At 35.6% G+C, this 72,089-nt stretch overlaps 1 pseudogene; it reads right to left on the reverse strand.

Annotated features, from left to right (window-relative positions):
* Positions 1-13,320: 13,320 nt before the first annotated feature.
* LOC112299811 (ribosome biogenesis protein BRX1 homolog pseudogene) lies at positions 13,321-57,672 on the reverse strand (annotated as a pseudogene).
* Between the last annotated feature and the right edge of the window lie 14,417 nt (positions 57,673-72,089).

Here is a 72,089-nt window from a genome sequence, read left to right on the forward strand (position 1 = left end):
TTCAATTTTTTTCCTCTGGGGAAATACAAACATTAACTTGATCTTTATTTAGCAATAATCTTTAAAATGTAGCACATGTATACAATTACAATGACTTTGTAGCAGCCTTCTAATTTTTCTCAGCACCCACAGAGAGTAACATAAATGCTGACATTGAACTAGTCAGGTTACTATCATATCCATTTTTTTGTTCATTCAGTAGCTTATTCAGTCAGTCTTTAGAATTTTCATTCAGTTAGAATTTTCATTTCATTTAGATTTTCATTTCATTTAGAATTTTCATGCAGACAAGCAGATATCCATGAAAAGAAGGTAGATAATATATGGTAAGTACCTTCTAGGCATTTAGTTCAGGGAAAAGGTAAACATGTGAGCAATCAAAATAATGACTCAAAATTAGATTGTTTAGGGTGTGGAAAAAAAGGAGCCTGAAACACAGATTTCTAAAACCCTAAATCCTATTTTTGTAGGCTATATATTTATACTCACACAGTACATATATATGACAAAGTTAAGAAAACCAGCCCTGGCTGGGGGGCTCAGGTGGTTGGAGTGCCACCTTGTGGACAAAACGATTGAGGGTTCGATTCCTGGGCAGTGCATATACCTAGGTTGTGGGTTTGATCCCCAGCTGGGGCATATATGGAAAGTAACTGATCAATCTCTCTCTCTTCCCACCCCTTTCCTCTCTCTCTCACAAATCAACAAAGCACATCCCGAGGTGAGGATTAAGAAAAAATAAAACAAATAGTGTCTACTTGAGCACTATTGACTAACATCATTTTGTCTAAAATCTCAAAAACAGACTCATGGTGACTGACATTGGAACACAGAATATTTTCCTGTGTGAATAGTGATCATAATAGGTTCAAGAGCAAAGCAAGCCAAATAGTTTCCTTTTGCGAACTTTTAAAAAAGCATACAATTGAACTTCAGCTCTTTACATTTCAAAACAATGATCATAAGAAAGTGTAGGCCCAGAAAGAGCCTTCTATGCAGAAAGCAAACACAGGAGAGCCAGGAAGATTTGCTTTCTTTGTACAGTGGTGAATTTCAATCCCTACCCTGGACCATTAGGACAGAAGAATGGCACACGGGTCCCATCTTTTGTGCTTATTATGTCTCAGGAAAGGAAGTGTGTACAAGACAATGAGAAAGGAGAGCAAGGGATTGAGAAAGAAAGAGAGAGAGAGAAGGGTGGGGTATCCTGACTTCTTAGTTGGGGCAACCTGAAACCTTCCCATTTCTACAGCTTCCTGTTTAAAAAAAAAAAAAAAGTCATACAAGAGGTCATTTGAAAGGCAAAGTTGCCTATGGTACGTTCAGAATTTAAAGACTTACTCTTAACCTACTTTGAAGTAGAATGGAGTAAGAATGGGGTTTGGGAGAGAGATGTGACCCCTAAAAGTTTGTTACAACTTTCAGAAGTTGTAACAAAAACATCTGCAAAGTGTTGTGGTGGTTTGGGGCAGAAGGGGATTATAGATTAACTTTGTGTATGGGGAGCAAGAAAACCTTCTACAAGGAAGTGATATTTCATGAAAGGCATCCCTAATAGTTCCAAAGATATCCCAGAACAGCCCTGATCATCTTGGCAATCAGATCCTAGAAACATCTCTGTGAATCTACGTAGTAGCTTACTTGTGCTGTGGTATATAGTAACTTCCACTATTTTAAGATACACCAATATGAAAAGAGTTTACTAAATAAAAAGAAAGTCATAACAGTGTGATCTGGAAGGCAGTGAATGGTGTTACACAGCTGGAATGTGCAATCTTTTCTTGCATAATTTTTTATTTATATACATTTTAATTAAAATTTCCCTGCTATTGCTTGGTAATAGTTGTGTGTACTGCTACACTAAGCACTAAAAGCTACTCAGAACTGCTTTGGCAGTGTCTGTGTCACGATGAAACCACTAGATGTATTTGCCTTTGCTCTGCTTCTGATCCTGCTACCAGGACACTCTGTATATGAAGATGAAATGTGGCACAGACTGAGGGCAGAGCGGGTATAAGGAAATCTCAACTTCAGTCCAACTTGCCCTTCTAAGACTGAAAACTGGGTCAGCCATGTAATTTCCCTGTGCTTGCTTCTCTCTCACAAAGTTGTGATCCCCAAATGAAATAAAATTTGATATATTTTATATCCTCATAAACAAGTAATAATAGTAGAAAAGAATTTGAAATATTGACATTTTCTTTCCAAATTTTTGAACTATAAGAAATTACAGAATGTTAAGAAGATATGAAAAAGAGGGTATATTATATAAATATTTGGAAATAGATGAGATTATAAATACTACTAGCTTAAAGTCTATCTTAATATATTCATTCAATGTCTATTTCCATTATTAGCATTTTATTTATGAAATAAGTCTAATTTTGTATTCTGGTTTGAAGTATTGAAAATGGAGAAGAAAAACAGACAAGTATACCCATTATGACCTCATTTTTTAACAAATTCCAGTGAAAACACCCAGTTCCATAGACTCTGGCTTTATTTTTATTCTATTTTGATTTACAATTTTGATTGTATTTTGCTCACATATTTTAATTTTTTAAAGATTTTATTTTTATTTTTTAAATATATTTATTGATTATGCTATTAGTTGTCCCATTTCCCCCCCACTCCACTCCATCCTGCCCACCCCCTCCCTCCCACATTCCCCCCCTATAGTTCATGTCCATGGGTCATACTTATAAGTTCTTTGGCTTCTACATTTCCTACACTATTTTTACCCTCCCCCTGTCTATTTTCCACCTATCATCTATGCTACTTATTCTCTGTACCTATCCCCCCCTCTCCCCCTCCCACTCCCCTATTGACAACCCTCCATGTGATCTCCATCTCTATGGTTCTGTTCCTGTTCTAGTTATTTGCCTAGTTTGCTCTTGTTTTTGTTTTAGGTGTGGTTGTTAATAACTGTGAGTTTGCTGTCATTTTTACTGTTCCTATTTTTGATCTTCTTTTTATTAGGTAAGTCCCTTTAACATTTCATATAGTAAGGGCTTGGTGATGATGAATTTCTTTAACTTGACCTTATCTGAGAAGTACTTTATCTTCCCTTCCATTCTAAACCATAGTTTTGCTGGATACAGTAATCTTGGTTGTAGGTCCTTGCGTTTAATCTTGGGTAATGTAATTATGATGTGCCTTGGTGTGTTCCTCCTTGGGTCCAGCTTCTTTGGGACTCTCTGAGCTTCCTGGACTTCCCAGATGTCTATTTCCTTTGCCAGATGAGGGAAGTTCTCCTTCATTATTTGTTCAAATAAGTTTTCAAATTTTTGTTCTTCCTCTTCTCCTTCTGGCACCCCTATAATTCGGTTGTTGGAACGTTTCAAGATGTCCTGGAGGTTCCTAAGCCTCTCCTCATTTTTCCGAGTTCTTGTTTCTTCATTCTTTTCTGGTTGGATGTTTCTTTCTTCCTTCTGGTCCACACTGTTGATTTGAGTCCCAGTTTCCTTCGCATCACTATTGGTTCCCTGTACATTTTTCTTTGTTTCTCTTAGCATAGGCTTCATTTTTTCATCTGGTTTTCGAACAGATTCAACCAATTCTGTGAGCATCTTGATAACCAGTGTTTTGAACTGTGCATCCGATAGGTTGGCTATCTCTTCCTTGCTTAGTTGTATTTTTTCTGGAGCTTTGAAGTGTTCTGTCATTTGGGCCATTTTTTTTTTTTTTTTTTTTTGTCTTGGTGCATCTGTTACTTTAAGGGGCAGAGCCTTATGTGTTACCCGGGGCGGGATAACGCTGGTGGGTTGTGCTGTGATGCTGTATGTGGGGGAGGGGCTCGAGAGGGAGCAATGGCGCCCACTTCACTCTCCTCCGGGTTTCAATCTTTCACTCTGCTACCCACAATCAAACTGGGCCCCTCTGGTGCTGGTTCCCGAGTGGGTGGGCCTGTGCACGCTCTAGGCCCCTGTGGGTCTCTCCAGCAACCTCTCCTGTGAGGCTGGGAGTCTCTCTTGCTGCCGCCCCAACCTCCAGGGGCGTTTTCAGTCAGAGGTTTGAGGCTTTATTTCCCCGTGCTGGAGCCCTGGGTTGCGTGGTCTGCTTAGCTCCCGCCATTTGTCTGGTTTATCTGTGTGCGAATGTGGGGCCACGGGGTGCTACCCGCTGCTCTGCCTGCCCCGTTCTCCACCACTCTGAGTCTGGCCCTCTCCATTTATCTGGGCCGCAGGGTCTGCTAGTCCTCGGTCTGCCTGCTCTGTTCATCCCACACTCCGCCAGCCCGTCTCGGTCCGCCACAGCCTCGGGAGTCCTCTCCACCCTGGTGCCTGTCTCCGCCCCTCCTACCGGTCTGGATGTATGTTTATTTTTTATTTCCTTGATGTCGGACCCCCTTGCCGTTCAATTCTCTGTCAGTTTTGGTTGTACGAGGAGGCGCAGTGTGTCTACCTATGCCGCCATCTTGGTTCTAAAGCCACATATTTTAATTTTAATTGTTATTTTTAAAGAGGATAAAGATGTTTAAATAACTAGAAGCATCTCATAAAAATTGGGCTCAAGTTGATAACTAGAAATAATTATAGAATTATGATGATTCTGATGCTAATAAATGTATGCTGATTTTTAGCAAAAAAATAATATTTGTAATTAATTTTTATGCAGATGAATCATATTCTAGACACAAATTTATAAATCTAAATATTTAACTGATTTTTCTATAGCATCCATAATTATAAAATAAAAAATAAAACAAAAAATAAACAGACCTCTCATTTTATAAGAAGCTTAGAAGTATTCAAAGACCAAATAAATGGGCTTCTGGTTTCCAGTTCCATACATAAGAAGCTTGGAAGTCACCACTCGATCCTAATAACAAGTTAAAAAAAAGGAAGGAAAAATCAACAACTATCCTTGGATTCTTAAGAGAAGAGAGGAGACAAGACAAACCACTGCCCCCAGGACTGGAGAGGTACTGGAGGATAAAAGGGATTACTGCTTAGTGGAAATAAACATAAACTTCGACAGGAACCAGTGTCAGTCCAGGAAAACCTGTATTGTGATTTATGAATTGCTGGAGTGTCAAGGTGGAGAACATTGAGAATTAAAAACTCCGGGGGACCCAGTCACAGAGGAGCTCCCACAATATTGTGAGATTTACTTCCAAAAGCTTAATCAGGTTCTCACAGAAAATATTACCCTCCCCTCCAAAAAAAATCCCCTAACACTGCCAGCGGGAAACAGGGCAGGGAAGCCACTGTGAAATAGGCTAGAGAATTATTCTCCATAACAGGGTTTGCCTTTAGGAGAGACTAATTAATCAGAGCCAACCTGTTGCTGGGGTATTATGAGAGCATAACACACCTGCAGGAAGGGAAATACCAAAATCCAGCCCATTCTAGCCTTCCATGTGGGAGAAGGAAAATACCATCTTCAGCCCATTTAGGCTATCCTGTCCCAGGCAATGGGAAGAGAAAAAAACTGAGCAACACTTTTGAAGTTTACAGTCCAAAGTCATAGGTTTGCTAAAATTCTGAAACCTAATCACAGGACTACACAATGCTTCCCCACACCTTACCACCACATTGCTAAAGGCCTCTTTAAGCAGTGTCTGCTACCAATTACACCATGTACTGCTATTAAGAAAAATTACAAGCATACTAAAAGGCACAAAAAAACCCCCATAATCTGAAGAGAGAGAGCAAGCACAGATGACAATTGTCATTGACACGTACAGAAGATTTCTGCACACCTCACATCAGTGCATGCATGTTGGTTAAGCTCTCACACCCTGGTTATCCTTGAGTTAATGCACCTTTGACTAGGGAACTTAGAGCTCAAGTCAGCTAAGTCTTCATTAGCCTGTTATAATTCATGTAAAACAACACAGTATTAAGACATTGTATTCGTTTTCCCAGGCTGATGTAAAATGTACCACAAACCAGTTAGCTTAAACGACAGAAGTTTATTCTCTCACAGAAGTCTGAAATTAATATGTTGGCAGGGTTGCTCCATTCTGGGGATGGTAAGACAAAATCTGTTCTATTCCTCTCTCCTAGCTTCTAGTGGTTTTCTGGCAATCTTTGTCACCCCTGGCTTGTACATGGCATGCGCAGTGAGTCCTCACATTGTCTTCTCTCTTTCTGTGTCTTTTTTCCTCATATAGTATTTCCGTGTGTGTGAGGACACCTGTCATACTGATTAAGGGACCATCCTACTCCAATGTGAACTCATCTTACCCATTGACATCTGCAATGACCTTACTTCCAAATAAGTTCTTATTCTGAGGTACTGGGGGCTAGGACTTCAATACGTGAATTTTAAGAAAGTATGATTCAACTCTTAACAGGCATCTGCACCATCAACTTCTCACCCAACATCTATTAAAGTTAGCAGAATATGCCTCCATTTACTTGTATGTGCCAAGCTTAAATTAATATTTAAGATTACTTTTGCATTGCTCTCACTGATGAGTGTATGCATATATTATATAGATATACACATATGTATATATGTACATATATATCACATATAAATATAATAGAATACATAAAAGTATTATTTGTTTCGCTTCTTGATTTTAATAAAACTGTTAGTGTGCCCTTTCAGCATTGTTTGTTTTTGCTAGAAGAGAGAGCTATTTTTATGTAAATAAAAAAACAAAATTAAACATTTTTTAATGGAAAAATCTGCTCTGGTACAACCCACTATTTAGTCACTACTAGTAGAAATACATGTATTTCTCAGATTTTAATGACATAATTTTATATTAATATATAAGATTTATTTGCTATGATATTATAATAAAAAAATTTTGCACATAGAAGAGGTCATTAGGACTCACCCTAATGCCTTTCTAGATATATTCATTCTTGAGTTCATAAATACCTTAGTTATGAAAAGTAGAACATATTAAGCTAATAAATTATTCCTGGGCTTAAAAAGTCATTTGATGACTTGCCCTTCAGAACATATTTATTAGCAATGAAGACTGCTCTCAATACCAATTCCTAGTTCTCTATGATACTAATATAAATTATTAATAGATAACATTAAGACAACTGTTTAATCTACCAATGACAAAATTAGATTGTTGTAGTTATTTCATTCACAGGTGCAAAGATATTAATACAAATGCACTAAGATTGTAAATTTCTAAACTTAAAAGTGATTTTCCACATTAAAATAGTCTAAATATCCTATAGAATTCAGTTTCATGTATTTACTCAGTCAATTGCCAAAGGGAGTGTGGAAGAAGAAAATTTATTTGAGAAGAAAATTAAACAATCACTTGGGGGAGTTGATTGAATGTTGACAAGTGTTAACTAGTTGCTTCTTTAATTTATGGCTTTAATCACAGAAAGTTGGCCAGAGCTGGGAAATGTGCACATACTTTAACCAATATGCCAAGTTTCACAGGGCTTAATGTTGAATTTTGCTCAACTGAAATATTCAAACTATATTCCAAGTTCACTCATTTATTCATTTACCCATCAAATAATTATCAAAAGTTTACTATGTACTGTGCTTTGGAGGTGTGATTGCCCCGGCAGTTAATAATACAATGGGAGTGCATAGCGGAAGATTTTATTCTGAAGGACTTCAGGAAAGGATTTCCAGAAAATATTATATCTATGATAAATCTGAAAGAATGATTGGGAATTAACCAGGTAAATTAGCTGGAATAGGGGAGAAAATGTTGAAGAGGATAAGGAAGTAGTCGTTTCAGACGGAGAAAATAATGTATAAAGACCTGGAGCAAGAAAGAATGTAGTACCTTCTGATTTCAGCTGGCATGAAGATGTGAGGTGGAACATGATGCAAATGTCACCTAACAAAGTGGGATTTGGCCGCCTGCTGCCACACACAAACATAAAATAGAGATTGGTGAGGAAGGAAAAAAGTGTTTATTAAAAGATTGCCCATTTGGGGGGAGTTGGAGACTCCCCCGCTCCAGGTCAATCTCTTCTGCAAAACACAAAAAGAACGTAGCCATCCCCAGAACCAGAGTGAGTCTCTAGACACCCTGCTCTATTCTCATCTCTCCACTGGGACCCAGGGCAGTTACCCAAATGGGTCTCCAGCTGTCTAGCTTTAGACTGTCTCCTCCCCCGAATGCACACTTGTGGGGGCTGCATTACCATGGCCTCGCTGCCGCCTTTTTCCTCTCCTGGAACCCAGAGCCTGCTGCCAGATCACTGCAGCTGGTCAACCAGCGACTCTGTCCATGGGGTCCCCGGGCACTCAAGGCTGCTCTTGCCCCCAGGGCCAGCGAGCGTTCTGCCTAAGTGTCCCTGCACCGAGGAGAAGCGCGGTCTGGGACCCGTGCTGTGTGGTGCCCAGCCGCAGTGTCCCTTCCGTCCACCGCCAGGAAGGTAGGTGGCCCAAAGAGGGATTGGTCTCCGCTAGCCGGCTCCTAACTGGGCCAGCACTGTCAAGAAAAAAAGTTCAAGTTTCTGCGTGCCTTCCATTTAAAAGTCTGGGCCCAAAACCCTGTGAATCGAAGCCAGCGTCCATTACACTAGTCAGGCTGCACAGCGCCTCTGCCCCTTCTCCTGCTGCCAGGATCTGGCGCGGGGGGTGGGGGGGAAGGTTTGCATGCACACAGCTTCTGGTATCAGACGCAGCGGGACTGGTTTGTTTACCCTTTAACCTGTGGGTATGGAAATCTGTCACAGGCGCTGGCTCTGGTGCTTCCCCACCACCTCTGGTACTTCCCAACCTGCCTCAGGGGTCCCTTGCCTCTGCCCAGTGATCTGGCCAGATATCCCCTGAAGCACAAGTAGTCATACAGCAGCGCAGTCATGTTAAGACAATTAGAATGTATAGTGATTGAAATGAAAGCCATCAACGAGTTTTTACCTGTGATGAGTGTAAGCAGATTAGCATTTTAGACAGATCCCTCCAGCTATAGAGTGGAGCGTGTGTCAAATGGAAAAATAATTAGAGGCTGAAAGACTACGCAGTTGTTGCTGTAAAATATAACAGAGGTGTTTTGTGCCTGGCCACTAGACTATGAATAACAAAGGCAAAGGAAGCAATGGTTATAAGAATACATATTTGCTGTTAAATTTTTGTTTTGTTGGGGTGAGTGAGAAAAGAGAATTTAAGTTAAGAAATATACCAGCTTTATCATTTTGGAAAGAAGTGATAATTCTATCCAAATCAAGAATGACAATTGCAACCTGTAGAGTCAGGCAGAAAAAGAGTTTTACATATCTGCATTCTTTTGTCTCAGTCTATTGGGTTCTATTACAAAGTATAACAGACTGCTGGCTTGTAAAACGTAGAAATTTATTTCTAACAGTGTGGAAGTTGGGTACTCCAAGATCAAAACACCAGCAGATTCCCTGTCTAGCGAGGTCCTGTTTTCTGGTCCATAGGAGGCACATGCTAGTAGTAACTGCATGTGGCAGGAAAGACAAGGGAGTTCTCTCAGACCTTTTATAAGGGCTCTATGATTACCTCCCAAAGGCCCCATCTTCAAATACCATCACCTGCAGGTTTGGATTTCAACGTATGAATTTTGGAAGGAAAACACACACTTAAACAATAGCAGCCTTGATCTAAAACAATGCCATGATTTTGAAAATTATATATGTATGTATGATGTTGATATTGGGTTCAAAAATATTATCAGTAAGAAGAATGCCACAGTTTTGGCAACTAATCCTCAGTTTTTCCCTTTGGTTAGTTGGCCTCACCATGTACTCCCATATTCTCTCCAACCTTTCTTATGTGGCAATTTACCCTAACTTTTTGTTTTACAAGATGCTTAATAATTTACATATTATTAAATTCACATATTGTGAGTGTACAATCAATATTTTAAGTTTATAGAATTGTGCAATTACCATAATCCAATTTGAGAATGTACTAACTCCTCAAAAAGTCGCCTTGACTAATTTTCAGTTAATCCCCACTCCCACATCTCACTCAATACAATCAATAATCTGTTTCTGGTTGTATAATTTTCCTTTAATGGATATTTGATATGAATTGAACCATATAATATGTAGTCTTACAAATCTGTCTCTTTTCACTTAGCATAATGTGTTTGGCCTCATCCATACTGTGGCAGGAATCAGTAGTTACACCCTTGTTCTATTGCTGAATATTATTGCATTGTGGGGATAAACCGCATTTGTTTTCCATTTATCAGTTAACTGACAGGTTTTGTTTGCTACTACAAAAAATGCTACGAATATTTGCCTGCATATCTTTATGTATTTATATGTTCTGATTTTCTTTGACCCTAGAAATGGAATTGGTATATTGTGTGGTAAGCTTGTTTGATTTTCTGAGAAACTGCCAAACTGTTTTGAATAATGGCCTTACCATTTTTGCATTCTCTTCATAAATGCATAAGAATTCTAATTTCCCCACATGATAGCCAATACTTAATACTGTCTGTGATTTCATTGTAGCCACTGTAAGAAGCCACTCCTGGAAGAGTGAAATAACATTTCAAAGAGGTCTTAACTTTCATTTCCACAATCACTAATTATGTTGAGCACCTTTTTTATGTTATTAGTCACTTGTCTATCTTCTTGACAAAATATCTAATAAATTATTTTACCCATTTTAGTATCTGTGTTATTTTCTTACTATTAACCTATAAATGTTCTGCATGTATATCCTGAATACGTGTCCCTTACCAAATATAGAATTACAAAGCTTCTAGAATGAAATATAGAAGAAAAGCCCCATCTTTCATTCCAGAAGTTTTATAGTTTTGACATTCCTATTTTGTGTTAATTTTTATGTATATTGTGAGGTTAACAGTCTCAGTTTTTCTTTTCTTTCATTTCCAAGTACGATTTTGTAGAAAAGTCTGTCCTTTCCACTTTGAATTGTCTTGGCACATTTATCAAAAATTAGTTTAATGTAAATACAAAAGTTTATTTATTGATTCTCAATTTTGTTTTATTGTTTATTTGCCAAACCTTGCCCCAATATCTGTCTGATAATTCTGCCTTCAGAGTGACTATGAAATAAGAAAGTTAAGTCTTTCAACTTTGTTCTTTTTCAAATTTGTTGTTGCTCTTTTAGGTCCTTTGCATTTCCATTTGTCTTTGAGGATCAATTTATCAATTTCTAATAAAAAGAAGAGCCTGTTGGCATTTTGATAAGAATTACACTGGATTTTAGATCACTTTGGGGAAGAATTTCTATCTTGACAATATTATATCCTTGAACCTATTGCTGGTTATTCAGATCTTTAAAAAAATTTGCCTCATCAATATTTTCTTGTTTTCAGCTTACTAGCCTTGAACTAATTTAGTTAAATTTTATTTCTAAGAAATTGATCTTTTCAATTCCATTACGATGGAATTATTTTCTTACTTTTGTTTCCTAATTAATTGTTGCTGGTATTTCAAAATACATATGACTTTTGTAACTCTATTTTATAGCATATGGTTTTGCTTATTTTGGTTTGTTTGGTTTTTAATTCATTGGGATTATCTACCTATGAGATTCTGTCATTTGCAAATAAAGTTTCACTTCATTTCAATCTGTTTGGTCCTTCTCTCTCTTGTCTTATTTCACTGGCAGAAATCTCCAGTAAGATGTTAGATCAAAGTGATGAAAGAGAATTTCCCTCCTTATTTTTGATCTTATAGATAAAAGTCAGCATTTTCACCATTATGCTTAATGATAGCTGTTGTTTATTTCATAAATACCTTTTATCAGGTGGAAGAAATTCCTTCTACTACTAGTTTATCAAGAAGTGTGTTGTTGACAAATGCTTTATCTGCATCTACTCAGATATGATTTTTGTCCTTTGTTCTATTAATATGGTATATTACATGAAATGATTTCAAATATTAAATCAACCTTTCATTTGACTCGGTCATAGTGCTAATGCCTGTTATATGTTATGGGATGAGTTATATTAACATTTTATTAAGGATATCTGCAGCTATATTCATGAAAGACATTAGACAGTATTTATATGCTTGCAATATATTTGTCTGGTGATGACATCAAGAAAATAAATACTGGCCTCAGAATGAATTAGTTGGAAAAGGTTCAATCCTTTTTTCTTTTTTGAAAGTGCTTGGTGATTGGGTCTTATTTCAATTGTATCAATTAAGCCATCAGTGCTTTTCTTTGGGGAAATTTTTCAATAAATAATTCTATTTCTGAATATGTTATGTAGTTTGTTAGTGTTTTTTGTCTTCTTGAATTGGTTTTGGTCATTTGTTTTCTTTAAGGAATGTTTCTATGCCTTTAAAGTTATTTAATTTATTTTCTTCAATTTTCATAGTATTCCCATTTTAATTACATAGTCAGTAAGGAAATCTTTTTAATTATTTTTTGGTCCAAAGTGACTTTTTATTTATTTTCTTACATTTTTCCATTACCATCTATCTCCCTCATCCTCTCTGCTACCTCCACCCACTCACCTTTTCTTAGCAATCACTACATTGTTTTTGTGTCTATGAGGCCTTTTTCATTTTTTGATCCCTCCACCCCCCCAATCCTCACCTCCAGAGCTATCAGCCTGCACTCTATCTATGGATCTTTAACTTTTAATTCTGGTATTTTGATATTTTACTGTACTGCTACAGTTTATTCTACCTAAAAGCTGGTCAGTTTTGTTTATATTTTCAGAGAACCAAATTTTGATTTTATTAATTTTTCTCTATTTTTCTCTATATTTGATGGACCTATGTTTTAATTTTCATTATTTCTTTTATTTTCTTCTTGCTTTGTGTTTAGTTTGCTTCTATTTTAGTTGCTTATTCTGTAACCTTCAATTGTTGCTTTAAGACTTTTTTTTTCTGATACAGTGATTCCAAAGTTATAAATACTCCAAAAATTCGGTATGTTGCCTTTCTTTTATTCAGCTCAAAATATTTTCTGAATTTCCTTATAATTTATTTTTTGCCATGGATTATTCAGAATTATTTTGTTTAAAGTCAGGATATTTTGGGATATCCTAGATTCCAATATATTTTTAAATTCTAATTTAATTTCTTTGTGATCTGAGAGAATATTTTATATGATTTGAGTAATTATAAATATATTGAGACTTGTTTTTTTATTCTTAGCATATGTTCTATTTTGGAGAATGTTTCATGAGCACTTGAATGAATGTATATTCTATAGTTGTTGAGTGGGGTATATAATTTAATTTTATTTATTTATTTGAGTTCTGGTGATATCTTACCTAGAAAAACACAGATAGCAATGAAATCTCAAGATTTTAATATTTTTCTTTTAAATGCCACACTGATTAGATATAACATAGTCTTGGATAATAAAAATATTACACATTAAATATAAAATAACTGAAAAAATAGTTATTCATTGATTTATTGTGCATTCCCACTGTTTACCTTCATTTCATTTTTTTATTTGTCATTTGTAAACCTTTTTCTTTCTTGCTTTTAAATCAACTTTTGGCTCTGTTTTTACCCACTGTATTTCTGTTGGTGTTTTTTTCACAGCAGGTTTAACAAAAACATGTGTAGTAGGATCATGTGGATGAATAGCCTTTGGTTCGTTCTTCCTTAGTGACTGTCTGTGCCACTTTAAGTTGCTGTTTCTCTTTGTATTTTGCAGCTGTGATGGATCTTATGATACACCAATGCATGTTTGGTGACTAGTAGTGAGGATCTTCACATAAAGTTGTTCCTCAAAATCTTCACTGGAAAATCTTTATGAGATTAAGACGAAACGAGGTTCTATTCTACAAGAGCAGCGTCTTCTATGATCTCAGAGTTCTGAAATCATTTACAATTATCCAAAATTGTGAAAGTAAAAACAGGGTCCGCAAATGATTGGTTTTGGGGATGATACCTGGTATGCTGAAGATCTGAACTAAGGATTCTTTTAATAAAGCATAATGTGGTAATTCTTCAAAAGCAAAGTTAAAAGACAAAAGTGGCCCAAGAGCCTTTGAAACAGTTTTCAGTTATCTTTACTTGGGCAAGGGTATGAAATATTTTGAATAGTAATTTTGCAGATGGTCCATGAGGTGAAATTTAAAGCTTCATATAGAGATGTTATTTCTTTTTGACTTCAAAATAGATACACTTACTGCAGTTCTTCATTTTATAAACCCCATTCATCACAAATAACGTATCTTTATGACCCATTTAAGATCTGCTTTAGAATGAGGCATCAACATTCTTAAGTTTTCCATTAGATGCCTTGCTGTGAAATGTGTTCCCCTGGAGGAAAAGACAAGACTCTGTTCCTTATTTTTCCACTTGCTGTTGCAAACAAGAGCTTGGATATGGTTGGTATCTATCTTCTTCCACATCCTCTGTCAAGTTGCACTGCAAAGCTGGCAGCCTGGCATCTTTTTTGGTTCTTCTTCTGTCTCTTCACTTGAACCACTGAGCCTCCAAGCTGGGTTTGCTCTTGGTGGCTGCCATCTTGCCTCAGTGCTTTCCAGTGGTGTTTATATGTCAATTAGGTCAAGTTGATTGATAATACATATTTCATCTTCTTGCTGATTGTACTTTTAGTTATTTTGCCAATTATTAAGAATAAGGAGTTGAAATATCCAATTCAATTCCATCAGTTTCTATTTTATGTAGTTTAAGATTCTGTTGGATGTGTATACTTTTATAAATATCTTCCCAATGAATTGATTACTTAATAATTATGAAATATGACTCTTTTTCCTGAAGTATCATGTTTTATATAGTATATCTATATTGTCAGTATAATAATATTATGTCTATTTTGATTGATAATAAAACCTCTGTATGTAACCTTTGATGTATATATGTTCCATATTTTACAGCAACTAATAATATTTTATTTCAACATTTGTATATATTTTTATTAAATACTTTTGAATTTTATTGTTCAAGTACAGTTGTCTGGCCTTTCCCCCCAGCCATCCCCACCTCCCTCCTCTCATTCCACCCGCCTTGTTTTTGTCAATGTGTCCTTTATAGTTGTTCCTATAAACCCTTCCCACTTTCTCCCCCATCATCCCCTCTCCTTTCCCCTCTTGTTACTGTCAGTTTGCTCTTAATTTCAATGTCTTTGATTATATTTTGCTTGCTTTTTTCTTTTGTTGACTAGGTTCCAATTAAAAGTGAGTTCATATGGTATTCGGCTTTCACTCCCTGGCTTATTTCACTTAGCATAATGCTCTCCAGTTTCATCCATGCTGTTACAAAGGGTATAAGCTCCTTCTCTCATTCTACTGAATAGAATTCCATTGTGTAAATGTACCATAGTTTTTGACCCATTCATTTACTGATGGGCACTTAAGTTGCTTCTAGCACTTGGCTATTGTACATAGTGCTGCTACAAACATTGGGGTGCATAGGTTCTTTTGGATTTGTGTTTCAGGGTTCTTAGGATATAATCCTAGCAGTGGAATTGCTGGGTCAAAAGGCAGTTCCATTTTTAGTTTTCTGAGGAAATTCCATACTGTTTTCAATAGTGGTTGCACTAGTCTGCAACCCATGTCCATTTGAAAAGAATGTGTATTTTGCTTCTTTGGAATGAAAGGCTCTATATATATCAGTTAAGTCCATTTCATCTAGGACATTGTTCAATGCCACAATATCTTTGTTGATATTTTATTTGGAAGATCTATCCATTAATGACAGTGGGGTGTTAAAATCCCCTACTATAGTTGTGTTGCTATCAATATCTTTGTTTAAGTCCTCCAAGATTTTCTTTTTGTATTTGGATGCTCCTATATTGGGTGTGTATATATTTACAATGTTTATATCTTCTTGGTGGATTCTTCCCTTGAGTATTATGAAATGATCTTCTGGGTCTCCCTTTATGGCCCTTCTTTGGAAGTCTATTTTGTCTGATATGAGTATTGCCACCCTAGCTTTTTTTTTTTTTTTCCTGTCCGTTTGCTTGGAATATTTGTTTCCAGCTCTCCGCTTTCAGTCTGTGTAGGTCTTTTGTTCTGAGGTGGGTCTCTTGTAGGCAGTATTTGTGTGGATCATGATTTCTTATCCATTCAGCTATTCTGTCTTTTGATTGGAGCAATTAATCCATTTATGTTTAAGGCTGTTATTGATAAGTATTTATTCATTGCCATTTTTTGTACTACCTGTGTTCCTCTCTCTATCTCACTGCTTTTCTTCCTTTTCTTAAAGCAGTCCCTTTAGCATCTCTTGCAGAGCTGGTTTGGTGGAGGTGTGTTCTTAGAGGCTTCTTTTGTTCAGGAAGCTCCTTATCTGGCCTTCCATTTTAATTGAGAGCTTTGCTGGATAGAGTAGTCTTGGTTTCAGCCTTTGGTTTTCATTTTTTGATATATTCCTTGATATTCCCTTCTTGCTTGGAGCTTTTCCAGTGAGAAGTCAGCTGTTAGTCTCATTGGGAATCCCTTGTATGTTACTTCCTGTTTCTTCCTTGCTGTCTTTAAAATTCTCTATTTTTCTTGGAATTTTGCCATTTTAATTATGATGGGTCTTGAAGTGGGACTCCTTGGGTTCCCCTTGATTGGGACTGTCTGTGTTTCCTAGATTTGTGTGACTTTTTCTCTCATTAAGTTAGGGAAGTTTTCCATCATTACTTTTTCAAACAGGTTTTCTATCCCTTGATCTTGTTCTCCTCCTTCTGGTATCCCTATTATACGGATATTATTACAGTTCATGTTGTCTTGAAGGTCCCTTACCACTTCTTTATTCTTTCTTAGTCTCTTTTCCTTTTCTTACTCTTTCTGGGTGTTTTTTTTTTTTTTTCTACCTTCTCCTCCAGCTCACTGATTCGATCCTCTGCTTCATCCAGCCTGCTTGTAATTTCTTCTAATGTGTTTTTTATTTCTGAGATTTTATTGTTCATTTCTTCCTGGTTTTTGTTTATAGTTTCTATTTCCTTTTTCATACTGTTATAGTTCTCACTCAGTTCCTTGTCTGAGTTCATTGAGCATCTTTATAACCATTATTTTGAATTCTATATCTGATAGTTTGTTTACCTCCATTTTGCTTAGCTCTTTTAGTGGGGTGTCTTCCATTACAATTGTTTGCATGTTCCTTTTTGTCTCCCCATTTTAGGTGACTCTTTTTGTTTGTTTCAGGGCTTCCTTATGTTTCACTTTGCTAGCTAGTTCACTTTCTAGGGTGAACTTCTATGGTTGGAATTCTATGGGATTCAGTGGTGTGTTCACTTTGATCTCCTTATCTGGACACTCTAGGTTTGCCCTTTCTTCTGTTTGTGTGGGCTCTGTTGTACTTGTGTTTTTACCTTTTGGTGGTTCCTTTGTTGGTGGGTTCTCTCCTCCAGCTGATATACTGATGTTCACAGTTCCCACCTATTCTTGTCTGTGATCAGTGGTAGGGGGTAGGCAAAATGGATGATGACAGCAGGATAGTATTTTATGGGATTTAAAGTACCAGCAAATAGAGAAGAGATAGGAGATTCTTTGGATAAGTATAGCGTTAACTGTGATATTTCACCCAACTAGCCACTTTCTATGAAAGGTGAAAGAGGGATAAGACTCTTGTTAGAGGGGAGGATGATTGTGAGCTGAATCCAGAAAACAGAGTGCTTGTGCCAGGTTAGATGATGAGATATAATGAGAGTAAAGGATAGAAAGTAGGCATAGTATGAGATAGAATAGAGTTAACCATAACAATAATAACATTCAGGAATAAAATGAAGTGGGGTAAGATCAGGGAGGGTTGGTGTGTAGTAGGTAAAATTGTATGGAACAACCATTATTTACAATAGTACTGGAACAACAATAATATGATGTGAAATATATGATTTGGATAACCAGAATAGAAAGGACACATTCAAGAGTAGTGTGTTATTGGAACACGAGTGAAGTGAGAAAAGGAAAATTAAAATACAATAAAGAGAGAATAAGGAAAACCAGTCAAACAATACAAGTAAACAGAAATAAAACAAGGAAAACTAAACATATGGAAAAGAAATTAAAAAATACTAATGAAAATAAAAATGGTAAAAATAATGAAAAAATACACATAAACAATAAAATGCCAGCTTTATGGGATAGCAAAGTGACATTTGTCTCAGTTTCTTAGTTTTGGGGGTTAGCCTTATGATCCCCCTTTGGATCTGTCTCTGGACCCTTAATAACTCCATGTCTTATTGTCTCACTTGGGAAGAGGAGAAAAAAGATAGAGGAAAGAAGAAAAACAAGCTTCCTGCTGACTTCAAACCCATTCAGCAAGTTCTGTTGGTCTTCCTGGATGCCACAGGAAGAGGGGAGCTGGGCTTTGCTTTTCTCCCTTCCTATGGTTTTGAGAGCTTGGAGACCAGGTCTGGGCTACAATATTCATAGTAGCCCAGCCTCCAGCCAAAGTCCTCTATGAGCTACCAAGCTCAAATAAGCCACTAAGTCTCTGGGCACACAACTCGAGACAAGCTCAGGCACACAGTTCCACTCAGTACTCAGTCTCTGGGCATATGCAGCTCAAATCGCCCTCAGGAGGAGCCCGCCACTGTTGGAGAGTTCCTTACAAAACAGCTGCCCACCATTCTTAACAAGTGCATGGGTTTTCACACAGCCCAACTTTCCATCTAGTCAGGAGACTATCCGAGTCAGGGTCCAACACTGCCCCAAACCTCCCTTCTCCAGGTGTTGCCTGGTACCCCAATTTCTCTGGTACCTGCATCCACAGTCCCAGTGGATGTATGCCACCTCTGTGTGTCTCCCACTTCGTCTCTATTCCCCCAACAACTTCCAGCATCCAGATCCCTGCTGGTGCCAGGCTGCCCTCCCTGCTCTGATAGGGGAAGGAGCTAGTGATCTAACTCTCCTCCCCATATCCTGCAGCAGGCACTGGGTAGGGTGCTATAGAGGCCTACATCAATGTGCAAATCCTAGGGACCTTACTGTCCCAGCACAATCTCTTCACCATCTGTTTTTCAATGTCCTCTGCAATTTTTTTGCCTCCAAACTTCATACAAGCTGGGATTCTGTTGGCTGTTCACTCTGTTCCTCAGAAGATTGGCAAGGTGTTCCAGATGGGCCAGGGAGAACTGGGCTCCACTCCTACCTATCTCACCACTGTCTTCTAAAGTCTGAACATGTATTTTTATGTATAAAGCACTGTGCAGGTTAACAAAAAATTAGGGGAATACAGATGGTTAAAAACAAATTAGAAGCATATATAAATAAAGAAATTTATTGTCCAAAGTTGAATATCTGGTGACCTTTGCTCAGAAACCATATTGTGGAATTAATGCCTTTCTATTTCTAATGCATACATGTAAGATATAAGTCCATTTTATGTTAAAAAATTTTTCCTCTTTTGTTATCATAGATAGAGCGTGGACAGCCAGGAGCTGAGTGAGCCAGGGCATGGCTGGCCACTTCCAAGGGGTAAGCAATGCAAGGACTGAGCTGGGATTCAGGGGGTCCCTGGAGGACTCCAACCAGGTCCTTCCATGTGCAATCTGGGAGGCAGGTGGAGGGCTGCAGCACCTCCAGGTTTCATGACAGTGGGTCTTAAGCACTTCCTTTCTACTGACCCTGATACCACAGACAGAGAGTGCAAGAGAGTCTTCCCCAGAGAAGAGATAGGAGATTCTTTGGATAAGTATAGCGTTAACTGTGATATTTCACCCAACTAGCCACTTTCTATGAAAGGTGAAAGAGGGATAAGACTCTTGAAGGTCTGCTTAGGGGCAATTTCTCACACTGAGTGTGCCAAAAGCTAGAAGGATGAATGGATAGGTCCTTAGCCACCAAAAACTGGAAAGAGGAATTGATAGGGCTCCAGTGTGACAAAAGCTAGACAGATAATTGGATAGAAAAAAACTCCTTTCTCCCTATCTCTCTTGAGCAGGAAGGGGAGATGGTCTTTGAAATAGGAGTCCACCATTTTCCCAGGTAGGCACCTGAATAAACCTATTTCCTTTTGCACCAGCACCTGTGTCACGCATCTGGCTTTTGTTGAGGCAGGCAGCTGAACCTGTGTTTTCAGTGACACTTTTCAATCTGTTGAATGTCTTTTATAGGCAGTATGTAGTTCATCTTACTTTTTAAATCCACTCTGATAGTTTCTGCCTTTTGAATGGAGTGTTTAGTTAGACCTTTCACATTTAGGGTTGGTATTGATATGGTTGTATTTGTATTCACCATTTTGTTCTTTGTTTTCTGTTTTATCTTTTTTTTCTTTTTTAAAAAAGATTTCATTATTTATTTTTAGACAGAGAGAAAGGGAAGGAGAAAGAGAGGGAAACACCAATGTGTGGTTGCCTCTTGCACGCCCCCTGCTGGGCAGCTGGCCCACAACCCAGGCTTGTGCCCTGACTGGGAATAGAACTGGTGACCCTTTGTTCAGCAGACCAGCACTCAATCCACTGAGTCATACCACCTAGGGCATCTTTTTGTTTTTTCTTTACTTATGTTACATAATTATTTTAGTCTACCTTTTAAATGCTTCTGTTCATATTTTCTATAGTATGTTTTGGTTACTCTTTGGTGGTTTCTGTAGGAATCAAAATATGCATCTTTTCTTATCTTCATTGTGCATACACCTAGCCTCAGCCAGGAGTATGCTTGCTCTAACACACATAGCATCCTCCACCTAGCTATTAGAGTCACTGATGTTCTCTGATGATTTGCCATTAAGACTGTCACTTCCAGCAATAATGCTATTCAATGTGGGTACCATTTCCCAACCCAGATCATATGAGTTCCTTCTGACCATGTCATTGAAGCTTCCCTGTCATTACTTGCCTGCCCTGTCCTGGGAGAACCTCTCTGCTGACAGAGGTGCAGGGAAGGTACTCAAGAGGAGTAGGCCCAGCAAGATGTCACAGACTACCACTCTTCCTACCTGACATTCAGCAATTTTCAAGAATAAATATTTGTCTTATAATGTGTAAACTTTTGTTTGATATGTGGAATGCTAAAATGATGTTTTTTGTAAATTTTGTCTGACTGTATGGTTGTTTTTGTGCAAAGGATTTGCTAATCCCCTCACTTAGATAAAGTGAAAAAATTCCTCACCAGCACTTTTGGATCATAACTTTTAAGATGTTGAATAATTCTGAGTGACAGAGGTAAAGTTTTGTACTATCCTCAAGGTTATGGGGCAGATATGGCTTTTCCAAGGGCAAAAAGATAAGACAGTTCATTGAGAGATAGGCAGTTATTGCTTACAGCAGCTTGGAAAAGAAGTATCATATCTACTTCTGGATGAATCAAGTTTTGGAAGGATTCCAAAGTACAATAACCTAAATTTTACCTCTCCCTCAGTCCTTGTATCATTGACATATCAGTATTAACATCTAAAAATATGAAATGACATTTACCTTGGACATATATTTGGATGTTAGTTTCTCATACTTGCTTACTTAATGAATGACCAATAAAATATTGGATTTTACCCAAAAGAAACCACCACTTTATTTCTTAAATACCCACTTAAGCTGAAGTTATCATTGGTTTGTTCCTTAGTGGTGTAGTCACAAAACAAATTAGGGAAGAGAAATAGAATTTGAACCTGAGCAGATATCAATCTACTTACCTAGCTTGTCCTTTTCCACATTTTTTCTAAACATTGATACATATACAGATAGGAGGTAAATGTATTGACAGCAGCATCATGTTCAATTAAGCCCAGAAAGTGAAATTTTCTGGGTATTTAGATTTAATTCATATATTTATCTATTAATTGTTTACTAGAGCCTAATTTATCAAGTATTCTATTGCCAAAATGTTAAAGGTCTGAAAAACAATAGGAAGTGATCAAAGCCTTCATAAGATTTACAAAAACTAAAGGGCCATGAAACCTGTTGTTGTGATCATTTTCTGAATGAAGCTGTAGTAGATATCCGAATCTCACTAGGTAGTAAAAAGAAAGGGTGACCAATTACACCTGGGTCAGGGCCAGATGGTCAGCAAAGACTCACAAAATCATGTACTATTACAGGGTTTGCTGTGCTTGTATGGGACAAGGGATACAACTCTCTTCACACAGCCATATCATAGACAACACAACCACTGTTGACATCATCCACAATGTGTATGTCCATACACACTGTATATTTAGTAAGTTAATATTGGTATATACATCAGTTTATGGCTCACTGACTTTCAGTTTCCTGCATGGTGACATGTAGTCTTTCTATTGCTTTGAATTTCCAATTGAAAGTAAATTAGTTATCAGAAATGATATAAACCAAACTACTAGCTTTTAAGGAAATTGTTTATTTCTTTAGCAATACCTACTGATTGAAGATACATAAGTATTTTTGCACACATTTCCCTTAATATTTCAATTCTGCCTATCCACAATTTATTTATGCAAAGAAAATGTTTCCCCCCAAGTTTGATTCTTAGCTCAGCTTCTAATGTTTTCCCACATATCTTTGTTTCACTTGTATTGATGTAGTTTAATATTCAACCAAATATTCATACATTTCCAAACCAAATATTAATAAAGTTAAAATACAGTTACAATAATTAATACCATTGGAAAATTATTTAAATATTTAGATTATTCTGACATGTTATATCCAAAGTTGAATAGCATCTTCTGAAAAGCAATACTATTTTAACTGTTGAATATAGTTTTCCATTCAACTCAGCAATGTTTTCTTTACTTTTTTATTAAGTGTTTTAAATAGTCTGTCACTCCTTCAAAATTGGTGAAATTCTGGCAAAACTGGTTACGAACAGTGATAATAATCATTTTATTTTAAGTATAATATTACATGCTGCAAAATATTTTAAACTTTATAGCTAGTATTCTTTTAAAAGTTCTTGTACATTTGGATTTCAAGCAAACATGTGCCTCTAGAGGATTTTCTGTGCTCTCTTTAATACCAAAATAACCATGACCAGGAAAGCTGATTTGACCCAGCAAAATTAGAAAGGTGTTGATGCTTCAAAGAAAGGCAGACATACTAAGATTAGAATACTTACACCTGAAATAGAAATTACAATTAACACTATGATACAAACCAAGCTTCAGGTGGCAAAATAGATCATTCAAGTGCAAACAATCACTTAAAAAGATGAGGTGACACTTAGAAGGTGAACGTGATTCAATGAGCTGTGAAAATCAATTACCCAAAAATAGCCTGTTCTAAACAACTGAAAGAGATACAAGTGAAAAATACTTTAACGTTTGACCCATGTTTGTCCTAAATTATGCCTACTAGGAAGTAGAAAATACTCAAGTTTTTTCTTGTCTTTTCCCCAAAAACATTTTACACACACATACACACAGACATGGAGTATATTCACATTCAACTACATGAATTTAGTTATTAGCAATAAATGAAAATAATAAAACATTTAAAATTGTATATGATAACTATTTTATGATTGTTTTATATCAATTTTAAACTTTCAATTATTTTTAGATTTTAGCCCAAAGAATAGTTTAAGAAACAGCCATTATAATATAGAAGCTGAGAATCAACTGTAGAGAAGTTCAAGATGCATGAGCGTAAAATCCAGGGACTAACTTAGGACTCAGTGCTATAGTTACTAATGATCTCAGAGTATCTTGCTATCAAATGTGTGGCCAAACTCTTCTATTTAAGGATGTTATTTTCCTGGAGATATTTTACTATATCTATGTTATATCTACATTTATATTCTTTGTTATCATAAGCATGGGGTTCAGAGAGACCACCATTAATTGCAAGCCAGAAAATACGTATCTAAAGGTAACTCACTATCAAGGCAATTTTCTCACATCTTACTAGGGGTTGGCTGTTACAAAACTGATCATTTCAGGGTGTCAGTGATGCCATCTAGACCGAAGCTCTTCCTAGCTTGTTGCCATTCTTGGTAATAACAACTTTCCTCCGCAGGATAACATTCATGATTATATGATGGCTGCTGAAATTCCAGTCATGACGTTTACTTAAAAATGCATCTAAAGACAGGGAGAGGGGTGGGTGGGTTGTAACTGTATAGATAATGATTTTCTCTTTATTTCTTGACTTCTTTTCCTTTATTTTCTTGTTGACTTCATTTAACTTCAACTTATTTAATCAGGGAGATAACTTTTGCAAGTTTAAAATCACACATGATTTTATTTTTTTAACAAACAATATTTGGCATATTACTTCATGATAAAACTAAGATGTGTCCTGACCACTTTGGCTCAGTTGGTTGGGCATCATAATGCAAAGTGAAAGTTTGCCAGTTCAATCCCTGGTCAGAGAACATGCCTGGGTTGAGGGTTTGGTTCACAGCTGAGGCACATTTGAAAGGAAACTGATGTTTCTCTCTCACATCAATGTTTCCATCAATGTTTCTCTCCCTTTCTTTCTCCCTCCCTTCCCTTCTCTCTAAAAATAAGTAAATAAAAGATTTTTAAAAACTAAGATGTTACAAGAATATAGGAGGAAATCAATGTTGGGTTGGGAAATAACAGTTCCTACCACTGCATCCTTTGAAAAAAAAAACTTGCTTAAAACATTTTTGCGGTTATAAAGAGCAACTTATATTTAATAGCACCATAAAGTAGTAATGTTAATCTCAGAAAGTAAGAAAAGTAATGTGACTTGGCAGAAAGAAAGTGGGGAAAGTGACATGTGGGCTATACTCTGGTCTTTAAAATTCATAAGTGTCTAACCTGGTAAAAGAGACACAGAATTCTCATCAAGAAAATGGGGTAGGGAGAGGGTATTTTTGAAATGGGAAAAAGCAAGAGTATATACTTGAAGATGATAAGATAACCACAGAAATGTAGAGGAAGAATGAAAGGATTGCTTTTCTAATGCAACATCTGGTAATTTTGAGCAGATTACAAAAAAATATATTTTTAAAAGAGTTGCCAAGGAACTACAGTCTCTTCAGTAAGTTCTTTCTTTGCAGAAAATTGCTGAGAAAGTTGCTCTGCAATGCTTAGCTCTAGTAATCCAAGGGATTTTTTAGGAAGGGATCTGGAAATTATGCATTTACCTCTAGAAGTTACTGCAGCTCTAAATAAAATTGCCGTCCAGGAAGAGGCAATGGTGCTGTAAGCAGCAAATCCAAGCTGATTTGGGGCCCACTGACAATATCAGTAGGGACAAAAAGCTGCTGGATTGTTTCTAAGAACAACTGCTAGGGTTGCTTGATGGAAATAGTAGTAGAAGTCTCTTTGGGGGGCTGATGGTTGGGCTAACTACTTCTTTAAAAATATTCAGAACATTTACCTTGAGAATTAATCATATCAATAGCATTCATATTTGGAGATTGGGTAGAGATGCTGGTTGATATGGCATTGTGTTACTGGACATAGTTAGCTAATTATTAATAATAAACATGAGCAAAGGGAATTAAACATTAAGCTTAATAAACTAGGGAGTAGGAGCCTGTTTGCTTCATTAGGAAGCTACAGCATTACACCCCAGGGCGTTACAGCATTGTGTTCCAAGGAGATTAACACCCCTCCCTTCCCTCTTCCAGTACAACTTTGCCACAGGGGAGCAGGGGGAGGCAAGCACATATGCAATAGAAGTCAAATGGCGCAAGGGGAAGTGCTGAACAGCAGAGGCTGTCAGTCTAACTAAGGGTTGTAAACCTATCAAAAGCTTGTGAATGCTTGCAAAGTTGATTGGTTCTTTTGAAAAAACACCTGGTCCATCTTAAATCCAAGCTAATATAATCCCAGTGGAACAAAGAAGCGCTTGCTGGCGTGCTCTCTCTCTCTCTCTCTCACTCTCTCTCTCTCTCATCCCCCTCTTGCTTATGACCCACTCTCTCCCTGTGTGTTCATATTCTCTCTCAGCAGGGAGCATGCAACCATGCATGTCTAGCAGCTAGACACGGGCCCATGGCAGACTGCGTGGGCTCCAAAGGACTAAGCTTCAATATAAAGCAGAAACTCTATTCACTGGCTTCTGTTTTGACCTTGCTGAAGACAAGGTTGGGCTTTTTCCATGGCAGAATGGGTGGAGAGGGCAGCCTTCCACGCAAATGAAACATCTTGCCACACTGCAATCTCCTGTGCATGGGTCCTTGGAATACTTTCCTCATGATCCCATGGAGGAGCCTGACTTCCACCGACAACAATTGTTATCCTTAAGGAGAAGAGAAAATCACACTGTTTTTCTGGAAACCTGATAGAATAAGAAGCCCAGAAACATCTACTGAGGGCTTAGATTATCCATACGGACCATAAAATCTGTTTCAAATTGCTGGCCAGAATCATATGCCATGGAGAAAGGGACTGCCACACATATGAATAAATAATAGCTTATTATCATCATAATTAATTTTCATAATTAGACAGGGTAATTGACATTTTTTGGTGATTTAGTTCACATTAAATGGACTCTAAATTTTTATGAAATTTATAGTGTTTGCTACAGTGATATTTTTAACAATGTCAAGTGCTCTCAGGAGGAAAATGGAAAATTTTAATATTATCAATTAAGAAAATTAAACATATTATATTATGTTAATGCTACCATGATGAATTGACAGAATAAAGCACAAATATTAATAATGTATATGATATATAAGTGATAACAAAATTAAGGACATATTCAGAAATAAAATTTTTGCCCTTTTGACATGAATTTAAGGCAAGCAGACAGTAAAAATGCCAAGATATTTGCCTTATGAGAAGCCATTGTTGCCCTGACCAGTGTGGCTCAGTTGGGTGGGCATTATCCTGCAAAGTCAAAGCTTGCTGGCTCGGTTCCCAGTCAGGAAACATGCCTGGGTTGCAGGGTTGGTCCTCAGTAAGACCACATACGAGCGGCAACCAATCGATGTTTCTCTCTCACATCAGTGTTTCTCTCCCTCTCTTTTTCCCTTCCTTCCCCTCTCTCTAAAAATAAAAATAAATAAAATCTTCTTTTAAAGTAGCCATTTTTATTATTTTGACTTGAAGAAATTTAAAGTTATGAATATATTTCCTATTGCAAGCACTCCATTTTGTTTCAAGCAATACATTCCTAATATGGTTCTGATAACTGCTCAATACTATCATTTCCAATTTTTCGAGTTCCAGTGAGCACACCTACATAAAAGCTGCCCTACATTTCTAATCTCTTGCTGCCCTGAATAGTCTAGTTAGACCTCAAAAATAAGATGTAGTATCTCTAGAAAGCAATATACTTTCAGACTGTGTAATTATTAACATTCACTTTGTTTGAAATGTTTCTCCTTTTCCAATGCACTGATTATTGCCTACAGGACTTTCACATGCTTTTGTCAGGTGAATTTTTGATGTAGTTCTTGTAAAATCTAATAATGATGAGTACTTGTGGTTAGATGCAATATACATATTCTGGCAATTCAAGTGCTAAAATACCTGGGAGGGTGAAAACAAACAAAAAAAATGACAAGCAACTTGACCTTTTGAATGTGGATTGTTGGTAGAATAAAATCATGTCTACTCATCTTTGTCTAATATAATATTCCTTAACTGTTAAAGCTGTTTCACATACATTGTATCATTAGTAGTGCCATACGTGCCAACAGCAACCATACTGAACAATACTAGTTAAAATTGAATGTCCACCATTGGAATTTGATACTAAGAAGCATAACAATGTATGTTTACTCAGTGCATATATTTAAACATACACACACACTCACACAGAACTTTTGAGTCATAGGAAACTGTTTATTTGCTCACAGTTTGGATTAGTTGTTATTTATGTGTAATTGTCTGAATGTGATTTAGTAACCCCCAACAGAGTCTTCAGTTGTCTACCAGTTTTGCTGAGGACCCGTAATCTATACAATTCAGGTATTGATGAAGTCTATTATTTTGTTTCTGGAATGATTTTTATATGACAAGGAATCTTACTATTTCAAAATTATTGCACAACTGTTGCTATTCCTCCTCCTCTGTCTCTACCTCCTGTATCTCCACCTCTTCTTCCTTCTTCTCTGTCTCTCTCTTTAAATGCAGTTGAGTTGTTGATTTTACAAGGGCTCTAGCATATGAGCTGGGTATGCCTGGGTTAACTATAAAATCTGCTCAAGATGAAGGTAGCCTCTCTTCCCCATGTGTATATGAAAAGATCCTAGGCAGTTTCCTACAGGCCAGAAGAGACTCTGGATTTGTCTTGTTGTCATCCACCTAAATCCAAACACTGTCTCAACACTTCCTCATGATGGTCTTTAGGTCTCCTTGGTTTGCCCATCAACCATGATTGTTACTGTTCTTATCACAATTCTTGTTTGAAATCTTCTGTCCTGATAGTTTTAAAACTCCAGTCTGATAACTCAATACTGATTCCCAGTAGTTACAAAAGAAATGATTTTCTTTCATCTTAGATGCTTATAGATGCTTCTATAGATGCTTACTTCCACATGCACTAATCTTATCTAGTTTTTCTCTTTTTTTTTGGCGAGTGGGTATGTCTAATAATCAATAATATATTGTGACCCACAAAATAACTTTTAAAATATAAGTACCTATTAGCAGCTGGGAGTCACTTTCCCCAGTTTTGTCAGAAAAAGAAGATATTTTATATATTTAATTTATTACTAAAAGTTGTATGAGTATAAATGAAAAGTTTAGAGGAATGGAGGAAGGGAGGAGGAGAGAGAGAGAGAGAATTTCCCAACTAGAAGGAACACTTGGAGGAAGGGCTTAGGGGTGGAGAACTACAGAACATGTTGTGAAAAATGGTGGTGGCCTAAAACAGATGTGAGAAAGAGACAGGGTGGTTCCATTTGAGCTAGGGCAAATTATTTATGACATGTGAGATCTTTAGGCAGTGGAGTGGACTGGACAATGTTAGTTTTTAGGCAAGTTTAGGAAGTAGTTGGGAAACTCATAGTCAGAGCCATAGTCAATGGTGAGTTTATTGACACAACATTTTAACACTAGGATATTGATGACTACATCATACATGAAAAAATAAAGTGGTATGTTTTAATGTAAGCTGACATTCAGCTGAAGCATTTGTGTAATAGTTTAATTTTGAGACATTCACCAGGGCATCCGTGTAATGCCCAGTAACAATTAAAAATATGAATATGGATCTTGGAAAGATATTCTCAATTAAAGTTTAATATTGTAATCTATACTTCTTTTAGTATTGATGAATATTCTAAAAAATGTGGGCACATTAAAATCTTAAATATTAACTTATTTATTTAAAGATTATTTAAACCACTACTAGGTGTCCATCTCTATCACCAACACAAAACTGGAAATATAAATATAAGTATGATTAGGAATCTTTTAAAAAGGAACTTAAAGATAAATAGTGTTCAAGCTTAAAGTCACACACATTAAAATAATATACATATTTCAACTCTTGCACATAGAGGAAAGAATTTTATAGGGTATTTCCATTTATAGAGCTAATTAAAATTACAGAAATGAAATATATAAAGGAATAATAGAGAAAAACTATTAAAAGAGAAGGAAAACATAAAAATGTAACTCTGACTGCAGAGTTAAAATTTATGACCCAGGATTGGCTTTTCTCACTAGTTTTTTTCTTCATATATTTCAGAGACTAGAGCCAACCAACATCGCTATCTTCTTCACAGAATTTTCAGTGGTTTCAGTTTGCCTTCCAGGGTTAATTTTGCCTCAGAGAAATTCCCAGGCCTGAAATTTTTGTATTGGGTTTTGCGAATGGAACAGATCAACAAATTACCACCATGTTGGTTAAGGATTGTTCTTCAATCATATTAAATGAGTGAAAGCATATCTGAATGTCATTTGCAACGCCATGGGCATAACAATGCCATGGACATAACAACACCATGAGCATAACATGCTCCTTTAAGAGGTCAAAGAACATTTCATTTTTAAAATAAATTAATCTTTTAAATGTTTGTTTCTAATTGAGCTAAAATCATTATAGTAATTACTGTAACTGCACTAGTTGAGTTGAACTATAAAGAAAAAGTTCCTTGACTTATATTTAATGTTTTGAGAATAATATTGAATATTTATTTTCTGAATTGATAATAGTGCAATTCAATTAACCTTTTGCACATGTTATGTGTTGAGATAAGCCATTTATTTTTGCCATCTGTTTAACTTTACAAGATCAAATTCAATGATGATATTACAATCAAATGAAAGGGATTTTAATATTATAGACAATTGCTTAATTTACTTATATATTTTAAACATATAAAATAATTTTCATGTGTTCTTAAGTGCATGTAATTTTTGTTAGATATATCATTTAATGAGAGCACAATTTTAGATTATGCACAGAAATATACGTTTTAAATACCACAAGATAAATTTCTTCTTAAAATTCACTAAATTACTACTCTAGAGATTCTATTTAAAATGCTTTGCATATGTATTTTAAATTAAGAGACACTGTAGTTGGAACATAATAGCATGCATTAATGGTGTGTTTTGGGGGTGGTTGGGGTGGATCATAGGCCAAGGCACCCCACTGAAAATGAAAAGCTCCTTATAACTATGTTGATGATTTTAAAAAGTTCTGGCATTTGGCATTCATGGAAGTATTTGTTTTACTACTACTGTAAACAAATTGCATTAAATTTTGAGCAAATGCTTTTGTTTTGGTAGATATTTTTTTATTAAAATTTCCATCTGTTAGTCCAGACAAAACAAATAATATATAACAAATAATACCCATTTTGGCACAATGCTTCTAAGACATAAAATGGTAATTTTGTGTCACTCTATCCTTCCATAGCATCTTCCCAGTCCAACCTCTGACTTCCTTGTCCCAGCAAAGGTTGCATGCCCCCATTCCCATAGCTGAGAGTGTTTAGAAATAATAAGTGCAGCTTTTCTTATAGGCATCCAGAGTTCAGTTCCAAAATTTAGTCACAGTATGCTATTGATTTTAACAGGCATATTTCAAGTGTTGGAGTAGACATTTGAGTAAATACAGTAACCCTCAAATCATTCTACTTTCTCTATGTCTATATTTAGCATTTCTAATTTCACTAACCATCCCTCCAAATGTATTTGTCTGATGTAGTACCTGTCTTGAAAGTTCATTCTACATGTGCAACATGATGACTTTAAACAGTAAAAGCTTCAGGTAATACTTAAATTACTTAAATAAAAATTCACCAGGTGGTATTAGGAAACATTGTATCTGATAATTTTATGTAGAAAAAAAAATTAAGTAGCTTCAGTCTTTTGAAAATTTAGATATTTAGTCTCATTTGATCATCCAATAATGTCAAGAGTAGTCAGAAACATTCCAACAAACGCTTCATTTGTTCTTTTTTTCCCAACCTAGTGTCAGTTTATTTTCACTTGTACTCTCATTAGTATATCTTTCTTTTTCTTGCTTACGTGGATTAATTTAGCAGTCTGCCAGAATGGATTTTAAGACAGATTTCATAGAAATATTGATCATGATTATACCATTATATGTTCTCATTTTAACCCTGAATGCCAGACATCTTCTTAGTAAGTTTATTCATAGTCTATTTTAATTCAATGAACATTTCATATAAATAAATATTTATTAACCTATACAAGAGGAGAAAAGATACCCATATATATAGAAGAAATGAAATGTTCAAAATTTTACAGACATTCAAATAGACTGCAGCTTTTGTCTTTAAATGGTATACATGTAGCCAGATAAATTTATTTTCAAATAGTTCTCTTTCCTTCAAATCCACATCCACACAGCTTGGTAGACCAAATTAATATGATGCACTTTTTCACTCTCCAATGATAAATAATTTAGCTCTTTTAAATATTTCATTGCAGATGCTTGAAATTTGCATCTCTATGAAATGATTTCTTGAAGGAATTAAATAGCAATTGGGAGAATTTTGTGCAAAATATATTTTAAATATTGCACATAAAATCACAGGTCCTAAATTCATGAATTTTAGGTACAGAAAATCACTTGAAAATTCTTGCAGGAAAAAAGCCTTAATTATTGAATATATTTAGTTTTGTAAACTTTTGAGCACTGAAAATATTTTTTAAAATTTTATATTCAATTTTATATTTATTTTATAATCAATATTTTATTGATTATGCTCCCAATTTTTCCTCCTTTGCCCGCCTCCATCCAGCACCCTCTACTCCCTCAGACAATCCTCACACCTTGGTTCATGTCCGTAGGTCATGCATACAGGTTCTTTGGCTTCTCCATCTCCAAAACTGTACTTTACACCCCCATAACTATTTTTTAACTACCAATTTGAGCTTCTTAATCCCTTCACCTTTACACCCATTTCCCTACAACCCCTCCCATCTGACAACTATCAAAATGTTATCCTTCTCTATGATTCTGTTTCTGTTCTGCCTGTTTGCTTAGTTTGTTTTATTTTTAGATTAAATTGTTCATGGATATGCAATTATTGCCATTGTATTGTTCATAGTTTTGATCTTTTCTCTTAAGTAAGTCCCTTTAACATGTCCCACAATATTGGTTTGGTGATGATGAACTACTTTAACTTTTTCTTGTCCAGGAAGCTCTTTGTCTACCCTTTGATTCTAAATGATAGCTCTGTTGGATAGAGTAATCTTGGTGTAGGTCCTTGCTTTTCATCACTTTGAATATTTCTTACCAATCCATTCCAGCCTGGAAAATTTCTTTTGAGAAATCAGCTAACAGTCTTACAGGAACTCCTTTGTAGGTAACTACATGCTTTCTAACGCTGCTTTTAAGATTCTCTTTGTATCCTTAACCTTTGCCATTTTGATCATCTTGGTGTGGATCTCTTTGCATCCATCTTGTTTGACTCTCTTTGCTTCCTCAACTTGTATGTTTATTTCTTTCACCAAATTAGGGAAGTTTTCTTTCATTATTTTTTCAAAGATTTTTCCAATTTCTTGTTCTTTCTCTTCTTCTTGCACCACTACAATGGAACTATTGGTATGCTTGAAGCTGTCCCAGAGACTCCTTTCACCATCCTCATTTTTTTGGATTCTTTTTTCTTCTTGCTATTGTGGTTCATTGTTTTTTGCTTCCTTAAGTTCCAAGTCATTGATTTGATTCTAAGCTTCATCCACTCTACTGTTAGTTCCCTGTAAATTATGTTTTTATTTCCATTAGTATTTCCGTCATTTCTCAGTGGATCTTTTTTTATGCACTTGAGATACTCACTAAGTTCCTTCAGCATCCTAATAACCAGTGTTTTGAACTCTGCATCTGATAGATTGCTTATATCCATTTTGTTTTGTTCTTTTTCTGGACTTTTGTTCTGTTCTTTCATTTGGGCTGTTTCATTGTTTCCTCATTTTGGCAGCCTCTCTGATGTTTGTTTCTGTGTATTAGAAGAGCCCTATGCTTGCCTTGGTAGTGTTGCCTAATGTAGAAGGTATCCTGTGGCATCCAGGTGCACAACCTCCCCTATCATCCAAGCTGGGTACTTGAGGTATGCCCTCCATGTGGGCTGAGAACACCTTCCTCTTGTAGTTGAGCCTTGACTGTTGTTGGCATTTCAATGGGAGGGATTTACCCAGGCCAGATAGTTGCAAGGACTGGCTGTGACCACTAACTACCAACCTCTGTCCTCTGTGGAGAATCAGCTGTGCAAGGGCCCACTCCACAGAGCAAGGTTTACCTCAGCAGGTTTCTGATGCCCACTCGTGTTCTTTCTTGGACCACTTGGCATAAGCTGTAAACCAACCTGTAGTTGGCTGCTTCTTATGCTGGGATTGGAGGTGCCCTAGTGAGGCCAGGCTGTCAACCAACTCCAGGTGTGCTAATGCTAGGCCTGGGGCCACTTAGAAAGTTATGGGGGCTTTCTGAGGCCAGCTGATACTTGTTGAGTAGATATAGGAAGATCAGAAGCATTAACCGAAACAAACCATTCGTATAGAAAAGCCACTGATAACTGCTTGTGTGGGCCCATAAGCTGGGTGGGGCAGAATCTAAGGGAATCACCAGAGTGTGGCAAACAGTGTGAGGTAGGTTGATGGAGTCTCAGATATAGTGTGGTGTGGGGGAGGACTCAGAAGAGGAACAATGGCCTCTGCCAGCTGTTCTTTCTTAGAGAATGCTGTCCCCCTGCTCTTGCCTCGATAGTCACAGCTCAGTGAGACTGAGTCTGAATAAATCATGTATTGTCCCTTTAAGAGGCAGTGCCAGGGAATCCAGAAGTTTCTTCTACTGACTCAGTCTCCACTGGTTTTTATTGACAGAAGCCATGGGGACTTATCTTCCAGACACTGGAACCATAACCTGGGCCTAGTGTGAGCTGGAACCCTTCACTTCTGAGATATGCCTCCCAATTTTTATCTGCCACACATGGGTGGAGGATCAACCTGTTCCATGTCTTCACATCTCCACGATCTGCCCCTCCTACCAGTCTGGATGGATATGGTTTCTTCTTTAATTCTGTGGTTGCATAAAGACCTCCATTCCACTCAATTTCTGCCAGTTCTGTGTGATGGTTGTTCCATTATTTAGTTATAATTTTGAGGTGGTTGTGCAAGGAGAAAAGCCAAGTTTACCTTGGCCACCATCTTGGAGATCTCAGAGGCACTGACTACTCAGTATTGGGTCATTTTGGAAAAACACATGCATAAAGGTACTGACACCAGTTTAAAATATAAGTATGAGGCTGAAGGTAACAAGGTCACCTACATTGTAGTGTCTGTGTAGTTGCTCATCACCTCTCCAAGTTCAGTGAGGGAGTGATACTAATATTTACCTCGATGGACTTGCAATAAAATTACATGCTAAATAAGAAGCTAGAAAATGAACTAATTATGTTTAGAATTTTCTGGGTCTGTGGTTTGGTGTCTGTCATGAATTTTGTAAAATTCTCAGCCATTATTACTTCAAATGTTTCTTATTTTTCTTTCTCACCTTGTCTTTTTGGTATTCTTAATATTAATATATTGCAACTTTTTGAACTATCCCCCTGTTCTTGGTTATTTGGGTCCATATTTTCCATTCTTTTATATTTTTGCATTGAAGTTTTAGAAATCTGTATTGACATATCTTCTAGCTCACTGAATATTTCTCTGGTTATACCCAGTTTACTGATTCATTCATCAAATGCATTTTTATTTCTGTTACATTGTTTCAGTTTTTAGCATTTCCTTTTCTTTCTTACAATTTTCATCTCTGTGTTATGTTTTCCATGCTGTCCACTTTTTCTGTTAGGTCCCTTAGCATATTCATCTCAGCTACTTTAAATGCCTTGCCCAATAATTCCAAAAATTCTGCTATATCCATTCTAGATGTGATCTTTGCTTTGTCTTCTCAAATTTCTGTTCTCTTCCTTATAATTTAACATTCCTTAAAATCTGGAAATGATGTATTCCATAAAAGGAAGTGAAGAATTGAGACACATTGACCTTTAGTATGAGGTTTGAGATTATCAGTAGACTGTTTCTTTGTCGTAGTTGTGTAACATGCTAAAGCTTCTCTCTTGTTCTTGTTTTTATCACAGTTGTTGTCAATGCACTTTTTCTAGAGATTCATTAACTATGGTCTGAGAGCTTTAAATTTTTTGAGCTGTAACCTTGTTATCATACAGCACCCTGATTGATGTGTTGATAAGGTATGAGGGGCAGGGCAACCATTCTATAGTCCTACGTTTAATTTTCCAGCTAGTCTACACTGAGCCTCTAACCACTTGTAATTCCAATGTAAAGTCTTCCTACCAATATTGGTTGCAGCTGTAGGCTTCTGTTCCTGTGTTTCTGTTTCTGGGAAGTTATAAACCGATAGCTACCTGTCTCTTGTTCTCTTGTTTTTGAGGGAAAAGTTCGCCATGTGACTTTAATTCTGTGATGGATCTGAGACAATCTGTTGATTTATAGTGTTTAGTTTTTTCTTTTTTCTTGTTTTGAGAATGGAAGTGATGACTTCCAAGCTCATTACATGTCAGATAGGAAAAAAATAAAACTCTAGTTTTTTTTTCTTTTAATATTTAAAATTTCAAAATAAATTATAAAATCCTTAAAAAGACTTATTGAAGTAAAACTAATATCAATACCTTATAATTTAAAGAGTATCTGAACCTTTAAACCATTAAGATATGAAATTTATGTTTACTTATCTAAGGTAATTGATTCATTTATTATAATTCATCATATATAGAAGGAAAAATTCACAAGGGATTCCATGTTTATCATCAAAGAAATTTAATGTAATGTTAATATAGATTCAGATTTTAACATTTAATATTAATATAATATAAAGTTTGGGATGATTTAACTAAGTAACTGGAGGGATTTAGTTTGCTTCAGAGAACATGGAAATCTCTTACTGGCTTTAGAGATTTATTTATTAATAAAATTAAAATATAAGTCCTGAACTTCAGAATATTTTGAGAGCTTAAAATAAAAAAGCAAATATATTTTAAATGCTGTCATGACACATGAACCCTACAACTTGCATTTTTGCAAATGCTCCACATGTCTGGAGCCTGCAGCAGTAAATGATTAAGGATCAACTCATAAATTACTTTGGAAATGTGGTGGAGGTTAATTATCTGCCTCATTGGCCCCTCAAAATGGACAAACAGTAATCAATTTTGATGAAATTCACAAAGTACCTTCCATTATTAAATAATAGAGTAGCACTCACAGATATATCTCATTTATAAGAACAATTAAGTGGGTACTGAAATGTCATTAAGAGATTATGCTTATACATTTAATCACTCAACCTTCAACAGTTGTGTTGCTTAGGGAAACTACCAGTTCTAAACTGACAAAATGGTTTATGTGTTTTCCCAAATATTCTGCACTTAAATTAAATATCCTGAATAGATTCTAGTAACTGTTTAAAATACACCACTACAGGTGTCATGATTGCTTTATTGAAGTGATGAACTTGCTATATCTGATCATCACTGATTTATATGTATCAAACTGAGCTTGTTAGAAGGAATAAAGCCAATATTGAATCTAACATGGAAACTATGTGGTAGGCATAGTAGTCAACTCATCACCCCCAAAGATATCCCCTTTGAAATCTCCCACACCTTTGAATATGTTACCTTACCCCTGTCAAATATGTTACCTTACCTGGTAGGTATGAGTAATTAGTAATGTAAAAGTGGAATGAGTATCTTGGTCTATCAAATATAACCACAGGGGTTGTTATGAGTGAACAATGAATTCAGAAGGATCAGGGTCTGAAAGAGAGTTGAAGGTGCTATCCTTTTGACTTTGAAGATGGAGAAAAGGTTCATGAGCGACAAGCCACATGAAGGTCTTCAGAAGCTGAAAAAAAAAGAAAGAGAACAGATTTTCCTCTACAGTCTATAGAAACAATGCAGCTCTGTGAATAACTTGAGTTTAGCCCAGTGAAACTTATATATTATGGTTAGAGCTACAGTTCTAAATAAAGGAGTCAGGTGTGGCAGACTGTACTCGGAACCACTAAGATGCATTATCTTCCTCTATAAAATATTTTAACAGAGGGCAGAGCACTAAGCTAATATATTTATCAGTGCTCTCCCAAAAACATTTGTTGGAATTAAACCCAACTCCTTTCTTTAGGTCTGCAAAAACAGCATATTCTTGATGTCTGAGGACAACATAAAGATGAACCATTGCTATTACTATGTGCTAAGCAGTGTGTCAAATAAATCTTATGTATAAGTTAATGATCATATTAACTCTTTTATATAGATTTTATCTCCATTTTACAGATATCAAAATTATTTAATTATTTATTAAATAACTAAAAATGAACTAAAGAGTCTTCTAGTCTAATGATATTAGAATAAGTATTATGAAGACTACAAATGAGAAAGACACTGTTTCATGAATTTACATTGTTTGAAAATAGTACAATCTGGAGTATTCAGATGAGCATTTGCATCTTTAATTACTATTCAGTCTTGAATAATAGCCCTTGGCCTAGTGTTTGTATATTTGATGGATGATATCCTGTTTTACAGAGTATCCAAACAATGAGGGGAAATATAAAATTGAGTCTAGAGTCCATCATAAAATCATAAAATTGAGTCTGGAGTAGACTCTACTCTCGAGTCTAGAGTAGGGAAACCTTTCAAGTTTCCCCTACTTAGGAAGCTTATTGCAATGTGTCCTCATTTAGATAACTACCTTCTGAATCTTTCATCTGGTGAAGGTTTGTGTTTGTGAAGTGGGATGACAATTGGAGCCAAACTTACCTATAAATAATTCAAGATATACAGTTTTTCAGAGCATTAATTCCCTCATTGGTAAAAATGTTTACTCTTACAATTAGTATGTGATTTAATAAAGTAATGGCCATCACACACCTAGAAATGCTGGCAGAAACTAAAACAATAGGATTCCTGTTACTCTTTATTTTATATTTTTAAGGTAGCCATTAGTATAAGATCCACTTTATCTCAGTTTAGGGTGTTTGTGAGATGTAATTTAGGTTATATATCTGAAAATCTCACTAACCAAGTTTGCTTGCTTAAATCCTATGCCTTTTTCCCTTTTTGGAAATTACTTGTGGGGAAGCAAAGGAGGTTTTTCCTTCTTTCATGTTCTTAATTGTCTGAACTGTGTTTGACAGAGTCGAGCTCATAGCCCTGAGAGGTTGCAGATAGCTGCTAATAGGTCCATTTGATATAATAACTGGGGTGTAATTGCTCCTCAGTTCTATAGCTTTGCGAGGAGATTATTACTGCTCTCTCAAAGCTACCTCAGAGTCAGCTGTTTAAACAATGAAATTTTGTCAAAGTAGGCCTTTATGACAATTTTCCTCTCTATAGTTGAAGTTAATGACTCCATGAATTCAGTTTATTTTCTTCTTTTAGTTTGCTGATAGCTGTTGAAATTCTTTCAGAGTTACTGCTAAAGGTCCAGTGTAGTTGTCTTTCTCCCTTGACTACCTTTTAACAGGAGTAAGTTGGTTTTCAAAGATGAAATATAACAGGAAAACATTTTCAATAGATTCTGATTTAATAAAATTTGTAATAGAAGTATGGTCTTTTTACATTTTGTCCTTGAGATGTTTGGAAAAACATTTTTATTTTATAAGTCTCTTTGTTTTACAATTTTAGCAAAAATTCAGCCTACATATTTTATTTCTGCATGCTACTCTGTATACATTTTGGTATTTTTTTCTTATGATTCATGGTCATATACTTAATAATTGAATAAATCAAAATGTAGTTAGAACGTGTAGAACAAATTTTAAAATGTTTTTAGAATTTGGTCCACTTTGTACTTCATCCGATTACTGTAAAATTTTGCATTCTATTTTCCCAGCAGCAATAATATATCTTATATTTGAGTCAGCTGTATTCACTGTAAGACTTTCCCTGTAGGTCTGGATTTCAAAACATAAAAAATATGATCTCAATGAGCTATTTTAGTACTTAAAAGACAGTGTATTGGGAAGGACAAATTAAATTTTCACAATGGTATTTGTTGGCATTTATTAGCATAAAATATGGTGCATTTACTTTTAATTTATTATTAAATAGAATACACCACAAGTAGCAATGCTTTCTCAGTATAATAGTATGTTTTTCATGATATACATTTGTCAAACAGTTCAAAATTATTATGAGCAAACTATGAATAAGCAAATGAGTGAATGGTGTTAATTTACATCAAACTATGAAGAAAATATTTGACTTCCAGGAGAGGGGTGGGGTCCATTTGGTAGCAGTATCTTGTTCCCTGTAATGAGGCCATTCTGTAACAGTATGACTTATTTTTTTCCATGTAGGGGTATAAACTGCATCACATTAAGAGTAACCAGTGTAATCACTGAACCAATTCCCTATCTGCTTAAGGAAGACTATCAGATTCCTGCATTATCCTCACTTCACAATATTTCTTGGTCTCTCAAGATTATGTCAAACACATAATCCTCTTGTGTCCTTTTGCCCAGTTTTCCTCATTGACTCTTGTTGTTTCAGAAGCCACTTGAGATTGTATTTTGCTACTGCTGCTGTTACCCTCCTTACAGCAAAGAACTCTACTGAAAGTCCTTTTGTTGTCAAACATTTCAAGGTGCCAAGCCATGCTGTCTTCCACATAAAAGTGGGAAGAATTCTTCTTTCTCTACTTTTCTCACACTGTTACTAACTGGGCACACCCCCCTCAGAAATGATTCTTGTGTTTTAGAGTCCATCATGAAAACAGTTGCTTTATTTTCTGTACACAGACTTCACGTGTTTTCTCCATAAAATACACTCATAAGGTTATGGTGAATAGAACATTTTCACTGTTTGAGACAAACTTCATAATGACTTCCAAGGCTTCTATAAACCCTCCTGCAAAAACTTCTGTGATGAGTAAATTCTCTATCAGGGGGTTTTATTTGCTACATCACATCAGTCCAGTATTTTAGAATCAGAAATAAGGGGCAACTTAGGCTGCATTTGCACTGAAATCTCATTGAAAGCAAAAGTATACAAAAATGATTTTTAAAGTTGTCCTGTTTAGACCATGTGCAAATGCTAATGAAGGAAATTTATAAAAGATTCTTGCACAGTATTTTATAACTTATGCCAGGAACATTTAATATTTTTTCTGAATTTAAGGTTTTAACTAAAAGAAAAGAAGCCTGTGGGCTTTATGGCCAATTCCATAATAGATGGACTTACTTAACCTACTCTTTTACTCAGTTCTTCCAATAAGAAGATGATTTTGCTTCCTATGGCAGCAGTAAACTCTCTAAAAATATGCTTGTATTCTTGTGTAGTCTATGGTTGAAATAAGTTGAATGGAAAGCACAAAATGATTCACAATTGTGTTTTAATGATATTTCTCTCTAATAATTCAAGATATGCCTCTGAACTCAGAGAAAATGTAAAAAATATTATTCTCGTATATTAAATATTTTGTATTATTTATCTCAAAACACTTTTAGATTCTTACATTGAGGTGGCCAAAAAGTTCTTTTTTTTTTCCCATAAGATGACTCTAGTGGTGCTTAGTTCTCTTTAACCTCATTCAAAACCATTTTGTTAGATTGCATTGTGACAACTATCATATTACCATGCATTTAAAAATAAACTTATCAAAATTGGTAAATTTTTGTGTAGCCATTTAATATTGAAGATGGAAGAAAATATGCAACATTTTCAGCATATTATACTTTATTACTTCAAGAAAGGTAAAAATATAACTAAAACAAACCAAAAAAATTTGTGCTGTGACTGAGTGAATGTGTCAAAAGTGGTTTGTGAAGTTTCATGCGGGAGATTTCTCACTGGACCGTCCTCCATGGTCAGGTAGACCAGTTGAAGGTGATAGCAATCAAATTGAGACATTAATTGAGAATCAATGTTATACCCATGGGAGATAACCAACATACTCAAAATATCCAAATCAATAAAGTTATTGATGTAAATGAAAAATGGGTCTTATATTTCACAGAAAAAATTAAATGGACTTTTTGGACAACCCAGAATTTATTGATCTAAAGATATAAGATGAATTAATATATGAATAAATAATAATTATACAACTTTATTGTGACACATAAAACAATATTAGCATATATTTTTGTTCAATTTTGAGATATCAGAGGATTTTTCTAAGAGTCAATTGTAAATACAAATTCATATTTGATACATACATAAGGAAACTATTTATCTGCCTATATAATAATATATCTGCTTATCTGTTTATCTATCTACCAACGTAATTGTCATTGAAACCATATAAAGCAGATACATGTAGATGAGCGGAGATTGAGTACAAATTTCTGAGTAACACCATCATAGAAACAAAACCATAGAAAAAAGGAAACCTGTATCTTACCAAACGTAATGATCAAACAGAGAAATTTTAAAAAGTGAGAGGAATGTCCCTAATTGCTTTATACAACATCCATTTCCTTAAAATGATTTTTTAAAGATTTTATTTATTTATTTGTGTACAGAGGGGAAGGGTGGGAGAAATAGAGATAGAGAAACATCAATGTGTAGTTACCTCTCGAATGCCCCCTACTGGGGACCTGGCCCATAATCCAGGCATGTGCCCTGACTGGCAATTGAACCAGAGACCCTTTGGTACACAGGCCGGCACTCAATCCACTGAGCCACAGCAGCCAGGGCTCAAAATCATTTTGTGTGTTGTGTTTAAACAAAATATTGGATTTACTGATTTATTTGTTTGAAATCATAGTTACAGCTGTCATTCAACTGTACCACCTTCCTGCAATTATGTAAATACTTTCTGGTTAACTTAAAGAAAAATAGTCACATTCTTTTTTTTTTTTTACTTAACTTTGGAATGTAAACAATAAAAAATTAAAGTGATCTTCTTTATAAATAATACAAGTTTTGATGTGTTTAATTTTGATCTAATTGGATGACACACTGCAATTCAGATAGAAATATTTGATAAAGTTTAACTTGCATTATTTTCAGAACAGGTAAAGACTTAGCAGCATGACTTGTTTCAGAAAAATACAAGGTTTTCAATACGTTGACATGTAATGCTTTGCAGAAATTGCTCCAAGAATCTTACTAGTAAGGCTACACTGTATTCCATTTATTAGAAGTTTGGCTTCTATCGAATCCATTCTCACATTCATTGTATTTTTAGAGAGTAGAAGGAATTTTACGAATATTAACTAAACATCAGTGTATTCTATTTGACATTGGACAGGTGCAGTTTTAAGGCCATTCGAATGTATAGAATATCTTAAATGTCATCTGTTGTGAAATTTATTATTATCTTTTACTCACATGTGAAATAAATGTTTTATAAATAATATTATTTGTTCAAATATAGAAATCAATAATATATGTGTACATGACATTACATTTGTTACCAGCCATGGCTTGATTAAGACAATAATTATGTATGCTTTCTATAGATTAGTTCTAAAAAGATTTTGCAGGAATCCTATATATTTTTTTAATAAAGGTTTTTATTTATTTATTTTCAGAAAAAGGAGAAGGGAGGGAAAGAGAAGGAGAAAAACATTGATGTGAGAGCCTCTTGCTCATACCCAACTGGGGACCTGGCTACCAGCCCAGGCATGCGCCCTGACAGGGAATCAAACCAGCAACCTTTTGTTTCACAGGCTAGTGTTCAATCCACTGAGCCACACCAGCCAGAGAAATCCCATATATTTCAAAGAAGTAGATTTCTCTTTTTTTTATTTTCACTAATCATTAGTGACTAAGCATAGCTATTCATTTTATTTGTCAATCTTGAAAACTCCTTGAGCTCAAAATAACCAATTAATGGGAAAACATCGAAGGCACTTCAGATATCTTCCTTTTGAATTTTAGCTGAAGTTGCACTAATGGCTCCTAAGAGCCTCAATAATAGATTTCTCTCCATATTTAGGCTGAATTCTGATAAAAATACAGGAGCTTTATGAATGTACTTTTCATTTTGCTAATATTTAAAATAATATGTGGTTTTTCCAACTTATTTATGTAACATGATCTTTTTATGAAATTTCTGTTGTGAAAACATGCTTAAAATGAATGAAATATGTACTTCTACTTCAAAATTAACTTTCAGAGATACTTTACAAACAAAATATATTTTAAAATACTAACACTAAATTAATGGAATAATTATAAATCAAAGTAAAATTGGATGCCTTAGTTACCTACCTCTTTATTTTTTACATTTTATTTCTTTAAAATATTTTATTGACTATGGTATTACAGTTGTCCCATTTCCCCCCCCTTTATTCCCTTCTACCCTGCACACCCTCTCCCACCTGCATTCCCCCCCTTTAGTGCATGTCCAGGGGTCATACATATAAGTTCTTTGGCTTCCACATTTCCTATACTATTCTTAACATCCCCTTGTCTATTTTCTACCCACCATCTATGTTACTTATTTTCTGTACCTTTTCTGCTGTCTCTTCCTCTCACTCCCCCAATGATTAACCCTCCATGTGATTTCCATTTCTGTGAATCAGTTCCTATTCCAGTTGTTTGCTTAGTTTGTTTTTGTTTTTGTTTTTAGGTTCAGTTGTTAATAGCTGTGAGTTTGTTGTCATTTTACTGTTCATATTTTTATCTTCTTTTTCTTAGATAAGTCCCTTTAATATTTCATATAACAAGGGCTAGGTGATGATGAACTCCTTTAACTTGACCTTATCTGAGAAGCACTTTACCTGCCATCTCATTCTAAATGATAGTTTTGCTGGATAGAGTAATCTTGGGTATAGGTCCTTGCCTTTCATGACTTCAAATACTTCTTTCCAGCCCCTTCTTGTCTGTAAGGTTACTTTTGAGAAATCGGCTGACAGTCTCATGGGAACTCCTTTGTAGGTAACTGTCTCCTTTTCTCTTGCTGCTTTTAAGATTCTCTCTTTATCTTTAATCTTGGGTAATGTAATTATGATGTGCCTTGGTGTGTGCTTCCTTGGGTCCAACTTTTTGGGGACTCTCTGAGCTTCCTGGACTTCCTGGAAGTCTATTTTCTTTGCCAGATTGGGGAAGTTCTCCTTCATTATTTATTCAAATAAGTTTTCAATTTCTTGCTCTTCTTCTTCTCCTTCTGGCACCCCTGTGATTTGGATATTGGAATGTTTAAAGTTGTTACAGAGGTTCCTAAGCCTCTCCTAACTTTTTAAAATTCTTTTTTCTTCATTTTGTTATGGTTGAATGTACATTTCTTCCTTCTGGTCCAAACTGTTGATTTGAGTCCCAGTTTCCTTCCCATCACTGTTGGTTCCTTGTACAATTTCTTTTATTTCACTTTTCATAGCCTTCATTTTTTTCCTCTAATTTGTAACCATACCCAACCAATTCTGTGAGCATCCTGAATACCAGTGTTTTGAACTCTGCATTTGATAGGTTGGCTATCTCTTCATTGCTTAGTTGTATTTTTTCTGGAGTTTTGATCTGTTCTTTCATTTGGGCCATTTTTTTTTTATCTCAGTAAGTCTGTTACATAGTAAGGGGCAGAGCCTTAGGTGTTCACCAGGGTAGGGTAACCCACCTTGCTGCCTTGTGATGCTGTATGTGAGGGAGGCGTCTATGAGGGAACAGTTCTGCTTGCTCTGCTCTCTGCCCATTTTCAGTCACTTCCTCTGCTACCCACAATCAAATTGGGCCCTTCTGGTGCTCATTCCCTGGTGGATGGGTTTGTGTATGTTCTAGGACCCTGTGGTTCTCTCCAATGAACTCTCCTGTGAGGCTGGGAGTTTCTACCACTTCCACCTCAACCCCTAAAGGTGTTTTCAGTCAGAGGCTTTGAGGCTTTATTTCCTGGCACGGAAACCATGGGTTGCTCAGTCTGTCTCACTCCCTAGTTGTTCCTCCCCATTGATCTACACGCGAATGTGGGACCGCACAGTCCACCAGCCGCCACCTCGCCAGGAGTCCTCTCCACCCCTCCGCCAGTCTCCACCCCTCCTACGGGTCTGGTTGAATGTTTCTTCTTTTAACTCCTTTGTTGTTGGACTTCCATACAGTTCGATTTTCTGTCAGTCGTGGTTGTTTTTGTTTTTAAAGTTGTTGTTGCCCTTGTTTTGGTTGTGGGAGGAGGCATAGTGTGTCTACCTATGTTTCCATCTTGGCCAGAAGTCTATTTTTTACGTTTTAATCAGAGACAAGCAATAGCCATTAATCAAATATAATCAATAATCAATCAGCACTGAGCCTCTACCTCTTCTCAGCAACTACATTGGCTAATAAGGTACTGAGAGATAAGGCTAGTTACCATTAAGATTCACCCTGCCCCATGGTGTTAGCAGGGTCCAGTAGAAGCTAAGTCTACATGCCCGTGTAGCATCAGTATGGCAGAGCAAAGTGGTTTGAATTCCAGTGTTTAGTATTCCAATCTTCTTCCTGACCTGCTCTGGTTTGAGCAGAGTTCAGAGAGGGTGGTGAACTTACACATGCACTAAAAGGTAATGAAGCACTATAAGTTGGTGCCCCACTTCTGCAGGAAAGGTATTAGCAGGGCTGTGAATCTGAACTTCCACCCCATCCATCTGCAGTGAAGTACTGTGATAGTGTAAGTCAGAAGGGCCTGTCAGTGAGAAGCTGAACATACACACCCAGCCAGACATCATGCTGTATGTCATAAATGCCCTTCTTGATTAAAAAAAATAGTATGATAATATAATATACAAACACCAAACATACAATCAAAACTTACTGACTATATCAAGAAGAAGGCAAATCACAAATTGAATGAGAAAGGACAATAAAATATTTCAACTACAGGATAAGCCAGATGTTGGAATTAAATAGTAAGGATTTCAAAAAAGATATAAAAATTGCTTTAACACATTTACTTGAAAATTGGAAAAAGAAAATCAAAGCAAAAAAATAAAAATAAATAAAAATCAAATGAAAATTGTAAAAATAAATAAAATAACACAAAATTTTAAATGTGATGCATTTGTTCAATAGTAAGAGATAAAAATGGTATAATCAATCAGTGAACTAGAGAATAGATCAATAGAATATACTCAATGTGAAGCACATAGAGAAAACAAACTGAAAAAATGATGAGTCTTAGGGTTCTGTAGGACAACAAAAAATACCTAATATTCATATCATTGAATGGATAGATTCCTTAGCTATAACATTTATATAGATAATGAGAGAATTGGACTGAGAAAATAGTCAAGGAAATAATGGATAGAAACTTCCAAAAGCTGGATAAAGACATAAATTCAAGTTTGCTAAGTGAACACCACATAGGATAAACCAAAGAAATACACATTAAAAGATTATAATTAGCTCTGGCTGGTGTGGCTCAGTGGATTGAGTGCCAGCCTGTGATCCAAAGGGTCTCTGGTTCAATATCCAGTCAGGGCACATGCCTGGGTTACTCACCAGGACCCTGGTGGAGGGGTAGTGTGTGAGAGGAAACCACACATTGATGTTTCTCTCCCTCTTTTACTCCCTCCTTTCCTCTCTGTCAAAAAATAAATAAATAAAATCTTTTTTAAAAATCCCATAAACTTTGGAAGACTAAGTACATGAAAGAAATCTTGAAAGCAACCAGAGAGAAACAGCACATAATATAGGGAGGACCATCAATTCAAATGAGAGCAGATTTTTCATCTGAAACCATGGTGACTGGAGGAAGTGGTACACCATCAACTACTGAAAGAAAAGCACTGTCAACAATTAATTTAGTGGCTGTTGAAATATTCTTTAGGAATGAAGGAAAGTCAAGACATTTATAGACAGAGAAGATATAAGAAAATTATCAGTAATCCTGCCTTTAGTGAATGGCTAAAGAATTTTTTTAAACTAAAAGGAAATTATAACAGAAAAAGGCTAGAACTTCTGACAAGGAAAACATAAAAATGTAGTAAATATAATAGGTTTTCTTCGTCTTGGTTTCTTAATTTATGTTTACTGGTTGAAGCTAACACAGCATTGTATGCTGTGGTTCTTGGATGTAGAAGGAATACATAAGTCATTTGTATTTTAAATGTTAGAAAGATAGAAGCAACTAAATGGAAGTAAAACTTGTACACTGCACTTAAAGTAGTAAAATGTCAATACTGGTAAAATGTTATATACAAAATATATAAAATATATTACGTTGTGAATATATAATTCATATGTTATGCATTATACATTATGTGTATAATGTATTCATAGTTTTATAACTATGTATTAAGCCAGCATATTAAAATAAAATATTAAGTTGATATAAAGTCAAACAGAGAAATCCACAATCATTGCAAAAATATAACACCTATCTAATAGCTAATCAACAAGTAGGAAAAAATCATAAAGTTTAAAAAGTATCTGAACACTAATAACTACCAATATCTAAACAGAGTAGACAACAACCAATCAAACAGAACTCACATTCTTTTTGAGAGCACATAGAACATTTCTCCAAGAGAACCATGTATTGAGCCATAAAACCTAAACAGATTTGGTGAGGTTGGACTCATTCTTCTCATGTACTCCAACCACAATGGAATTAAATTAGATATTGATAACAAAAAGATAATTAGAAATGTCATAAAGTTCTTTAATTTAAACCATATAATTACTGTTACTAAAATCTGATAAAGACATTTTGAAAGAAAACACATTTATTTCATTATCAATAATTCAAATTCTTTAAAAAATAGCAAATTGAAATCAGGGTTATATAAAATCTAAATATATTACAACTTGGGCTCATTTCAGGAGTGCAATTGTAGTTTAACATTTAAAATTCTTTCAAAGAAAGATACAGGAAGAAGACAACCATTAGTGAATTGACACAAAGATGTCAATGTCTACAAATTAACATACAAATTCCATATATTTCCACTCTGGCTGGTGTGGCTCAGTGGATTGAGTGTTGGCCTGCAAACCAAAAGGTCCCCAGTTCGATTCCCAGTCAGAACTCATGCCTTGGTTGGGAATCAGATACTCTGTTTGTTTTTCTTCCCCCGACTTTCTCTGCCTACCTCTCCCATCTCTAAAAATAAAAAAAAAATAAATTCTTTAAAAAATAAATTCAGTGCAATTCTATTCAATGTTCCCTGAGATTTTTTTAAAATTTTTATTGTTATTCAATTACAGTTGTATGCCTTTTCTCCCCATCCCTTCACCCCACCCCAGACAAACCCCCTCCCTCCCCCACCTCCACCATCCCCCTTGATTTGGTCCATGTGTCCTTTACAGTAGTTCTTGTAATCTCCTCTCCTCACTGTCCCCTCCCCACTCCCCCCTGGCTATTGTTAGATTGTTCTTAACTTCAATGTCTCTGGTTATATTTTGTTTGTTTTTTTCTTTTGTTAATTATGTTCCAGTTAAAGGTGAGATCATATGGTATTTGTCCCTCACTGCCTGGCTTATTTCACTTAGCATAATGTTCTCCAGTCCCATTCATGCTGTCGCAAAGGGAATAAGCTCCTTCTTTCTCTCTGTTGTGTAGACAAAGCAAGAGGGATCACAATACCTGATATCAAACTGTATTACAAGGTTGCTATAATCAAAATAGCCTGGTACTGGCATAAAAACAAGCACATAGACCAATGGAACACAACAGAGAGCCCAGAAATAAACCCAAGTCTTTTTTTTTTGTTATATAATATATTATTATATTTTATTTTGATTATTTCTTTGTTATTTGTTGCATTAGTCTCACTGTTATAATTCTTTTTTTTTAATTTTTATTGTTATTCAATTACAGCTGTGTGCCTTTTCTCCCCTTCCCTCCACCCCACCCCAGCTGAACCCACCTCCTTCCCCCACCCCCACCATCCCCCCCGATTTCGTCCATGTGTCCTTTATAATAGTTCCTGCAATCCCCTCTTCCCACTGTCCCCAACCCACTCCCCCCTGGCCACTGCTAGACTGTTCCCAACCTCAATGTCTCTGGTTGTATTTTGTTTGCTTTTTTCTTCTATTGATTACGTTCCAGTTAAGGGTGAGATCATATGGTATTTGTCCCTCACCGCCTGGCTTATTTCACTTAACATAATGCTCTCCAGTTCCATCCATGCTGTTGCAAAGGGTACAAGCTCCTTCTTTCTCTCTGCTGCGTGGAATTCCATTGTGTAAATATACCATAGTTTTTGGATCTAAACAGGTGTTACAGGTTAACTCAGAAATTAATATGAACACTTTCTAATTTTAAAATTGAATTTGAATCATTGTGTTATTCAGTTTTTCCTTGCAAAAATATTGATGGAGCCCCTGTGATGTATACTATGCAACCAAGAGCTAGTAATAACAATGAAGACATATTTCTTAACGCTTAGTGAGTTGCAGGTTGCGATATGGCTTCTGGCAACTCAGATGGTTGGTAAGGCATCTTTGAAGAGTGCTCTGTACTATGATGGAAATTCAAATATATCACCATGCCTTACAACTTTGCATTAGGTTGATCTGTGTATGTAGAAACAAACTTAAAAAAGGTAGAGGGAGGAAATTATTGTCAATGTCATGGATTATAAGTGTCAGAGCTTATATTCATATCCAGGAGTAATCTAACATTTCCCTATACCTTGGATTGTAAATATCCTAATTTCATTTCATTATAATTAGACATACTTTTTTGAAGTCATTGACTCACCTTCAGCTACTCTAATTAAAAGAGAAGTGTAAAATTAATAGACAGAAATGCAGAAGCAGGAACATTAGTACACAAGAACTCTAATAAGAGTTTGATAATCTTATCTTTGAAGGTTTGCTAGCAATATTCACTTTCTTTCTACCAGAGATATTAATTTTCTGACAAAAATGAAAACTGCCATCTGACCAGCCAGATGGTCCTGCAGTGGCAGAATTTTCAGGTCCAAAGTATATCAGTTATACCCCACAAAGTTTACTCAAATACATAAAATATGGGTTATTAATTTACTAAATATGATAGACATGTTACCAAACCCTCACATTTTTATTCAGCTGAAATTAGACATAGAAATGCCTACTGATATTTTCATAGGCAGCCTTTAAAATAGTAAGTATCTAAATAAAACAAATGAAAAATAGAATAATTTTTGCCCTATATTCTCATTTCTGAGGCAGTATCACCTGAGCAGGAACAGTTGGTTTAAAGGAATATCCTGAGTAGCATAACACACCAACAGGCTAAAATTACTTTCCAGTATGTCACCTTCAAGCTGGTGCCTAGTTCCTGTCTTCTTACCGTATGCTTTCTTTTTATACCCATATTGTGCTTGTTGCCTTGCATTGCATCAATAGTAAAACATTTTTTTTTACTCTTTTATAAGGTCCCAAAAACAATTCCATGGGGATCAGTTTTTATTGAGGGGTTTTACTTTTCTTTAATATTATATTTTTAACTATTAAAAATTATATTAATTGGCCTAAGCATTGATGAATGGCAATACTCTCTCCTAGAGGAACAAACTTTCTAAATTTCTAGGTTTCAAAATCTTGGCATATGTTAAGATGTATCTTAAAAGCCGTATCCTTCATCAATCACTCTTTGATTTTGTCCTTTAAACATTAACAAATTTGTGTTTCTTGCTTTCAAATTTATTATTTATTAGTGAGTCCCAATGAGCACTTGTCAATAACTAATCTATAAAATTTTAAAGACAAATTAAGGGCAAATATCTTATTTTATACTTTTATGCCCCAATTCCAAACATTCCAGACCATTTTAATGATAACATATCCTCAATAAATGTACTGAACAGAGAGGCTTAAAATAACTTCTTCATTATTTTCTATTAAAATGAATTTTAATTTTATATATACTTCAGAAAACTCCTTTGATTCATAGTATCATAATTCATAGTTTATTCTTCCTGCTCTAAAACAAATGTAAGAGGGATGATTTCACTTACAACAATAAGTTATAACTCATTTTGGAAATTATGTTTAGGTTGATAATGAATAAAAAAAGATAGTCCCTACATTGTTTCTTATTAAAATATGACCATGTGACCTATTAAATATATTTCCATGCAAACAGAATTTTGAACATATTCTGAAGCTCTATCAATTACCATTTGATTTGCTTAATTTAATATCTTGGTTGAGCTTAAATATATCAACCATCTTGAGATATTCATAGAATATGAGTCCAAATTCTTAATATATTCTGTAATTACTTATGTATCCTGACATTTGGTATCTACAGAAATATTCTTAATATCAATGAAAACTAAATATCAACTTGGGATCCACTTAAAACCAAAATATCTAGATGAAAAGAAGGGAAAAGTAAAGTAATTACTTTATCTAAGGGCTGCCAGCCATTCATGTTACAAAATTGGCTAATAAGATGGTGGAGTCTCTAACAAGTCATTATTTCATGACTCCCAGGAAATGTGATGGTAGCAGACACTCTTAAAATATCATTGAAATCTTTGAAAAATTAGCAGACAGGCAAAGAGAAGATACTGTGTGAGGCATTTATTCCTCAGGATAAAATCACTGGATTTTAACATAATTCCAGAGAATCAAAAAAACTGGGATTTAGATGGTGAATATCACCATGTAACAACCATTTGAAATCTTAGCCAAACCAACCCTCAGAGGATTGATAAGTTGTGTTCTCTAGGTAAAAAGGGCCTGTTCTCAGTGAGCACTCAGGTTCATCAATATTATGTGAAAATTGGATGGGGTGTGAGGCTCAGAAATCAAGTTAATTAGTTGAAATTGGTAAACAATGTAAAGAGTAATGCAATGTGTCATTTTTATATAAAAGCAAATGCAAATTTAGTATGTAAAAAAGTAAAATCACATGACTTTTTCTCACAAAAAGTGTGGTTTAAAATCAATTTCAAAATGCAGGGGAAAGGAATCAAATTTCAGATTATACTTCCAGCCTGCCGGGATGAAATATATTCACTTGTCTCTGAATCTATTTCACCACAAAAACTTGTAAGCCACTGTTATTAAATGCTAATATTAAGACTGAATTTTTTCTCAAATATTGAGGCTGAATTCATGAAGTCAATATCATGAACTGTGGAGAGTCTAAAATTTTACTTCACTAGTTCTACAAGTTAGCCTGCTGTAGGTTCATGAATGCTGGTAGAAGACAAGATTCCTGGGTCAGAGTCAAAGAACTTTATTGCTCGTAACAGCAAGCAGCATGATCTTCACGTTTGTGCCAGTTTCCTTTGTCCCTCAGGTCCCACAGGGCTGATGCAGAATGGCTCAGAAAGATGCTACCTATGAACTATCTTTCGTAATGGACTACAGGCAAAAAGCTTGATCTTTACACAAGAAGGCGACATTATCTTTCTTATACTGAATAGTAAATAAACCTGCTCTCAGCTTTGAACGAAAGCAAAACACTTATCTTGTAGGTATTTTGCTATGTCATTGAAGATAGTCCTGAACAAAAGCCATCTGTGCCTCTGCTTACCAGATATGCAATAAGGTGAGAGTTCCATGGAAAATTGTTTTCAACAATATACATCCTTTTTTTCTACAATGGATTTGCTTGTGGTGAATTGTCCCATTAGTACATTGTTCTATCACACATTCTAATTAACCAACCTGACATAGTTTGGGACAAAGTCATTTCAACTTTTTTTTATATACAACATATAATTCAGGCTACTATTAGCAGGACTCCAAGAGTAAAATACAACCAAGCTGCCATATTAACTTCAAATAACTCCCTAGCATCCCAGACCCAATCAGGTGAAAAAATATTACAACCTCTACCTTGGCCCTCAAGGAGGAGGTGTAGACCAACACTACCACCACAAACCAACTTGGCCAGTGAGGTGAGGCTGGCTGGCATGTTTTCCATGTCAGAAGTGGTGTTTCTGTAAACACTTAAAGGTCTCTTATGACCACCTGTGCTGCACAAGGCAGTATGTTTTGGGGAGGGAGACAATTTAATTAATGCTTGGTTTCCACGTAAAAAGTACAATTCTGAGGGTACATGTAATGACTCTGGAAAGAATGTATTGATTACAGTCATTGCAAATGAAACATTTGCTGGAAAGTAGAGGTTGACAGTGCTTCTAGTGTGGCCTCCTAGGTATTATATGGGCTTTATAGAGGCTGGTATTTGTTGTTAGAGGAATTGTCTCAGGATAGGGATTCAAATCAGACCTATTTGTCCTCACTAATATTTGTGTGGCACCCAGGTGTCCTGGTGAATGGGTGAGTGATGTATGAGGAACAGGAGTAGGGAAGCTATCTGAAACAGTACAATGGTGTTTTGTTCCAGAGCTATAGTAAGGTCTTGCTGTTTCTGATAGTCTCTGAATAATGTTACAAGAAATGGCTGCTAAATTATGATAAAGCTCTTTAGCCAAAATTGCAGAATGCAGTGTTATATTTAAGGTATTTGAAAGAATTTAAAAGATCTTAACTATGGTGTTTTCACAATGAAGACTTCTGGAATGGCTCTGATAACAAAACATCTTTAAAGGTTTCCCATCCCTCATACTTCCCAAGGACCTATATTCCTTTCTTAGATGAATGGGTTACTATTCTCCTTTGACTGTTACAAAATCTGTGTGTCCCATTAGAGTAACTATAAGTTCACCATTTTTCTACTATCCTGCTTTCACCCATACTTTTTATCCAAAATGACTAACAACAATAGGGTCAGAGAATTTTTATAAAACATAAAGAGGCCCATTATGTATCTCAAATTGGACCATGTGGACCACTAGAGTGGAACTTGGTGAGCAGGGTTCTGACACAAATAATCATTATCATGAAGCTCCAACGAAAGAACTTAGGTAACGAAACCAGAATTGATTTGAATGCCCCAAGCTTACTCTGGCTACATTGCCAACCATGGCTTATAACAACCAAGCTGACTTAAAGTTGCCATTAAGGCAACTAAAGAAGCATCAAGGTCAGGAAAGTTCAGGTGGAATTCTGAATTCTCAAAATAAGGTACTATAATACCTGATCCCTTTTCCTAATTATTACTCAAAAAAGGGCTGAGAGTAGATGACCCCTTTCTGTGAACAGCATTCAGTGCTGCCTTACTTGAGTGTAAAGCAAGAAGAAGTGAGTAATGTTGGGTGAGAACTCATCTTGGATTAATGTTTGAGGAGGCCATTTTAACACTCAAAACTATGTACAGTATGCCATGGATGGCAAAGAGTGAGGAATTTCCATCAAGTGTATTGTCTTTTATCCTATTTCTGAGTTGACTTTGTAATTTAAAAAAATATTGGCAGGCTGAAAATTAATTATGTATGTGAAAATATAATATAGATTAGTTATAATATTCAAAATGGTGTCCCCAAAGTTAGTTGTTCTGACTGGAAAACAAACTGTGTAATCTGAAAAATAGATTATATTTCAGTGAGGTAAAAAGCAAAACCAAAAACAATTTGCAGGGCATTTTAAGGTTGACACATACCATTTTAGACACAAGTGTGGCTAAATTTACACCTCTGTGGCTAAAATGATATGTGTGAAGAGATTATCGAAGATGAAGATATAAAGTAACTGAAAAGCAATTATGTCCAATCCGTGTACACTATTAATATATCTGTGATAATAGACTGACTGTAGTCTAAGTGCCAAATCATTAGGGAATTTGAGAAAGTAACTTGGTTCTCTGAGTTGATGGTGATGAGAAAGAGTAGTTTATGTAGACAGATTGAATTTAAAATAGACTAAAAGCAAAATAAGCAGAGTATTTGCACAAATTTAAAGGAAAACTAAATGCTTAAAGGCAGCATTGAGATGAAATGTATGCGAGAGAGAAAACAGAGCATAGAGTATAACATGTCAAAGGAACTCTAAGGTATAGCGCTGGGAAGGGTTTTTGCATCTGCATTGTCTTCCTTAAGTGTAGTGAACAAATAATTAAGTGATATGTATATATATTTTCTGCCTTCATGTATTTGATGGACAAGATGTTACTGGCTGATAATGACATTATGGTGTTTTATTTCCTCCAATAAAAATGTACAGGGCATCATCTAAATGATGAAATGTATGTTGGAACAGCTGCTTCTAAGTATAAACAAAAGACAGTATGGTATTTTTGCCTTTGAATATGGACAAATATGAAAAATTATGGTGATTAAGATGGATTATGCCTATTTTTTGAAAAACAAAATGTCCTAATATGAAGTTAGAGTTGAATAGTAAAAGGAACTTAAATTGTAACTCATTCAAGAACATTAATATTTAAGTTTGTAACATGTTGAATTTCTTAAGTTGCTTTGAACATGTTTAATTCAATAGAAAAGGCATATATGCACCTATACAATTTTTATAGTTTTTAGTCTTCACTTTTTAACTTTAAAGAAATGTAAATTTTAAAAGAGAACTGTATAATTATTTATTAAAACAATTACTAGAAACAATGACAAAACAACTTATTACATAGTATACTATTACATAGTATAAAGTATAACATTAAATGTATTATTTAAAATCCTGCTCAGATTAAAGCTTAGGCTCAGGCTTTACAAGTGAATTCTCATCAAGTCTACAGGATGTATTACAGGCTATAGTAACAGGTAATAAAATTATCAAATGCCACTTAAGGTATATATTCCCTGTTTTTCCCATGGAAAGAAAAATACAGGAACACTATGTAGATTGCAAAAGAAGGAATTTCTAACTGAAAAACATGGTGTGACAAGGTAATATTATTTCAACTTAAATCCATATACTAATACTAACAGGTAAAGCACATGATTTTTATAGTGTTTATATATACACTGTAATCCAGATTTTTAAATTGTGTTTGGATGTTTATGGAAATACACTGATTTTTTTTGGATCATGATCATTAAAATTACTGCTTTGGAAATAATTCTGTAGTAGAATTAATAATATTTAGTTCCCAGGGGGGAAAAAAACACTATAGATCCAAAACATGTCTATAGTGGCAGTGAACAACCAATTGAGTACATTTTAAAAATAATTTTAAAACATAAAAGTTAAAGTATAAAATATAAGCTAAATTAATATGAATTAATATAAACTATATATAGAGTAAAACAATACATGCAAAGAGATGTAAGAAAAGTAAATGGGAAAGAGAGCAAAAGGAGAGAAAGAGGAAGAAGAAAAATTAAAATGAGCATTAGTTGATAACTTAATCATCAAGAAGTTGGAAAGTACTTTGTGAAGATATAAAGAGAATAATATGCTAATCCTGCAAGTAGAAAGGTTTGTGAGAAACCATCACTGACTGAAATCAATCCTCTCTTCCCCCAAAATTACAGTGACACCTTTGGCATGAATTTAGTGACCTTTATATATTCTGGATATAAACTGTTTATCAGGTATGTGGTGTGCAAATGTTTTCTCCTAATCTCTAGGTAACTGTTTCATTCTGTTGATTTCCCCATTGTTTGCATGTTTATTAGTTTGATGTAATTGCACTTACCTGTTTTTGCTATTGTTTCCTGTGCTTTTAATATTGCATCCATACATCCGATAAAGAGTTAATATCCAAAATACATAAGCAACTCCTAAAACTCAATAGCAACAAAACAACCCATTTACAAAATGTGCAAAGGACATTAATGGACATATTTCCAAATAAGACATTTAGAAGCCCAACAGGAGTATGAAAAAGTGCTCAACATCACTAATTATCAAGGAAATACAAATTGAAGTGACAACGAGTAGTCATATCATGCCTGTTAAGATGACTATTATTATTAAAAAGTAAAAGAAAAAGATAAGCATCAGTGAGAATGTGCAAAAATTGAAACTTAAAAAATTGTGCATCTGTTACAGAAAATAGTATGGAGGTCCTTCAAAATATTGAAAATAGAATTACCAAATGAACCAGTATGACCACATCTGGGCATACCCACATCTGGGTATACATTGAAAATATCTGAAATCAGTATCTCAAAGTGATAGCTGCATTCCCATATTTATTGTAGTATTATTCACAATAGTCAGATATAGAAAAAACTGAAATGTCCATTTACAAATGAATAAATAAAGAATATGTGGTATATGAGGTCTATCCAGAAAGTATCCAGCTATGAAAAATAGAGACATTTATTGAAGAAGATATAAGATACAAAAAACATTGTACATAGGAGAATGATGCCTCAGTCTTCTTCAAGTAGGTACCTTGGGACCTCACACAGTTCTCTCAGCATCTCTTCCAATGCTCAAAACACTCTGCAAAATACTTTGTTGGAATTGCCAACAGCTGCCCCATTGTATTTCCTGAATCTTATCGACAGCCTGAAATCTCTTTCTTTTCAAAGGTGATTTTAGTTTGGGGAAAATCCAGAGGTCACAGGGCACCAAATCTGGGCTGTACAGGGCTGGATCATCTGGGTGATTTGATGTTTCACTGAAAAACTTTTCACGAGAAGTGATGCATGAGCAGGCGCATTGTCTTGATATAGTGGGCAATCACCATTTTCCCACATCTGCTGCCGTTTTGGTCTAATTGCATTTCTCAACTGATGAAGAGCATTGAGGAAGTACTCCTCATTAACTGTTTGGCCTGGAGGGGTGTACTCATGATAGACAATACCTTCCCAATCAAAAGACACAGTTACCATGGTCTTGATCTTGCTGCAACTGTGCTGTGCCATCTTTTGGTATGGAGAACCAGGCAACTTCCATTGAGATGACTGGGCCTTTGTATCCAGATCATACTTGTAGCCATCGACCATGGTTCATCTCTGATTATGACCTTCTTAAGGTCTCTGAGCTTCTTAAGAGCTTCTCTGGTTCATCAGTAGCAGTTTGAACCATCATTGACAACTGTAGCACAATTTTCCTTCTGTTTTGGTGGCAGAAGCTGTAGAATGAATTTTGCAACAATATGTTTCATGTCAAGATCCAGTGTCAAAATCTCACACAGTAATTTTTGGAATCTTGAGATCAGCTTCTAGTTCTCACACAGTCAGTCACTGATCTTTGTTGATTGTAGCCTGTACACCTACAACATTCTCAGGTGTTCTGCTTGTTGCAGGTCTTACAGAACATGGATCTTTTCAACAGATTCTTGATCATCTTTGAAATGCTTCTGCCACACTTTTATTTGTGCTGCACTCATTGCATCATCTCTGAAATCCTTCTGAATCATCCAAATAGTTTCTGCAGAGGAATGAGCAAGCCTAATGTAAAATTTGATGCAGATTTTTTGCTTAACTCGCTCAGTCATTTTGAATGTGACAGCAACACAGTACACATGGTCACTCAAAGGCATCTAATACCCTCACTGACTAGTACAGTGAAGTTGTCATTGTTCATGCATGCACATTCCAGTCCCCTCACCTTGGCTACCAGGTTACATTGGTATCACAGAAACCATTCTCCTCATATTAATAATGGCTGGACTTTTTCTGGACAGACTTCATATACATACAAATGATTATTATTCAGTATTAAAAAATCACACAACTACCAAAGTCATATTTCACAGATATAGAATATTGCCAAAATTTATTGGAACCATAAACAACCCCAAATAGTTGCAGCAATTTTGAGAAAGAAGAACAAAGTAGGAGGGATAGCAATACCTGATAACAAACTATGTACAAAGCCATGGTAATCAGAACAGCCTGGTACTGGCATAAGAACAAACACATAGATCAATGGAAGAGAACAGGGAACCCAGAGATAAACCAAAGTCTCTATGGTCAACTAATATTTGACAAAGGGGGCAGAAACATAAAATGGAGTAAAAAATAGCCTTTTCAACAAATGGTGTTGGGAGATCTGGACAGCTACAGGCAAAACATGAAATTCGACCACCAACGTACACCACACACAAAAATGAACTCAAGATGGATAAAGGATTTAAATACAAGTCATGATGCCACAAAAGTCCTAGAGGAGAACATAGGCAGGAAAATCTCAGATATTCCATGCAGCAAATTTTCACTGATATGTCTCGTAGAGCAAGGGACATAAAGGAAATGATAAACAAATGAGACTTCATCAAAATAAAGAGCTTCTTCACCACTAAGGAAAACATCAGCAAAATGAAAAGGGAACCAAGTGTATGGGAAAATATATTTGCTAATGATACCTTAAACTAGGGTTTGATCTCCAAAATACATAAAGAACTCACCCAACTCCACTCCAGGAAGACAAAAAGCCCTATTAAAAAATGGGCAAAAAACCTGAACAGACACTTCTCCAAGGAAGACATACAGAGGGCCCAGAGATATATGAAAGAATGCTCAGCATCACTAGCCATCAGAGAAATGCAAATTAAAACCACAATGAGATACCACTTCACACAGGTCACAATAGCTATCATAACCAAATCAACAGACAAGTGCTGGCAAGGCTGTGGAGAAAAGAGAACCCCAGTACACTGTTGTTGGGAATGCAGACTTGTGCAGCCATTGTGGAAAACACTAGGGAATTTCCTCAGAAAACTAAAAATGGAACTGCCTTTTGACCCAGCAATTCCTCTGCTGGGATTATACCCTAGGAATCCTGAAACACCAATTCAAAAGAACCTATGCACCCCAATGTTCATAGCAGCACAATTTACAATAGCCAAGTGCTAGAAGCAACCTAAGTGCCCATCAGTAAACAAGTGGATCAAATAACTATGGTACATTTACAAAGTGGAATACTACACAGAAGAAAGAAGGAGCTCATAACCTTCACGAGAGCATGGATGGAACTGAAAAAAGTGAAATAAGCCAGATGGTAAAAGACAAACACCATATGATCTCACCTGTAAGTGGAACCTAATCAAAAAAAGAGATAAGCAAGCAAAATATAACCAGAGACATTGAATTAAAGAACAAACTGACAGAAACCAGAGGGAAGTGGGAAGAGAGATAATGGGGAAAAATAAGGGACGGGCCATCAAGCAACATATGTGAAGGACACATGGTCAAAGCCAAAGAGTGTAGGTACGAGGGTGGGAGGTGGGGATGGGTGGGGTAGGAGGACATAGTGGGAGGGAAATGGGGACAACCGTACTTGAACAACAATTTTTTTAAAAATACAGAAAAATGAATAAATAAATTTAAAAATCACACAAATCATGGATGGACTTGAAGGACATGCTAAATGAAGTCAGTCAATCACAAAGGACAAATATTGCATGATTACTCTCATGAGGAATCTAAAGTAGTCAAGCCCAAAGAAGCAGACACAATGGGGATTACCAGGGATAAGAGGGAAGTGGGAAGTTGTTGATCATTGGGTATTAAGTTTGTTATGCAAGATTAACAATTTGCAATGAGCTCTCTACATCATATGTAATGTACAGTGGTTGTACACTTAAAAATTTGTTAAGAGTATACATCTCACTAAGTGTTCTTACCACAAAAACAAACAAATAATAAACAAAAAGGAGCAAAAGGCAACTTTTTGTGTTGATGGATATGTTAGTGTCTTGGTTGTGATGATGGTTTGATGGGTGTATGCATATCTGCAAACTCACTAAATGGTGTACTTTAAATATGCCCGTTTTCTGCATATCAATTATACCTCAGTAAAACTTAAAATATAAGCCATCTGATATATTTGAGCATATTCTGCAGCTCTCTTTTCATCTACCTCTACATCAATAGTTGTGCTAATAAATAAAGATATTAAAAATTAAGTAATCCAATTTATGTGACTTTCTTTCTGTACCTATCCTCTCTTTATCAACCTACATGTCTATCCTTGTCCTAATATCACATTAATTACTGTTATGTAGAATACACATTAAAATGTAATGGTAAAATTCTCTACATTTATTCTTCCTAAAATAATTGTGACTATGCTTTGTATTTCCATATAAAATTCTGTTTCAATTTATTAATTTATACATAGACAGACATAAACATTCATATGCACATATTCACAGCTCTTGGAGTTTAATAGGGATTGATTAAAATCTAGAGCTCAATTCTTAAGATTTTATATAAAAATATTATTTTCTGGTACAAGAAAATCTCAACAATATTTTGTGGTTTCCCATATTTTGTGCCTATTTTATTATATTAATTCCTAGGATTTTATGATTTCTGATCTGATAATATTGCAAAAAGCATCTTATTCATTTAGTTTCTTGTATATACTTTTGGAATCTTCTTATGAAACCAAGTCATCTTTATTTTATTTTATTTCTTATTATATTTTCCCATTACCATTTAGTCCCCTTATATTGTGTCCCCCTGTAATCACCACAGTGTTGTCCATGTCCATGAGTCCTTTTTCCTTTTTGTTTAGTCCCTCCACCCACTAACCTCCCCCTGGCCTTAGCTGTCATCCTGCTCTCCATCTATGAGTCTGTCTCTTCCATTTTGCTTGTTAGTTCAGTCTCTACATTACATTTCACATATGAGTGAAATCATAAAGTATTTGTCTTTCTTTGACTGGCTTATTTTACTTAGAATAATATTTTCCAAACCTATCCATACTGTCACGAAGGGTAAAATTTTATTTTTTATTATACCTGACTAGTATTCCATTGTGTAGATGTCCTGTAGATGTGTTAATACACCCACTTACTGATGGTAGTTGGGCTGCTTCCATATCTTGGCAATTGCAAGTAACACTGCAATGAACATAGGGGTGCTTATATTCTTTCAAATTAGTGTTTTTGGATTCCTCTGGATATATTCCCAGAAGTAGGATCCCTGGGTCAAAATGCAGATTTTTAATGTTTGAAGTATCTCCATACTGATTTCCACAGTGGCTGCACAAGTATGATTCCCAACCATAGTGCAAAAGGGTTCCCCTTTATCCACATCCTCATCAGCACTTGTTTGTTGATTTATTGATGATTCCCATTCTGACAGGTACGAGATGATAAATTATTGTGGTTTTAATTTGCCTTTTTCTGATGATTAGTGGCATAGAGCATTTATTCATATGTCTATTGGCCCTCCGTATGTCATCTTTGGAGAAGTGTCTCTTCAGATCCTTGCCCATTTTTGAATAGGGTTGTTTGTTTTTATGGTGTTGAGTTTTGTAAGTTCTTTATAAATTTTGGATAACCCCCTATCAGATGTATCAGCAAATACGCCCTCTCATTTTGTGAGTTGTGTTTTCATTTTGTTGATCATTTCCTTTGCTGTGCAAAAGCTATTTAGTTTTACATAGTCCCATTTGTTTATTTTTTCTTTTGTTTTCCTTGTCCAGGGAGATATATCCAATAAAATATTGCTACGAGCAATGTCCAAGAATTTGCTGCCTATGTTTTCTTCTATGATTTTTATGGTTTTGGGTCTAACAGTTAAGTTTTCAATCCATTTTGAATTTATTTTTCTGTGTGGTGTACAAAGGTGGTCTAGTTTCATTTTTCTGCATGTATCTATCCAATTTTTCCAACATTGTGTATTGAATACAATATTTAACCTATTGTATGTACTTTCTTCCTCTGATGTATGTACTTGACTATAAAGGTGTAGAAATAAACCTACACCTTTATAGTATCTTGATAGGAACTGTATTGAATCTATAGACTGACTATGTCATCTTTAAATGGAGGCAGTTTTCCTTCTTTCTTGCCCATGTTTAAAACTTATGGAGTTATTAATATACTTGTATTTCTATTTGTGTAATTTGATAGGGGGTTATCAAATAATTGGTCTACATCATCTAAGTTTTCAAATATATTATCTCAAAAATTTTATAAAAATCTATTCAATACTCATTTAAAGATTATAGTTAGGCCCAATTTTTTTATTGTCAATATTGGTAATGTTTTATTTTTTATTTTAGTTCATATTTTAGTACTACACAAATTTTATAAACTTGTAAATGTTTTATCCCTTTCAATAAACCCACTTTTGACTTTGAGTTTCCCTACTATAATTTTGCTTCTCCTCTTTCATAAAGAAATGCATTATTTCTTTGAAGTTCTTCATTTGGCTTCATAAAGCCAAACTAAAATTCCCATCAAGATTCATCATCTTTTTATAAATGGTGAAATTTGATTTGCTAAAATTTTGTCATTTTTTTGCATCTATGTACATAAGGAATATAACCTTATATTTCTCTTTTCTGATGGTTTTCTATTCTGGTTTTGGCATTAGTCCTCATAAGATTAATTGGGAAATTGATTCTGGCCAAGATGGAAGCATAGGTAGACACACTCTGCCTCCTCACACAACCAAAAGAAGGAAAACAACAATTTAAAAACAAAAATAACCAGAACTGACAGAAAATTGAACTCTATGGAAGTCCAACAACCAGGGAGATAAAGAAGAAACATTCATCCAGACTGGTAGGAGGGGAGGAGACAGGCAGCCTGGGCAGAGAGGACTCACGGCAAGACGGAGCTGGTGGACCCAGCGAGGTGGTGGATTGTGGAATGGGGCAGGCCAGGCTGCAGCTGGCAGATCCCACAAGGTGGTGGCTGGCAGACCCTGAGGCCCCACATTCGTGCTTAGATAAACCGGGAGGAATGGCAGGGGAGCGAAGCAGACCACACAACCCAGGGCTCCAGCTAGGGGAAATAAAGCCTCAAACATCTGATTGAAAACACTTGTGGGGGTTGAGGCGGCAGCAGGAGAAACTCCCAGCCTCACAGGAGAGTTCGTTGGAGAGACCCACAAGGGCCTAGAGTGTGCGCAAGCCCACCCACTCAGGAATCAGCACCAGAGGGGCCCAATTTGATTGTGGGTAGCAGAGGGAGTGACTGAAATCTGGCAGAGAGTGGAGCAAGCATCATTGCTCCCTTTCGACCCCTCCCCCATGTACAGCTTCACAAGAGCGACCAGCATTACCCTGCCCCTGTGAACACCTAAGGTTCTGCCGCTTTACATAACAGGTGCACCAAGACAAAAAAAAAAAAAAACATGGCCCAAATGAAAGAACAGATGAAAGCTCCAAAAAAAATACAACTAAGCAATGAAGAGACAGCTGACCTATCAGATGCAAAGTTCAAAATACTGGTAATCAGGATGCTCACAGAATTGGTTGAGTTTGGTCGCAAATTTGATGAAAAAATGAAGGCTATGCTAAGAGAAACAAAGGAAAATGTACAGGGAACCAACAGTGATGGGGAGGAAACTGGGACTCAAATCAACGGTGTGGACCAGAAGGAAGAAAGAAACATCCAACCAGAAAGGAATGAAGAAGCAAGAATTCAAAAAAAAAAAAATGAGGAGAGGCTCAGGAACCTCCAGGACATCTTGAAATGTTCCAAGATCCAAATTATAGGGGTGCCAGAAGCAGAAGAACAATAGCAAGAAATTGAAAACTTATTTGAACAAATAATGAAGGAGAAATTCCCCGATCTGGCAAAGGAAATAGACTTCCAGGAAGTCCAGGAAGCTCAGAGAGTCCCAAAGAAGCTGAACCCAAGGAGGAACACACCAAGGCACATCATAATTACATTGCCCAAGGTGAAATAGAAGGAGAGAATCTTGGAAGCAGAAAGAGTAAAGGACACAGTTACCTACAAAGGGGTTCCCATAAGATTGTCAGCTGATTTCTCAAAAGAGACCTTACAGGCAAGAAGGGAATGGCAAGAAGTATTCAAAGTAATGAAAGGCAAGGACCTACATCCAAGATTACTCTACCCAGCAAAGCTATCATTTAGAATGGAAGGGCAGATAAATTGCTTCTCAGATAAGGTCAAGTTCAAGGAGTTTATCATCACCAAGCCCTTATTATATGAAATGTTAAAGGGATTTATCTAAGAAAAAGAAGGTAAAAAATATGAACAGTAAAATGACAGCAAACTCATAGTTATTAACAACCACACCTAAAACAAAAACAAAAGCAAACTAAGCAAACAACTAGAACAGGAACAGAACCACAGAAATGGAGATCATATGGAGGGTTATCAACAGGGGAGTGGGAGGGGGAGAGAGGAGGAAAAGGTACAGAGAATAAGTAGCATAAATGGTAGGTAGAAAATAGACAGAGGGAGGGTAAGAATAGTATAGGAAATGTAGAAGCCAAAGCACTTATAAGTATGACCCATGGACATGAACTATAGGGGGGGAATGTGGGAGGGAGGGGGTGGGCAGGATGGAGTTGAGTGAAGGGGGGGAAATGGGACAACTGTAATAGTATAATCAATAAATATATTTTTAAAAAGATTAATTGGAAAATTAACACTGTCCTCCTAAGATTAATTGGGAAATGTTTCCTCCTCCTCTATGTGCTGAAAGAGAATATGTAGTTCATTATTACTATTATTATTATTATTATTAAATAATAGCTTTTATCAGGGAGCATCTTCTCTTGGTGTTTGAATCTTTTTCCATTGGAATGTCTGAATTCTGATTTAAATGTTTTCACTGACGTTGCCATCTTCATTTTTTTGTGGGTCTTTGTGTATCAGTTTAGGTAATTTTTGCCTATCATGGAATGTGTCCATTTCATCTGCACTAGTTTGCTAGGGATGGTGTAACCAAATACCACACCTGGGTCATTTAGAAAGCAAAAATTTATTGCTTTACAGTTCTAGGGACTACAAATCCAAGATCAAGTTGTTGGCAGTCTTAATTCCTTTTGACAGGTGTGAGGGAAGATCTGTTTCAAGCCTCACTCTTTGGCTTGTAGATGACCATAGCAATGATTTTATGTCACTTTCCTCTGTACATGACTCTTCAAATGACATTCTTTTATAAAAACAACTAGTTTTATTAGACCAAGATCCCCGTCTGCTGCAATATAACTAATTTTAACTAATTACTTCTGCAATAAGTTAGAATGCATATTTTTCTTCATGTTGATATTCACACTAGTCATAATTACAAAGTTTCATTTGGATTTACAGTTTATTTTGATATTGTAAGTATAAATGTATTGAAATGAAAACTGACAAAATACTTCATTAAGACCTGTCAAAATTGTTTCACTTGATTTCAGTCAATTCAATGAGTTCATTTATAAAGGAATTAGAGAGGATATCACACACTGAATTAGATTCAATTTATAGTTCTGCTACTGAATTTAAGTAAATATAGTTACATTAAATATGTGAAAATATTATGCTTAACTAATCATTAACCATAATGTATTTTCTTATACTCTTTTATATAAAGAATAAGATATTAAGAAATTAAATAAATGTAATGGGATTATGTCAATGTTGTTTGTGCTTTTTCTTATAAATTGATACTATAAAGTGTGAAGGAAAAAAAGGTCTGACTGTTTTTTTCTTTATAGCATAACAAGAGTACATACATACTATCTACATGATATAAGATGATTGATGTTGAGCTGTATCATGTAGCTGATGTAGTCTTTTCCACGTGTCTCTATAGTGATGTTACACAATTTTTTCTTCCTTTTCCAAACTGTACTCCATGGAAAGAAGTCACCATGCAGAGCCTGCATTAAAAAAACAGGGAGTTATATCTCTTTCTTTTAGGTTAGACTATCTACATCATTTTGGATGTCTTCTACAAAGGAGATTTGGGTTTTGACCCCCTCATTTTAATTTATACATCATTTATTGATATTAGTATAGACTAATAAGTTTTATTTTACTTTGGAATATAATGTTATAATTACATATACATAATCATATCATCTTTGAACACAGTTGTATTTCTTTCTTCCCAATCTATATTCTTTTATGTCCTTTTATTTCATACTTCATTAGCTAGGACTTCCAGTACAATGTTCAACAGAGAAGTGAGAGAAGAAATTATTGCCTGTTACATGAAGGAAATCAAATGGTTTCTCATTATTAGGTAGGAAGGCCAGGCATGATATAAGTAACACGAACTAAGGTAAATATGCCTTCAGTGTGGGAGGTTGTGGAGCTCTGCCTAGGAGGTACACTATTTTTTATATGTGTAGCTATTTGACGTTTCAATTTTCTCTGTTTGTTTCCCGTGTTTTTTTGTGTGTGTTGTTTTATTTTCACTAGAAATTCCTTCTAAAGTATCCTCTGAACCTTGCAGTCCTTTTAACTGTAACCCTCTGTTATTTTTTAAAGGATTTTATTTATTTTTAGAAAGAGGAGAAGGGAGGAAGAAAGAGAAGGAGGGAAACATGTGCAGGAGATACATCTATTGGTTGCCTCTCACACCTCCCCAAACGTGGACTTGCCCTACAACCCAGGCACGTGCCCTGACTGGGAATCAAAACGGGACCTTTCAGTTTGCAGGCTAGCACTCAATCCACTGAGCCACACCAGCCAGTTCTGTAATCCTCCGTTATTTTATAGGAGCCCTGTTGGAGTTTTGGTGAGAGATGATGAAAGGGAAGTGTTCTATGATTCTGTAAACAGGTTTCCAATTTTTAGTGGGCCTGTGTTCATGGACAGTGATCTTCATAAGTATTGATACTTCTCAGTCCCCATCTCCAATTTATGTATCTATCACACGACTGCAAGAGAGAGCGAGATTTAGGTATTTTCTTTTCCCCACATTAGTCAGGCTTTGGGACAGTAGTTTCCATTAAGGGCAGTTGGGTTCTCCAAGCTTCATCAAGAGAACCTGGGGAGGCTCAGAGAGATAAAATCCATAAAAGTATAAGCCTCCCTCTAAGACTGGACCCCCACCACTAAAGTGTTTAACTTTGAAACTAGTTCACTCTGAGCATCCAGCAATTTGTCAATTGCAATATAAATGTCCCTTCTAGTATTGGATATAGGGGTTTCTACTTTTGGGTTTCTACTCCCAGCAAGCTGTGGTTCTTTGCATCTGCCTTTCTTTCTAGTTTTCAGAATAGTCGTAGTTTGCTGCATAACCTCACATCCCTGATGGATCTATGAAGAGTTGTTGATTTTCAGTTTTTCATAAACCAGGATGAGAGTAAGAACTTCCAAACTTTTTACATGTAAAAGCAGAAACCAGATGTCTCTCATATTAGATTGAAAATTTATACTATCTTATTCTGTCAATAAGATTGTAATGGTATCCAAATTCATTGCAATCAAGAGTTTTCTTATAGAAGACATTCATTATATCGGGTTGGCCAGAAACTTCATTAATTTTTTTTCCATAAAATGGCTCTAGTAGCGCTTAGCTGTCTTCAACTTCATTTGAAACAATTTTGTTAGATTGTATTGGGACAGCTGTCACATCAACATGCATTTAAACAGAAAAACTTATCATAATTGGTGAATTTTTGTGTAACCATTTTAATAGTGAAGGTGGAAGAAAGTATGCAACATTTCCAGTGTATTATGCTTTATTATTTCATGAAAGGTAAAAACACAAATGAAACACACAAAAAAGAATTGTGCATTGTGTGGAGAAGGTGCTGTGATGAATCTAATGTATCACTACTGGTTTGTGAAGTTTCATGCTGGAGATTTCTCGCTGGAGGATGCTCCATAGTCAGGTAGACCAGTTGAAGCTGATAGCAATCAAATCGAGATATTAACTGAAAATAATCAACACTCATAGCAGCACAATTTACAATAACCAAGTGCTGGAAGCAACCAAGATGTCCATCAGCAAATGGATGGATCAAAAAGCTGTGGTACATGACAGACCTAGATAGGACTAGAAGGAATGGAAAATCACCAGGTGGGAAAACTGTGCCATGGGAAACTGTAGCCTGGGAAAATGCCTGCCTGGGAAACTGCCTGCCAACCCTACCCAGGACAAACAGATGTCCGGCTAAGATTGGGGTCTGGGGTTGCCTATCTGGCATAACAGGATGCAGCTTTAACTTTAACCTGACAAGATGTATCAAGAACAATGGCCAGCAGAAATGGCACCCAGAGACCAGTTCTAGCCAATCAGACTCTGGCACCCCAACCAGTTACCCTTCATGGGTTTTTGTGCTTAAAAACCCTGCCCTAAGAACAACCAAGTGAGTCTTAACCTCCCTGGTTGGCTCCCCGACCTCCCTTGGTTGGCTGCACTTTCTCCACTTTCCCCCATGAGTCCCAACCTCCCTTGGTGGCTCCACTTTTCTCTCTTTTTCCCTGCTAATAAACTCTGCCCCTTAGCTCACCCTGTCCCTCTGGTTTCTTGAGTGACTCTGACCTAACAGTTACACAATTGAATACTACGCAGCAGAAAGAAAGGAGCTCCTACCCTTCCCGACATCATGAATGGAACTGGAAAGCATTATGTTAAGTAAAGTATGCCAGGTGGTGAAAGACAAATACCATTTGATCTCACCTATAAGTGGAACCTAATCAACAAAACAAACAAGCTAGCAAAATATAACCAGAGATATTAAAATAAAGAACAAATGGATAGTAACCAGAGGGGAAGGAGGAGGGAGATAATGGAAGAAAGAAGGGAAAGGGTCATCAAGGAACATATATAAAGAACCCATGGACAAAGGCAAAGGGGGGTAGGATTGAGGGTGGGAGTTGGGGGTGTGTGTGGTGGGAAAATGGATAAAACTGCATTCAAACAATAAATAATGATGAAAAAAAGTTTTGGAAATATCAGTAGATCATGGTTCTGGTTTTTATAACATTGCAAATGTAGTGAATGCCATTAAACTGTTCATAACAAATGGTTAAAGTGGTAAATTTGATGTCATATCTATTCTACCACAATAAAAAAATTTAAATTGTATGTTACATATACAATCATAAGAGAGAAAAAAAAGAAAAGAATCAATGTTATACCAGGCAGCAGATAGCCACCATACTCAAAATATCCAAATCAATAAAGTGATTGGTGAAAATGAAAATTGTGTCTTTATTTTCCAGAAAAAAACTGAATGGACTTTTGGCCAACCCAATACTTTAAAGAAACACAAACTTTTTTGAAAATCAATTTATCAGACCACATCTCAGATTCTTTGGGCCACCTTCAGTGTTCACTCACACGTGGGCAATACTGAAATTCAGAGGAGTTATCCCCATGAGAAAAAGTTTTGAACAAATGAGAGAAACAGGCAAGTAAATAAATATTTCTTCCTTATTCCCTTTGCAGGATTGTCTTCATAAGGATTGTTTACAGTTTCTTGAAGCACAGTGCCTCCAGATCAAACCTTCAGATAAACTCAGCTATGGCCAGATCAGTAATGAATTCCTGCAGTGCTCTCCCTCCTTCCATACTTTATTCCTCTTGCCCTTCATTAGTAAGTTAAAAGCACAAAAATACACTGCAAAATGATCTTTTCCCAGGGGATCTCAGGACAAGTAGAAGAAAAACGAAAAATAAAAGGCAACAACAACAAAAGTTCTGCAGTGATTTTATTCCTAAATAAATCTAGTGATATTTTCTCTTTATGTGATGTTTTCATTTCCAAATGTATGGTGATAACTATACTCCCAGAAATTAGATTTCTGCAATTAACACCTTAATTGGCCTTGCTTTGAAATGTGGATCTGGGAATTACATCTTCCAGATGCAGAATTTCTGGATTATACAAAAAAATAAAGATATAGACATATGGAAAAATGTTAAAGTTAGGCAATTAAGTGGGAAAATACTTTTATTGTAGCTTTTCTCTAAAATTTTTTCTTAATGCTTTAAGAAAATAAAATTTACTAATACAAAGTGTTGTTTCAATAATTCTTTAATGATAATAAGTAAAATTGCAAATATATAAGAAAAAAATTTGAAACAGTCAGAGGGATATTTTAGATCCATAAAAACTAATAGGACTATTTTATAAGTCAAATTCTCTAATCATATTTTATTTATTTAATAGTTCTTTTATTAGGTACATGTTAGGTAATAGTTCTTTAATTAAATACATGTTTCAGGTACTCCTCAAGATTAAAATTATAAATAAAGATAAGGCATGTGCTTTTATTAGAATTGTTAGGTTGTTAGAATTACCATCTGTTGATCTTTCTACCTGTATATATTTTCTATTTTTTATTTCTTTATCTACTTGTAATCCCTAATATACCTTGATAGTGTATTAAATTAAAATATTTTTAAATATTTGAACAATCCAAACTGTAATACATTAAAAATGTTTAAGAAATTAAAAATTAGAAATGTTCCCAAGGGCTCTAGGTAGAATTTTTTCTATTATTATTGAAATTATAATTAATGTATTTTTATATTGATGATTTATGTTCAAATCAACTGTTTTACATGCAATAAATGTAGAACGGTTACCACACCCAGATTTTTGCATTTCCTTAGCACTATTTTAATTCAAATATATTTTTTAATTTTATTATTATTTTTTAAATTACTTTCTGTTTTTAATTTTTAAAGATTTTATATACTTATTTTTAGAGAGAGGGCAAGTGAGGAAGAATGAGAGGGAGAGAGACATCAGTGTGTGGCTGCCTCTCATGTGTGCCCTACTGGGAACCTGGCCTGCAACCCAGACAAGTGTCCTGACTGGGAATGGAACCAGTGACCCTTTGCTTTGCAGTCCAGCGCTCAATCTACTGAGACACACCAGCCAGGGCTATTTTTTCGTTTTAACATATATTTATAAAATGATTTTATTTTCAAAGTTATATGTAGCATGAGTTAATTATCAAATCATTTAAAATTTTACATTTACCCATTGTAATGTTAAATTTTAAATTCTACTGCTTGTTTCACTCATAAAATCAAGTTCTAAACTGAATTTAAGATTATATCCCCTTAAGTCCCATATCTTAACTGAAAGCACTTTTCCAGCCCTACTGATCCTCATGTACTTTCAAAGGATATCAGGTTTCTCCAGGATGGATGATCTCAAAAGCAAAGGAAGGAGAGTAGATCATTGCAATGCATTTAGAATGTTAAAAATTTGTATAGAATTTTAGGGTTCAAAAAACATCTGGTTCTACCTCCTTACTACAGGTTTAAAAAGTAGATATAAAAATATTAGATAATCTACATTTCTTGAGGTAGTTTGTAGCAAAAGAACAATACACTAGTACACCCAACAAAATCGATGGATCTCAAAAACATTATGTTAAAGGAAAAAAATCCAGACATAAGAAAGTACAAACTGTAGAATTCCATCCACATGGAATCGATACACTAATTTGTGACAATAGAAATAATGAAAGTAATGTTACAGAGCAGGGCAGGGGGTGGTGGTTCATGATAAATTATTACAGAAAGTATCCCCCTTTCTGTCTCTGGAGGTTCCTTCCCCCATGCCCACCTGCTAGGTTCGAAATGCCCGCCGCCAGAGGAAAGACGTCTCTCAATGCCAGAGACTGGTGAAAAGGAAAGGAATTGTTTATTTAAAAGTTACAGACTTAGAGTAATGGCTTAATGTCTTCAATAAGATACTAAAGTCCTTTAGAATACCCACAGATGCACAGTCC

The sequence above is a fragment of the Desmodus rotundus genome, chromosome 6 (assembly GCF_022682495.2).
Source record: "Desmodus rotundus isolate HL8 chromosome 6, HLdesRot8A.1, whole genome shotgun sequence".
Taxonomy (NCBI): Eukaryota; Metazoa; Chordata; class Mammalia; order Chiroptera; family Phyllostomidae; genus Desmodus; species Desmodus rotundus.